A 72089-nucleotide genomic window follows, 5' to 3' on the forward strand; every position below is an offset into this window, starting at 1 on the left:
CCTGCAGCCGACCTGCTCAATGCTGACCTGCCCCACAGCCATATGAACTGTGGGCGAGCTGAACAAGGAGCGAGTGGGACTTCCACCCCTCACTGGGGAGGAAGCCATATCCATGGGAGCTGCCAGCCAATTGGATTGGCCTACAATTCCATCAGTCCTGGCAGTGCAAAGAGCGCGTTGATGGGTGCTTCCGGGGCTACGTGAGGCAAATGAAGAAGGCTTATGAATCCCAGAGCCAGGTACATCCAAGGTCCTGGGCAGGGAGGGTTTGGGCAGGTCAGAGAGGGGAGTGGGGGGTGTTGGTTTAAGGCTGCAGGTGGGCAGGAAGAAAGCAGGGAGGCTCTATCTTAGGGGGACCACCCACTCTAATCGGCAAAGGGCAGCCCTCGAAACTAGTATCCACCCCTTCCTTTCTGCACTTAGGAGAACTTATTTAAAAATCGGATTGCCCACTCCCACCCGACTGCCCACACCAAATGTTTTATGGTGTGGGCAGCATATTATCAGGGTCAAGTGGCTTGGTGACAAGCCTAATTGATCCTTGCCTATCTATTTAAATATGATCTGTGGGCTGCCGACTTTGGCACCTGCCCGCCCCCTGTATTATGGGGGTGAGCTCAGGGGTGGTGGAGTGGGCAAACATGCCTGGTGGGGGCATGTAAAATGCAGCCCCAAAGATGGCGACTGGGAGTGAATGTAGAGCCAGGAAGAAAGAGGTTAGGAAACAGATGGAAAGTTTGCCTGTAGAGATGTGTGTTGAGATTTTTAAAGGTGGAAAGAAAGGCAGATATGTCCATGAGTGGCATTTCGGACAACAACAGCAGTGCAACTGACTGGTCCACCAGCAATGGTGAAGTAAAGGCAGGGGATGAAGAGAAGTCCAGAACTGGAGGAGTGGAAATCTCAGTGGGTTTACAGGGATACTGGAAGCTGCAGAGATAGAGTGGACCAAGGCCATGTTAAGATTTATAGACAAGGTTAAAGATTTTAAGGAATTGTTGATATGGAGCCAGTTGGGGTGGTTGGGAGTGTGAAGGATTTGACAGCAAAGTAATTCGAACTTCTAACATCTTTCAATTAAAATTAACAGTACAGCTCAACTAGTGGCCTTTCCTTGTGTGTCAGCCAGAGTTCCTCAAAATCAGTGTGGAAATATCGCAAATAGTGGGGTAACAGGAGAAACCCACAACTTGACTGCAATGCAAATGTCCTGAGAATTTACAGTCAAGCAGTTTTCACAGTTCCAAGAAATTCCTGACACATTTCGAATAGATATGGAATAAAATGTGTTAAGCATAAGGAGCTAATGTTACCATTATAGAATAAACTATATATTCTAAGTGTCATTTCTGAAAAAGCCATTAACAATGGTAGTTGTATGAAATAATTTTACTGATGGTCACGCAGCCTTAATAATTTTTATGCTTTTATATTTTTGCCAGTTTAGGACTGCTTCTATCTAACCCAAAGTCAGTTCCCTGAAAGAGTTGATTCTGAAGTATTAAAGATGAACAATGGGTTGGATTTTGTGGCTGCTGGTCAGCCTATGTGAAGGTTTGCTGGGGGTGGTTCGTAAAATAAAGCAGGTGGCCTTCCCTCCATCTTCCTGTAGAGTAAAGGGTTAATGGTTATGCTAATGAGACAATTATGTTAATGATGCTGTAAGTGTGACATCAGGGTTAGATGATGACGAGACTCAAAAAGAGTAAGACACAGAATAGCCTGTATTCAGAAAACCACATACTTACCATGAGGTCTTTGTAAGTAGTTATTAATAAATAGCTTCAAGGAAAACTATATATCACCTATCTCTAAGTCACTCATTGAATAAGCAAAACCTCATCAAAGCATGGTGACAGATCTGCAGAATTGCCACATAGTGGCAGTGCAGGAGGCTACAGACTAAGAAACTAAGGCCACAGATTGGTAAGCCATGGGTTAAGACCTTGGAACAGCTTGACTTCACAATGAAGAAGAATAACACTGCAACATGAACCAAGCTGAACCATACACAATGTTGGCAGCCAATGAACAGTTACTATCTCTTCCCTAGCCTTTTCAACACATCGTGGGTCCACAGCGAGGACAACAATGGGAGTTCTGGAGGAGACTACTTGAAAGGTACTGCACAGCTTCAGGCTTATAAAAAAAGGCAGAAGAACACCAGATCAGCATGTTTCTGTGTGTGATTGGGGCCATAGCTGATGATGTGCTGGCATGACACGGAGTCAAGGACAGCTTGGCATCCTAAGGAGAGGTCATGAGGGTCTTCAAAAAGTACTTCAAACTAAGAGGAATCTAATCATTGAACAGGCCAGATTCAACCAGCAGAGCCAAAGGCCAGGCGAATCAATTGAATAATTTATTAGCGACTTGTATCTATTGGTCGCAGTTGTGGCCACAGAGCTTTAAAGCACAAGTTAATTCATGACTGCATTGTAGTAGGCATGCTCAATCACATGCTGTTGGATGTTTTGCAACCTAAAGAGGATTTAAAAGAGAAGCTGGACAGTTTGCAATGCAGGTGGAGCTGCAACAACAGAATTGAAGCCCCACCCACTGAAAAGCCTGCACAAAAGCCCATCAAACCATCAAAGGGGCAGGACCACCTATGTTAAAATGTTCCAGCTGTGACATCAAATACAAAACCACTGCAAAGACTGTCCATCAGGAGAGCCAAATGCATTCTCCGTGGCAAGCCCCAACATTTTAAACAATCCTGCAGATCTGAGACACAATTTAAGGGAAGGAAGCTGGAACAAGCTTCCAATCATTTTGAAGTCTATGAAAATGAAAACACAGCATTCCAATGTGATGATTTCCTAGGAGAAATCAAAGATCCCGATAAACAGTTCTGCTCTGTAGAGTTGTAAGTCTAAAAATACAGAACAGAATTTAAAATGGACACCAGGTCAAGGGTCACGGTCTTTTTGGACAAAGTGGACTGGCCTCAGGTCTGACTTAAGGAAGTAAAAATCCAACCATCTAACTTAAAGCTACAAGGACCAGAAAGCACAGACCTCAAAGTGAAGGGTCAGTTCACTACAACCTTTAGGCATGAAGATAAAGATATTAACAAAACTCTTTATATCTTACAGAACCAGCAAGTTTCTCTGCTTAGCAAGTCAGCATGTTTAGGATTTTGTCTTCTACAAAAGGTCGATGAGGTAACAATAATGGACAAAGGAACTGTATTCAGGGATGAATTTTCAAAGGTGTTCTGAGGCCAGGAAAAGCACAACACTGCAGCAGAAATGGAAGTCCACTCATTACGCTTTGATTATGTTCTTTACTGCAGAAATCCCATTCGCTGAACCACAGGAGGAGATTGCTGATCTCTCACTTCTTTGCAGACAGGCTGGAAGAGGCAGAAACGGGATGCACTAAACAAGAGGGTGACCATCTGCTAGAGGAGCTTCTAGACCTTGGTTGGCTCTTTCCAGACACAGTTCAGGAGAATTAAGCTGGTGCAGAAGTAGAGGATCTGCTGGAAGAAGAGGTCATAGATCTTACTATACCTTTTGGCTCCACTGCCGATGCCTTAGAAAACTTTGTTGTCTTTTTGAGCAGAATCATCCTTTCATTGAGGAAGATAATAAAGAGGTGAATTTGTCTACCTATTCCACTAAGCCCACTGATGACATGCATCAATAATTGCATGCAGCCAGCAGTAAGCTATCCAGGGAGAATGAGATGCCTAACTCCAAGTTGGATCAAGCCACTAGTAGAAGTTCAGAGCTTATTAATTTGTAAGAACCTAAGCTGCGGCTCACACTTGAACTTCACCAGCAAGGCATGAATACATTCAAATCTACTTTCAGTAAACAAGCAGTGGGCCGAACTATTGTGCTTCTATGGCTGAAGAGTACAACTCAGGAACTTCATATCAACCCAGGTGTGGAGGTTTAATTCATTGTTGAGGATGGGGCAATCCTACTTTCACACGCTAACAGTATGATCCCATTGTCTGCAGTGGAGCAGCATCATGCTAAAGCAAGGTGTGGAAATGATGCTGCTACTTACAGAAAGTGAGAATCCTACCCCAAGAGTAGTAGTAGTCTTCTTTTCCTCATATCTTGTTATGTTGTCAGGATGTTCTTCATTCTTTTTGTCTACCAGATACATGCATGTCTCAGGTATTGAATACTTCTCTAGTCAACACAGCAGCAGTTCTTCATAGAAGTTGAAAGCCAGCATTTTTGCCTTTCTCCAGTGTGCAACACAGAAGAAGACTACAGAGCAAATGTCATTTTATTGTCTTCCTTTTCAAGGGGTTGTGATCATCAAGTCCTGAAGATTTCTCCCCGGAGTCAGTTCTTTTCTTGATTGGTTTTCACAGACTTTGTATTCAGGTTGTCATAAGAGTCACAGCCTAGGAACCAGCAGTCCTGAGAAGCTGCAGAAATGTGTTTGCCTTCCAAGGAGAAAAATAATGGAACGCGTATGTCCAACACATCCTCCAAGAGAGCCAAGAACACGGTTGGGAATTGATGCGTTTGGGGGCAGTGACTTGGAGCTGGGTGGGCGGGGAGACAGGAGTTGGATGGAAACTGTAAGCAGTACAGCAGGTTAACAGATGGTTGGGGGAATGTTATATAAATAGTTTAACAGAATAATGTAACAGTTTGGAGATTATACTTGGGGGGTGATGTAAGGGGTTAATGGCTATGCCAATGAGACAATGATGTTAATGGTGATGTAAGCATGACATCAGGATCAGATGACTAAGAGGCTCCAAAAGAACAAGGCACAAATGGTCTGTGTCCAGAAAACTATGTACTTATCTTGAGGTCTTTGTAAAGAGTTCTTAATAAATAGTTTCCAGAAAAAAACGATACACTGTCTTTTTCCAAGGCTCTCATCAAATAAGCAAAACCTCATCAAGACTTGGTGACAGATCGAAACACTTACCGCCCACCCACGACCTGCCTCACATATTACAGCTGATGGGGAAGCCACTTTTCTAAATGTGCTGTTCCATGTTCCACATTCCAGAATTATTCAGCACAAATCCCATGGAGTTGGATTGTCCAGTGGGTATGTCCCAACATTCCAGATTGGCAGGGAATTGTTACAGTCTCACATCATCTCTATTTTCCCTTTTTGTATCTCAGCTTTTGTATATCTATTTTATCTCATTTTCAAGGACTTTTATGTATGAAATGAGGAATATTGAAGATGAACATGCAATGAAGTGTCATGTATGCCAACAATAAATCTAATTTACAATTAATAAAGACAGACATGAATTATGTATGTTCATGAAGTTGGAGTCCAGTCAAAGAGAAAGCATTTAGACTGGGCTCTGTATTGTTCTTAACATTTTCCTGTTCAAATTAAAGGCTGGGCATTGTTCCCACAAATCCTCCCCTGATGACTATTAATATGCTATAAAGGAAAAAATGGATGCAAGTCAGTTAAACCGTTCACAAAATAATATTTGGTCGGCACAAATACCTTTAATTGGACAAGCCAGTCCACATAAATTCTGGAAATACAGCAAGGCTATGGTTGATTTGTCACAAAGCATTGGAGACACTGTAAAGTTGTGCATTAAAGCAAAAAGATGGACAAGTCACCATGTAAAGGAATTAAACAAGTTTCAGTGTTAAGGATTTGAACAAGTTACAGTGTAACGGAACTGAATGAGCTGCATTATTTATTGACGTGCAAAAAGCCAGATGAACTGTTCCTAATCAGCCTTAGCTTACTACTGGCTGATTGATATTGTGCTAATTTGCTCACTCAATGACAAGAACATACTACTTATAAGAATATATGCCACTAGTAGTATTTTCTGCAGCAGCCACTGCATCAGAGTCTGACTTGTGCATTCCCATACAATCTGTCTTGGCAAATACTTTTGCTCATATTGTTCAGACATATTTTCTCAAAAAAATGGGCAGATTTTAAATAGTCCCTGATAAGTGTAGAGAATGTTCCAGGATTGAAAATGCTATATAAAGATTCTGTTTTTCCTACTGGATGGTGTTTCTTCACCAAGTAAAAATGTTGCAGATGTGCACTTTTCCCGAACAAGAAATCTTCACATTCATGAATTTCTAAGAGGTATCATTTGGCAAAAAAAAGAAATCTGAAAGGCATGATGATGTTGGACAAGGTCTTATTATACTGTTATTCCCAAATAGAAAAAAATGGAATTCACAAATGTTTAATGTCATCCTAACTGTAGTACAATGATTTCATTCAGAAAATATGATAAGTCATGGGGCTACAGCCCCTGAGAGGGTTATGATCTTATTTTGTAATTCCAATTGTACAGAATGATATTTGTATGCATGTGTGATATCTGTATCTTGAAGGGGAAAATAGAAAGGGAATGAGATGTTGTTGTATATGCACTTGAAATTAAGGTATGTTATTAAAGTCAATTTTATGATATAAATTGCTGCACCCAAGCAATGTCAATATAGGAGGTGGTTCCTCATTGTTTCCAAACTCCAAACAGTCCAACAGCTTGAATGATTGAAAATTGTCAGTTCAAAAGGCACCGGCGGATTGGTTTTGCAGGGGTAAATAGAATGATGTGAATGTTGAAATGTTGACACAAAAAAATTGACTGTGGGTGAAATTTTCCCAAATTTGCACCAAGTGCGGTAGTGGGCGGGTAAAACGTTTTACCCGCTGGCTGTGATGCCAGGTTTTCACGCCACATCTTCCTGAACCTGCCTCATTATTTATGCACTCTCAGGAAACACGTTGCTTTCATGGTGAACGTGCTCTCCATCACCCCACTGCTGCATCACGCTGGGCACCGTGTTTAAAGTCCAGCCGCAAGCTCACATCTCAGTGCTTCCAGCTCACTACAGCTGCATGGAAGACAGGGTCCTGAAACTGAAGAAGACATGCAGCCCCCAGGTTCAGGGACGCATCTCTCAAGTGATTTTTGGATGCTGTGGAGGACTGCCAGGATGTCCTCCATCCCCATTCTGGCTGTCGATAGGCGGCAACAGCACTAACCCGGCTTGGGAGACGGTGGCAGCTGTGGTCAGTGCCAATGCCCTGCAAAAGAGGACAGCCACCCAGTGCCACAAGAGGATGAATGATCTTCTCCGTTCTACAATGCTAAGTCTCTCATGTCATCACTCAACTCACATACTCACAAACCCATCACACATCCGCAGGGCACGCACTTACTGCTGGCTCATCACCATTCACTCTCTCACACTCACTGTCATTGTCCTCATCCTGTCCATGGGACCACTCAACACTCACACAGGCCAGACATACTTGTCATCTGGCCTGGCAGGCATCCTGCTTATACTTTCTCCATATCTATCCATGCAGGACAAGCTGGCACACAAGAGAGACAGGTCACAGACCAGTGGTGGAATGCCCGAACGGACTTCAAAAACAGAGCCATCTAGCTGGCCGGCGAGGATCTGGACCAATCTTGTGCTGACAGGTAAGTCGGCGCTGCTCTACCAAGTGAGGATTCAGCAGTGCTACATCTATCAGACAACCATGCTGTGAGTGATGTGTCCTGTTTCACAGACCACTGCCATGCACTAATTATCTCTCCTTGCTTTCGCAGGCACATCTGCCAAACACCTATCAGAGTCCATAACCCAGGGCCTCCAATCAAGCCCCAAAAAAACCACTGAAGGGGAATCTGGAGGCACCCTCCCTGAAGTCCCATCACAGCCCTCCCCCTCAAAAGTGGCCTCAGAGGCAGGGCTGCACCTGTCCCCTGACACCCCCCCCCCACCCACCCACTACCAGTCGGGCAGGGCAGCACTTAACTCCGACTCCTCAGTGCCCCTGAAGCCTGCAAAGCAACGGGTGACCCTAGCGAGCTCTGCAGAACGTAGCTGTGCACTCACCTCCAGTTCACCCAAAGTGCAGGCCGCCGAGTGCATGTCGCCTCTGTGATGTTGTGAAACACACGTTAGTGTGCTTCCCCACCAGTGTGGATGGACAATCCAGTGGGGGTCGAGGCAAGAGCCTGGTGGGATGGCCTGATAGTGATATGCTGATGTATTACAATGAGGTTCCTGACAATCAATGGCGGGAAACACGGCCCGCTGTTGATGGGCTGAGCAAACAATCGCGCCCCGCCTTCACTTCATCGTAAAACCGACCGCATCATGTCTTCCACTCACGCCATCTATCATGCCCGCCACCATCAGGCACAGAAAATTCCACCCTGTAACTCACACATGGCCTTGCAGGGTCAAGCATTCCTTTAATACAATGAGGTTTTGCAGCTTCCATTTCCATTGGTAAATAAATGTATGGAGGAATTATAAGAGTGACATTCACTATCTTTGATTGGCTAGGACAGAGTGGGGAGCACCTGAAGTGAAGTTGCTCCATTTCCCACTCTCTTGACATTGATCTGCAATTTTAACATCACTGGTTTTGTTAATCAATAGACTCTGGAGGGAGTCTCTTTAATAAATGCAATTGAAGCACTTGGTTCTCCATTGAAATCTTAACACATTTCTCCAGCTCTGCCTAGTGATTCTATTGGGATGTCAGCGAGGCGCACAAATCTAAGTTTAAAAAGAACTTTCCTTAGTGGGACACAGAGGAGCTGGTCTGCAAGGAAGTCCTGGACATCTGCTGCCCTGAGTTTCTTCCCTCCCTAGCCTCTCAACACCTTCCACCCAGATATAATCTTGCTGCCAGCAATCTTCTATGAACATAGGTGGGTGGCATCCAGGCCATAAGTTTTTCGTCCTTCCCCATTGGCCAGCTATCACTTTTCATCAGAATTAGCCAAGCATTTGACCATCAGCATTCAAATAAGGCCAGGCAATTAAAGTGTCCAGGGCCTCCCAATTCCATTCCCACATAGGATTGCCTTACATTGCCACTGGCTCACTGTCAGGAGTTAAAATCAACCCTCATGGAAATATTCAGAATCAGAGGTAATCCATTTCCTGTTTTTTATTCATTTAATGAACACACTAATATTTTATTTGGTGTAGAAATTCTATTAAAAATCTGATATAAACATTATCATTCGAAATGTGTGTTCCCAAACTTGACCCAAATGCTAGCAAAAATATATTTTTAGGTACACCTGAGAAGAAAGGGACATCTTTGATTTGCACTGATACAAATCTATGCAATCTTTAAAAATAAACACATATTTTCAACTTTCACCCTGTTTCTCATTTTTTTTGGTGAGCAAAGTGCTGATGGAGTACCTGCCCTTCTCCTGAGCTTCCGTCATTTATCTTCTATTAGTCCTGTGAGGGGCATGGAGAAGCCAAAATACCCTCCCACATTGTACATCAATTTGTTGTTGATACATCACAAATTACTGACACTAGCACCATTTCAAAATATAAAGTGCCATCATAGCACTCGTTGGACATTAGCTTTTTTTATAATTTAATTTTCTAAAGTGAGCACTAACCCCAAACAGGTTTTTTGAAACGCAGTATTGTATTACAGATGCTGCAGGGTCTTTCTCCGGCATTGCTATTAATTAGGTTATTTTCCTCTTCATCCTCATTATCCCATGGTACCCAAGCACCACCATTGAGGTTAGGATTGCTCCTAGGGTCCTTAGGTGGGTACTTGACAGGAACTGCAGTTTTGTTATATTGAGCAAGTCTTAAGAGTAACTTTTTGACAACTTCAGGATACTGTTGAGAAAGATCAACCCTTTCATATGGATCAGCTGTTATGTTAAACAGCCATACTGACTTTCCTTTAGCCCATAATACTCTTTCAAGATTCCACCACTTCCCACCAAAATTTGGGAATGTTTGAGGGGGGATCCAGTCACTGAAACCTGGATTCCCTGTCAGTAATTTCCAATCTCTAACTCGGATTGCTGCTTGGATTGCTGTGTCCCAGATTCCAAATCCATCACGAGGTGATCTGGTTTTAACACGTGTGTAAAGGGGATCAATGTTATGTAGTATATCAGTCCGTGGAGAAGGTTTACCTTCACTGATTGTCTCCCATATATCATATCCATCAAGATCCAAATTTTCCTCAAGTTCTCCCTCTGCCAGTGTCACTAGAGTAGGGTACCAGTCTGTGATGTGCATCAATCCTTGACTCACACTCCCTTTATTTTTTATTAGAGGACTGTGCACAAAGCCAATACCACGAATTCCTCCTTCCCAGTAAGTTCCTTTCCGCCCACGAAGTGGCCAGTTGCTGCCCCCAGCTAATGGTTGCCCTCCATTGTCTGAGGAGTAGATTATCACAGCATTGTCATAGTAACCATATTTTTTTAATGCCCTTGTAATGTTATTTACTGCTTCATCCAAACACGTTACCATAGCAGCATATCTCCGCCGGCCTATGTTCTCAATTGACATGTACCGGCCCAGGTACTTTTTAGGTACCTGCAGAGGTGTGTGAACAGCTTGGAAAGCAATGTACAGAAAGATTGGCTCCTTAGGATTGTGAGATGCTAAAATATCTACAGTTTTTTGAGTGTATAGGAAAGTAGAATAAGAGTGAGCTCTGTACTCCCAAGCTACATTTTCGTCCTTATGCAAGTCATAGCCACAAGTTTTGGGTCCATCGCAGATTTCATGGGTGTAATAATCGCCACTGCCTGTAAGTGACCCAAAGAATGTATCAAATCCTTTTCGTGTAGGCAGGCACTCCTTTTTATAAAATCCTAGATGCCATTTTCCAATCATATGTGTTGAATAGCCAGCTTCTTGAAGTTTTTGAGGTAGTGTTACATTAGCAAGGGGTATGCAATTAGGCTGCCCAGCCCTTATGATAGAGTGCTGAAGTCCTGTGTGTATCTGGTACCTACAAAATTAAACGAGAAAACACAACAGCAATCAGTTTCATTACGTAATATGACATTGCCAACATACTTACACAATAAACATGGGCCAAATTTTGCTGTGAGCAGTGAACAATTTGTGCTGTGGGATTTTACACAGCAAGTTGTGGTCAACCAAACATCCACACAGCTCAATGCCCTCTATAGGATGTCTGGGGCCCGTGTGAGTAGAACAACCAACTTTTTATATCCTCAACCAATCAAATTGAAGAATCAACAATATGCAGCTCAGAGTCTGAACCAGGAAATGCAAGTTAGAATAGTTAGTTCAAGAAAGACTTTATTAAGAGAGATGAAAAATAAAAAAGTAAAAGTAAGCATATTTGTTTTTAAGATCTTTAATAATTCAAAGCTGATGGAATGAGACTCCACATTTTGTAAAAGTTAATGTTCAATGCCAGAATGATTGTATGACTTATCACACAGTTAAAAGCAGCACTTAGACTGGAATGGACACATGCTATTTTTCTATAGTGAGTTTAGTTTGTATCTACAATGTCAGTATAGGAACATCATGATTTGTCTCAATGGGAAATCGACAAGATGCCATTTTCGCACAGCTTAAGGAGGCGCTCCTCATCTTAGACAAAAATTTCCATATTTTTGCATTTAGCTGCTGTCGGAGTATGTCAAGATGCATGTAATCAAGAATCTCAGCAGACGCTGCATACTATTGCTTATGCAAGACCGAGTGCTAGTCTAATTGAGTTCAGGAGAATTAGAGCTGTCTGAGAAGCTAAGGACAGTGTTGACACAATCATGGTGACTAAGCACATTCACCTATTACTGCTGATAAACTAGACATTTGGATAAAATAATTACAGGGTCAGAACATGTTGAGCAAATAAGTTGACACATCAGCGTGATTAAATTCCTGTGCAAGAAATGTTTAGAATGAGACAACCAATGGGTATAAAGGCAGGAATCTGGCCACTTAAAGTTAGAACAGTTCTCAGGGATTGCCACAAGTCCATACTCTAAGAAAGCCAAGCTTAATCACCTTGGGACTGTGAAGAAACAAGGTTGTTTAATTCTTAATATATATCTGTAATAGCTAGTATGCTACAGGTGTCCGTATAGGAAACATAGATTTAACAACGTGTTGGAACTTGAACTGTGAAGAATCATTTGCCTAAAATCACAGATTCCTCACAACAGTTGCTGAAAGTTGCTATCTGATTTGCACATAAATAGCAGTGAATGTTTTTAGCCTCACCATTATCTTTTCAGCACAATCACCCTTTGTGATCTGAGCTGCCTAATCCATTAAGAAACCTCCAATTGAATTTAATGTATGAAGGATTCACGGCTTCATTCCTATTTCTTAGGAGAGATATTTATAAACCATCTTGGCTCTTCAAACCAGTTAGGAGTAATACAATTTCAGAAAATATCCTCAAAGGACTGAGCGGAGCCAGAAATTCATACTCGCAAGCAGGTGGTGTTCTGTCGCTATAGCAACTCAGACCTAAACTTTCCACATTAATAACTTGCAAGTCCAGAGTACAGGTTGAAGCCTTAAGACAGCATTCACTGCATGCATTCTTGGAGTTCTATTTACTGTTTCATCCATGCTGTGTGTCATATCCAAAAGCACCAGATACAATTCAACTGTGCCCGTAGATTGAAGAAAAATGGGTGGCGCAACTCAGCCCACATTGCCCTCAAGTGGCTTCAGTGAACCAATAATAGAGGACTACTGTTACTTTCTATATTTGATTCACATAACATGGAAAGAAGCAAGATCATGCATTGGACATGGAGGAAATAGATTTGCAGGAAACTCACAAAGTGACTGCCCAATTTGGACTTTCATTAACTTTCTCAATTTATTTTCAAAAATAAATCTGTGGTGTCATGCAGTCATTCAAATTTTGATACTGTGAATATTGCATAGGTCTCCAACTTTAAGCTCCCGTGTTCGCTAAACTCAGGCAGAATGCAATAGATTTCTTGGGACCGTAAAAATTTTTTCCAAGTGATGATATGGAAGATTTGCTTCATTTTGCTGACAATATTTCCTGTCTTTTTACCACTGGGGTTGCTTGTATGTACCTAAAAGTGACAGTGAAGCCCTGCAGAGGTGAGCACTGGATGCCTTGGTATTTTGATAAATGATACTTATAGAGGTCTATTTCTGGGGATATTAAATCTCCTGCTGACAACAAATATTATATGCAGATGATGAGTTTAACAAAATCTGACAGGATTGACAGATAAATGAAGGAGCAGTGGATGGATTTCATCCATGCGGTGTGTCATATCCAAAAGCACCAGATACAATTCAACTGTGCCCGTAGATTGAAGAAAAATGGGTGGCGCAACTCAGCCCACATAGCCCACAAGTGGCTTCAGTGAACCAATAATAGAGGACTACTGGTTGGTTTTCTGTCCATCCTCTTCCTCAAGAAAATCAAACCTTGAAATTTTGGTGTGTTAATTTTAGCCTTTGAATGTTTAGTGCATACATACAGAATTCTTTTATAAATGAACAGAGTAACACATCCATTAAAATAGTAGGCAAAACAATTTGATACAAGGACAATTTAGGATTTCCATGCTAATAATCACAGAATTATTTCACTGACTAAAGCTATGATTTGACTACACCCAAAAGCCTCCCCCCTCCCCCATCAACCCCATACTTTACAGGAGTAGGGCCACTGGGTAAAATAGGTGCCGAGTGTTTCCAATTCCTGTCAGGCCCTGGCTAGCTTATAGTTTTATTTCCTGGTTTCAGGAGGTAGAGAAGAGCAGTACAGTAGTAGAGTCCAGTACATTAAGGGTTAACCTGGGATTGAGTACAGTACTGCCCACTGGTGATGTAAGAAGGCACCTGACCTAGAGTTTAGGTCAGGGCAGTCCAGAGCTAGGTAGCAACATGTAAAGACATGCCATGGAGTCCTCTTCATACCTGTATCCTTGACTGCAAATGTGTACATAGTTCAGCAATGTTAATAAAGACTTCTTGGTAACTTCTACAAGATTGCTTAATGGAGTCGAAGCAGCACACACCACGGGTAGTGACAACCAAATAAGGGACTGGTAAATATTCAAAAGTCAGGATCCAATTATGTAATTCAAACTCTGACTCCAATTTAATCCCAGGCCCTGCAACTCTCGATGGGTGCTGAATGCCTTTGAAAACTGATAGTGGATGGACTCAAATTTAGCAGAGGCCCAGAAAATTAGGATTTAATATTTCTGTGCTTATTTCCTTATGGGCCAGGAGCAAGAATGCGTCTCTGGGTTTCAAAAATTAATCTTGGCCCCTACCATGAACTTCCCCTCCTCTGCTGTCTGCGATTGTTTCCCAATCTTCCCAGCCCCATTACTTGCTTGATGGGCTAAATTGCTGATTCTTGCTCCTAATTGTTATGACTTTAGTGCCCCAAATCATTCTCTGCAGGCTCTCTTGGCAGCCTGAAATCCCACTCCTGCCCGCTGACCTCTCCATTCTTGTTTGGGCCAGAGCCAATTTTCCAAAATTTAGACAAGGCCTCAGAATAAAATGACCTGGACTTTACGTCTGCATGGCTGTGCAACCCTTTTTCTCATTTCAGCACCGACATCATGTGCTGACATCCCCTATTAAAAGTGGGACTTATATTTGTTGCTTGAGCATGTAGATGAATAAAACCCAAATAGAATCTAATTTAAAAAATATCATAACATACTTTAGTATCATCTGGATTGACAGCTTAAAAAATCTCTCTTGACCTCTCTGTCTCAATTTCTGGTGATAGACTGTCCACCAATATTCATTACAAGCCTAATGACTCCCGCAGCTACCTCGACTACAGCTCCTCACATTCCGCTTCCTGTAAGGACTCCATCCCATTTCTCAGTTGCTTCGCCTTCATCGCATTTGTTCTGATGATGCCACTTTTAAAAACAGTTCCTCTGACATGTCTTCCTTCTTCCTTAACCAAGATTTTCCACCCACGGTGGTTGACAGGGCCCTCAACCGTGTCCGGCCCATCTCCCGTGCATCTGTCCTCACACCTTCCTCTCCCTCCCAGAACAATGATAGGGTCCCCCTTGTCCTCACTTATCACCCCACCAGCCTCCGCATTCAAAGGATCATCCTCCACTATTTCTGCCAACTCCAGCATGATGCCACCACCAAACATACCTTCCCTTCAGCCCTTCAGCGGCATTCCACAGGGATTGTTCCCCCCAGGACACCCTGGTCCACTCCTTCATCACTCCCTACACCTCAACCCCCTCCCACGGCACCTTCCCATGCAACCGCAGAAGGTGCAACACCTGCCCCTTTACTTCCCTCTCCTCACTGTCCAAGGGCCCAAACACTCCTTTCAAGTGAAGCAGCATTTCACTTGCACTTCCCTCAATTTAGTCTACTGCATTCATTGCTCCCAATGCGGTTTCCTCTACATTGGAGAGACCAAATGCAGACTGGGTGACCGCTTTGCAGAGCACCTTCGGTCTGTCCACAAGCATGACCTCCCTGCCACTTGCCATTTCAACACTCCACCCTGCTCTCATGCCCACATGTCCATCCTTGGCCTGCTGCATTGTTCCAGTGAAGCTCAACGCAAACTGGAAGAACAGCACCTCATCTTCCGACTAGGCACATTTACAGCCTTCTGGACTGAATATTGAGTTCAACAATTTTAGATCATGAACTCTCTCCTCCATCCCCACCCCACTTCCAATACCCCCATTTTTTCCCCCATTAATTTATATATATTTTTCTTTTCCCGCTATTTCCGTTATTTTTAAATGTATTTCCATCCATTGTTTAATCTCTACTTTTTAGCCTATTTCGATCCCTTCCCCCACCCCACCCCTAATAGGGCTATCTGTACCTTGCTTGTCCTATCTACGCTTAATTAGCACATTCCTTAGATAGTATCACCACCTTCAACACCTCTTTGTCCTTTTGTCTATGACATCTTTTGGCTATCTCCGCCTATCACTGGCCCTCTATCCAGCTTTAACCCACCCCCCACCCCCTTAAACCAGCTTATATTTCACCTCTTTTCTATTTTTACTTAGTGCTGTTGAAGAGTCATACGGACTCATAACGTTAACTGTGTTCCTCTCCACAGATGCTGTCAGACCTGCTGAGTTTTTCCAGGTATTTTTTTTTTTTTGGATTTCCAGTATCCGCAGTTTTTTGCTTTTATTTTGGTGTTATTGTGTTCACTTTGTGACATTCCAGATGGTGGCAACCCCAGGTGGCCATACTTTTCTACTGCTGCCATTGGAATATTTCAGATGTGCTATCATCATGTAAGCTCTGCAGAAACACCATTCCTAATAACACTGCAGAAGGTCATTATTTGTACTTATGTTAGAAGCAGAAATAAGAAAACCACAAGCTGAAGGGTCATGAGGACTCGTAATGTCGGCTTTGTTCTTCTCCGCCGATGCTGCCAGACTTGCTGAGTTTTTCCGGGTATTTCTGTTTTTGTTTTACAAGCTGTTACCTTAATTGTTCTCCTCCTTGTTGCTAATGAGATAACAATTCCCCACTAAAGGATCCAGTTACGTGCCATATTTATTGCATGTAGTCAGAACACAAACTATGTGGAGTCGTTCCCATTCCTAAACTGGATCATTTAGTAGATTGAGAAGAATGTAGTTAAATGCAATCTATACGAAAAGAATTAGCTTAACTTTGTTCAATGTGTTTGATTCTTGTCTGACATTTCTGCACATTTGAAAGCTAAAACCTACACTTTCTGGTTTAACTAATGGTGCTGTAATGCATGTGGAATTTTACTGGCATTGGTTCAAAACGTGTTCCTTATTATGGGCCTCAAAGAAACAGGGTAGGCAGCAAAAACTTGCTCAAAAAACACCTAAATAATGACAGCTCAAAGAACACCTAATAATGACAACCTGCAACATATTAAGACCTGGTAAGGAAATTAATGTTCCAGAGGAAACTGGTCTAAATTTTTTTACTTCTTCAAATTTTATTTGGTAATTTCTGTATGTCACACAATGGCTAGATATAATCAGGCTTCAGTTGTATTCCTTATACCTTAGCTGGCAACACTTTCTCACTAATGAGTAAATGTATAAGATGAATGGATATTTTGTATTTGAAACAACTGGAACTTAGCTTATATTAAACAAAAGTTATCGTGTAGGGCAGGCTTTTTCCAAACGTTTCCTTTGTTCACAGCTATAATCAACCTTCCCATGAGCAGACCACATCCTTTATGGTCGAGACCTGCGATTTTACTGCTTGCCGTATATGTACTAGGTTTGCACATTCAGCTTGAAAGATACGCCCCATGTCACAAACTATCTACTGGAGAACAGTTAAAATGCTTATCATATTCTCCCATCGTTTCAGCAGCTGGAAAATAGCACACTACTAAATAATGTGTATAGGCTAAACAATTTGGTAATATTTATTTACAGCTGAAATATAAAGGCATTTCAAGATACCAAAACCGCAATATAATCAAACTTACAGCCTGTTTAAAACAGAAAAGGAAACTGAGTCACTGAAAACGCTGGAAATACTCAGCAGCTCAGGCAGCGTCTGTGGAGAGGGGAACAGAGTTAAAATCCTGGATTTTGCCAAGGACTTCAGAACTCTTACAGTGGAAGCAATTGAGAGTCCAAATCCACACTTTCTGGGAGCAAGACCGGCGCAGCAATCTCCCCAGAGACGGCTCCCTAATCGATCACCTTCACCCTGGCGTCCTACTAAAAACGGCGAGTGGGCTCTCGACAGAGAGTCCGCAGTATAAGCAGGCTCTCTGAGGGAGGTGGCTGCTACTGAAGTAGGGTCTAGTCCATCAGGTCCACTCAACAGGGAGTCACCCTTGTTGGGCTGCGCAGTAGTTAATAGCTAACTGGGCTCTAGACTTCAAGTGGGGTGGAGGGAAGGTAAACCACTCTGCTGGCTTGATTTTTGGCTGCTCCAACAGCCTTTTATAAACGCAGCACCCTCTTTCCGACATGGATCCTCCAGCTATGATGAAGACCCCTCCCACTCGCAGGGACACCGCCTCGATTGAGCTGATAGCCTCCCCACACGGCAGGGAGCTGCTATACTGGCAGCAAAGTGCTGCAGAGTTCGCAGATCATCCTTAATTGGGATCTTAACTATTAATAAAAACAGAGAATGCTGGAAAAACTCAGATTTCGGCAGCATCCGTGGAGAGAGAAATAGAGTTAATGTTTCCAGTCGCTATGACTCAGTTTCTCTCTTCACAGATGTTGCCTGACCTGCTGAGGTTTTTCTAGCATTTTCTGTTCTTATTTCAGGTTTCCAGCATCTGCAGTATTTTGCTTTTTCTAAACGATGTCGACTGGCTGCCTGTCTCAGCGGGGTGGGCAGTTGAACCACTTCCATGCCCACCCCGGATGGGAAAGTTCCTCGGTGTAGGAATATGTCCTGGAGATGTTGTGACCCGGCTCTCCTCCCGGCTCACACCTCTATCCCAGCCATCCTCCCACCAAGTGCCGCCAAATCTACTGCTAGGAGCTGGGAAAATTCAACCAGTGTTTCAGACCAATGACTACTCTACATATGAACATATTAATTAGGAGCAGTAGTACCTTCTGACCATTTCCAGCATTTTCTGTTCCTATTTCAGATTTTAAGCATCTGCAGTATTTTGGTTTTGAGTCCACAAATCTTTATCTTTCTCAGCACCTTATAGGGAACAGCTTTTGATGGTACTTCTTTTTAATGATTGTTCACAGTTTCTATTCCATTCTTCTTGGTAAAAACTAGGTGAAGTAGAAGACTTAACCCAGGACATTGCATCTGGTTTTATCACTATTTTCTGTCTTTGATCTTTGAAGATTTGTCCTTAACAATATGCAATGCAGCAAACATTACATTAATTAGAGACAAGGCTAACATTTTGGGGCAAACTGCTTCAGCTAAAAGTGCTGAGTGGATATTTTACTCACCCTGCATCCAAAGTTCTTAACTTAAATGCCAGCATCCAGTGAATCTGATTAACTTCACATAATATTGGCAAGTGGTTAGGTGCAATGGTTACAGTGAACTCTATAGGTCTTGACAACATTTATTTTCATTTTTTGTTATTAATTCTCGGGATGTGAGCAGAGGATGAAGAATGATTATGGCAAGGCCAACATTTATTGTCCAGCCCTAATTTCCTTGGGAAAGTGGCGTAAAGACAAACAAAATTAAAAATCAGGAGAGATGCTAAAATGTGCTGCAATTTGCTATCACCCATTTTACATTAAGATAAAAGCAAAATACTGTGGATGCTGGAAATCTGAAACTCTTCTCTGAGAAGAGTCATATGGGCTCGAAACGTTAACCCTGTCTTTCTCTCCACAGATGTTGTTAGACCTGCTGTGTTTTTCCAGCATTTTATGTTTTTGTTACCCATTTTACGTTAGTGTATGAGGTCAAAAATTTGTTTCCTTTGTTGCAACACTTAATCGTTTAAGGACCGCTGGGTAGGCTGCTCTACTTTCAGTCCCATTGGGTAGAGCAGGAGTGAGTGTGGCCACTTATTACAAGGGTCTCTCAAAATTCTATTCGGCTTGCAGACATCAAGAAGTTGGCAATAATTATTTTTTTGAAATGTTCACCTTGCTGCTGAAAAACAGGTTGATAGTAAAGTGAAAACTCAGCTCCATTGTTTCATTCAGATTTACAGGGGATCAAGTGGGGATGAATGAAGCACTTCCAAGACAGAGGAAACAATCAAATCCAGAGCCTCCACAACTCTTATGACCATTCATGGTAGATGCTTTTGTTAGCATCGTGGATCGAGCATCGAAGGCACTGTCACAATAGCCATTGATATGATGATGCATAACAAACAGGTTATCTGGTGATTACTGCATTGCTGTTTGTGGGAGCTTGTGCACAAATTGGCTGCTGTGACTCCTACATTTCAACACTGACTACAATTCAGAAATATTTCATTGGCTGTAAAGCACTTTGGAATGTTCTCAGTCATGAAAGGGGATATATAAATGCAAGTCTTTCTTTTTGCAGTCTGTCAATACCATGTGCTGAACCCCACAAAAGTTGGTAGTGCACTCTACCTATGTCGAGATGTTGCCAAAGGTCCCTGTCCAATGCACTGAATAATTGTTAGCACACAGGTTGCACCCCTGAAGTCTGCATCTCTGCACTCTTTTGCAGGGCTAGGATACAATCTTGCTTCCACCTCACCGTCCCCAATGAATTGTTTGAACTATCTTTTCCACCTGCACCTACTTACTTGTGCTCTGTGAACCATGCTGTGCAGACCCTTCTAACTGACTATTTATGCAAAGAGGTCGCCAATTTATGTGCTGGTATTTGAAAAGGTAAAAATCCATCATGGGGAGGATTCTCCCCTTCAGTCTAAGTCAGTCCAAGGCCCCACCTCTCTTACTGACAGAAAAAGAGAAGGGGAACAAAGGTTAGCACACTGTTGCAAGAGTAAGCAGTAGCAAATGAGCAGACAGAGAATGATGGTGTGGTCGGCCATGTCAATGACTACAGAGAGGTTGTGAAGGGTAAAGATGGAGAGTATACCACAGTCACAGTCATAGAGGATGCAAATTGTAACTTTGGTTAGCACCATTTCCGTTCTGCTTCTTATGAAAGGTCACAAACTGAAATGTTAACTGTGGTTTTTCTATCCACAGATACTGCCTGAACTTCTGAGCATTTCCACCATTTTCTGTATTTATTTCATATTTCCAGAATCCACAGTATTTTGGTTTTGTGTTTTTGTAAGACTATTTCAGTGTTGTGTTAGAGGCAGAAACCATATTGGTGAGATTCAAACATGGAGGTGCAACAATACATTCAAGGATTTGACAGGAAGATGATAGTTTGATGGAACAGAAGAATGAACCAGAATATTGTCCATCCACTTTAGTGGGTCTTTTCTTTGCAGTTTTTGAGTAGCTTGTTTCCTTAGCAGATATAGTCCACACTAGTGAAAAATTTTTATAGCTTCAAGATTTAAGAATAGATCATTGAATGACCACTATTATGGTTCAGTGTTTTTCCCCACACTGTCTTCTTTTCATAGCAGAAATGCCATTTCTATTCCTGTTGGCACATAATTGTTACATGATTTGATAAGCTGCAAGGCTTTTCAATGAAACAAGCTCTTGGTTATTTCCTGATTCATAGATGTATTTGGGTGGTGCATAATTCCCATCTGCTTCATGGAGCTCAGCTGTTAATTAGTTAGCAGCAAAAATGAGCAGCTTCATGCAAAAATAAGCCTTTCGTTTCACAGGTGTTAATGTTGAGACTTCTCTCTCAAGCATTTTCATAGTTTGCAGACCTACATATGTTAGCATTAAAAAAATGCCTAACTGCCAAATGTTGAGTTAATCAGTTTCTGAGTACAGATAGGGGCAGTGATACCAATGGATACTATGGTAGCAGCCCTGTGTGGAAATTTTGAAGATATATAAAGGGTTTACCATATTGGTTGTTTTCCTGACACACAGACAATGGAAGTATTATTCATTATAGGTAGCTCTAGTCAATTTGTCCAATATATTTGTCCTAGCTTTCTGATTTATGCACATTTTGTTAAAGGTCAAAAATCAGCTTTTGTCAATGCTATGTCTCACCTATTGGACAGTACGAGTTAGTGACCCCTGAAAATTCTGTAGGTTTTACTATCATTCTCTGTGTCCTGTCAATTCCTGTGTATAAAGTACAACTTGAAGGTAAGTTCCTCATTTTCACCGTGTTATATCTAATGCCTCAGTTAATTTAAGTCACCTGGTGGGAGCCGAAGTGTCAATGTCAGCCAAGGCTGGGAATCAGATCCAAGTTTCCTAGTCCAATTACTCACTGCTTTTTTTTCCATTTCTTAAATCTTATGCAACATACAATTCCCAGGTTGAGAAATTCTACTTCTAATCCTCTGCCGAAACTGCTCCATGATCAGCTTCTGACTTGGAAAGCACTGAGCAATCGCTTGGCAGCCTGTGTCACATCATGGACAAGAAATCAGTAACTTGCTGTTTGTGAGGAGTGCAGGTGTGATTCTGTGTCCTATTGATGCAATTAAAGTTGCAAGCAGCAACTTGCTGCATCACTATAATGCCATGAGAGATTTAAAAAAGTCTTACATTTTTGGGAGGTAAAATGAATGAGTATAGTTGAGGTGTACACTTTGACAATAACTTCAGCTTAAAAGAATGATATTGTCTCGGGACAATAACTTACTACATGAGGCAGAGTGTACAGAATTTTACATGAATGAACAGGCAAAAATCAGAAGTGGGAAAATACTGATTATTCAAAAGTAGAAATGAATTGAAAATATGCTCCCTTGATGCATTCATTATTTTCTCATACAGCAATAGCATACGCACAATATTGATATTTTATAATCTCACAACTTGGGCAGAATTTAATGTCCCCTGAGTTTGGAGGTGGGGGGGGGGTGTATTTAATTGGCTGGGAGGGTGAAAGTGGAGAACCTGCCACTTTCCACCTTCCCCCAATGAGTCCTGGGCGGGAAGGCTCATGGACAGCCTTCCTGATCAGATGCTAATTGAGGCCCTTAGCAGACAATTGATACCCGCATTAAGGGCCTCATTTAGTCATTGCTGACCAAAGAACCCGTCACCAGAATGCGGGGAGGGGTGGCTGCTGAGTGCTAACCCCTTGCCCTTTCTTCCGAATCCCCTCCCCTCCCCACAGCCAGCGACCACCTTCCCACGACCCCCATCACACCCTTGCTCACCTGGGGCCTGGATCCCTTAGTGATGCTATGCCTCTGGTGAGTGCGTTACCAAAAGCTGTATCATGCTTGATGGTGCTGACAGGCAATGGAGTGCTGATGGCCTGTGATTAGATGACAGCTCTCGGAGTGGGGAGGGTGGTGGCAGGTGGGGGGTTGGGTTTGGATTTCTACCCCTGGGGATGCTAAATCCTACAGAAGACCCACTTTTGGCCAATTAAGTGCCTGATGGATTCTTGTTGGCTCTCCAATTGATGGGCGAGACCCCTGTTTCCTGGATTAAATTCCCCCCTTATGTCAGATTAATACAGTCAGTAGGCACCAATTAGGTTAGATTCATTCAGTCTGTAGACAACAATTGGAACCGCAGTCAGAAGGCACTATTCTGCAGTAAAAAGAGGACCAGTCCATCAAAGATAAAACCATATGGTGTTGTGAGGCCACTGGCACATATCGATATTTATTGAGGTTGTTTGCGAAAGGGCTTCTTGCTTGCAAGGGACCACAATTCAATGAGTATGTACTATCAATGGAATAGATTCATTACTCCTCCTAGTCACTAAATAATTCCTAAATGTATTGCTTTCCATTTAATGATCTCAATGCTCAGGGTTGTAAGACTTGTATTTTTTTCTCCTTGTGTTTTCCAATTACACAGAAACTTAGTTACCAACAATGAAGCTTTGTTGGGATATTACTCAGTTACTTGAGGCTGATAAAATTTTGTCACATATTACATTTTACCAATCTCAGCAAGCCCCCACCTCTCTTTCCACATATATAATGTAAGAATACACCTTCCTGGTTGTGCATTCTAAATAGCACAGTGTAGTGCTCAGGATCTAGCATGTTAATCAGGAATGTGCAAAAATACACCAACTTGCATTAACATGGAATCTTTAATATCGAGAATTGCCCAAGGCGCTTCACAGAAGTGTAAATGTAATGTGATGCAGAACCAGTTTATACTCCTAAGGGACAAGAGCTCTATCTGTTAGAAGGAAACTGCTATGGACAAATAGAGAGGTAAGGGGCAATATAAAACTAAACGAGAAAAGCATACAAGAATGCAAAACAAAATCACAGATCCTGGTGAATCAGAGAGACACAAAGAACAGCAAAGAGTGACAAAACAGATAGTATGAGCTACAAAAAGGAAGTATAAAAGAAATTTAAATAAATAAAAGCAAAATACTGCAAATGATGGAAATCTGAAACAAAAACAGAAAATGCTGGAAAAGCTCAGAAGGTCCAGCAGTATCTGCAGAGAGAGAAACAGAGTTAACCTTTTGAGTCCATATGGCCCTTCTTCAGAGCAAAGAAATTTGTAAGGGATATCAAAATCAACATAAAACAACTATTACAATTATATTAGAAAAAGGAGGATGCCTGAGAGCAATGTAGGCCCCTTAAAAACTGACAATAGTGATAATATAAATGAAAAAGGAGAACATGTTAAATAAATACTTTTCATCGGTATTACAGTAGAGGAAGAGGATAGCATGCTCGACATCCCAAGGAAAAAATATTGAATCAGAGTTAGGGTCTCACCAAAATTTAACATATGCAAATTAACAGTAATGGAGAAAATAAAGCGTGACAAATCCCCAGGACAACATAGTTTTCATCTGAAGGTTTAAAACAAGTAGGTGAGAGCATTGCTGGTGTCCTAACTATGATCTTTCAGAGTTTTTCAATTCAGGAACCATTCATTTAGATTGGAAAATTGCATACATTACTCTGCTGTTTTAGAAAGGTAAGAGAAAGAAATCAAGGAATTATAGACCAGTTAGCCTAACATATATTGTCAGCAAATTACGAGACTCTGAAATGAAATTTGGAGTGACCAAACATTTTGAATATTTTTAGCTGATTAGAGAGAGCCAGCATAGATTTGTAATGGCCTGCTGCATTGTTCCAGTGAAGTTCAACGCAAACTGGAGGAACAGCACCTTATCTTCCGACTAGGCACTTTACAGCTTTCCGGACTGAATATTGAGTTCAACAATTTTAGATCATGAACTCTCTCCTCCATCCCCACCCCCTTTTCGATTTTCCCCCTCCTTTTTGTTATTTCCATATATATAATTTATAAAGATTTTTCTTTTCCCACCTACTTCCATTATTTTAAGTGTATTTCCATCCATTATTTTATCTCTGCCTTTTAGCCTATTTCAATCCCTTCCCCCCACCCCACCCCCACAAGGGCTATCTGTACCTTGCTCATCCTGCTTTCTACCCTTAATTAGCACATTCCTTTAGATAATATCACCACCTTCAACACCTCTTTGTCCTTTTGTCTGTGACATCTTTTGGTTATCTCCACCGATCACTGGCCCTCTATCCAGCTCTTCTTGTCACCACCCCCCCCCCACCTTAAATCAGTTTATATTTCTCCTCTCTTCTATTTTTACTTAGTTCTGTTGAAGGGTCATTTGGACTCGAAACGTTAACTGTGCTCCTCTCCGCAGATGCTGCCAGACCTGCTGAGTTTTTCCAGGTATTTTTGTTTTTGTTTTAGATTTGTAATGGGTAGATTATGCCTGACAAACTGATTCAATTTTGAAAAAATGACTAAAGTGATGAGCAAGCCAATGTCTATGGATGTTGTATATATGTATTTCCAGAAGACATTTGATGAAGCACCTCATAAGGAACTGTTAGCTAAATTTGCAGCTCATGGAATTGGGGGCAAGTTATTGATCTAACTGTAGCTAGAAGATTGGCTGGACAGCAGGAGGCAGAGAGTAGAGATAATGGACAGGTATTCTAATTGATAGGATGGGACTCGTGGTTTACAACAGGGGCCTCAACTACTCATTGTATTTAGAATGACTTAGATGATAGGATAGATAGCCACATACCCAAGTTATCCACAAAGATAGTTGACACAAAGCAATTTTGATGGGAGCATAACATGACAAAGTGATATTAATAGATTAAGTAAATGGTTAAAACTGTGGCAAATTGATTTCAATGTAAGCAAGTGTGAGATCAGCTACTTTGGACCTAAAAAGGATAGATCAGAGTACTTTTTAAATGGTGAGAAGATATAAACAGTGGAAGTCCAAAGAGACTTAGGGGTCCATATACATATATCATTAAAATGTCATGGAAAGATTTTTTTTAAATGAAAAGCTTAATGGAACACTAGCCTTTGCATTGAGCAGACAAGAGTATAAGTGATTAGAAGTCATGCTGCAGGTTACCCTACTTCCTGGTTAGACTGCATCTGGAGCAATGTGTTCAGTTCTGGGCATCACATCTTAGGAAGGAGATTTTGGCCTCTGAGGAAGCGCAATGTAGATTTACTAGAATACTGTAACTCCAGATGCTGAACAGGAACAGTTGTGCATGCCCAATTGGCAGCCATTCTGTCCGCTGGCACGTGTGCTTTTTCCCATAGCTGACATCATGGTTGTGTGCTTGTCATCCAACTCCCATTTGTTGCCCCTCTCACGAGCCCTCGTCCAATTGCCATTCCTGGCCCAAGCCCTTGCCTGCTTGCTGCTCCTCTCCTGACACCTCAATGCCTCTAGCTCACCACCCCTTCCTGAGCCCTCACCACCCTGCTCGCCACCTCACCTGAGGTGAACAGGGGACAGCAAGTGCTTGGGAAAAGGACGTCGAGCGGTAGACAGTGGAGGATTAGGAGAGGGGTGTCAATGGGGGGTGGTGGGGCTTAGGAGAAGGGTGGCGAGTGGGTGGCAGGCTTGGCAGAAGAGAGGCGAGTGAGTGAAGGCTCGAGAGAGGGGCGTTGAACAGGGAGCAGTAGTGCCTTGGGGGAAGGGCAGTGAAAGCAGCGTTCTTTTCTGGTTGAGTTTGGTCTGTGCTATCTTTAGTGCAGGATGCTGTCAGGGATGTCGCTGAAAGTAATGTCACAGGCACTGCAACTGCAGGTGTGGCATCAGCAAAAACAACCCATTGCCTAAAATTAGAGCCAGGCCTTTCGGGAGTGAAATCAGGAAACACTTCTATAGCCAAAGTTTGATATATTTTGGAACTCTCTTCCACAATTGATGCTGGCTGAATTGTTAATTTTAAATATGAAATTGGTAGATTTTTAATAGCCAAAGGTATTAAGGGATATGGGCAAAGGGAGATATATGGAATTAGGTCACAGATCAACCAGAATCTCCATGAATGGCGGAACAGGTTCGAGGGACTAAATGGTCTACTCCTGTTCTTATATTCTTATGAAATAAACAGACATCAAGTCAAAGAAGGAGATATTAGGAGAGGTGACCAATAGCTTGGTAAAAGAGTGGGCTATGAGAACGATCATAAAGGATGAGGGGAATAGTGAGGCACAGGGGTTCAGAGTAAAAATTCCAGTGGGTGTGATCTGGACAACTGAGTTTGGGTAGATTTCTAATGGCCAAAAGACAATGGGGACAAAACTGGATATGTGGTGTTAAGTGGCTGCAGGCACAGCAGGGGGCCTAAGTTCCCATGAGGCTAGCACCATTTAAAGCTAGCCTGCACAATTTCAAGCCAACTTATAGCTCGTAGTGTTCAATTGGTCTGTGTTTGATTATGTGAGTCTGGTAACTGATCTATGCTCACTGTACTTCATTGGATAAGCCTGGGTGTACACTGAGAGAAAAGTCAACAAACTATAGAAAAAGCTGGAAGCTAGAGCTGAAGCATTGAGTAGATATTTTGAAACAATAACTAAAACCTGTTACACAGAGATCTGAGATATAAAATATATAACAGACAACAGTGCAGCACTGAGGATCTGAATACTTTGCAGCAAGAAGTTCAGTAATCTCATACGGTTGGTTCCAGTGGGTGTGATCTGGACAACTGAGTTGTGTCGGTGCAGACTCGATGGGCCGAAGGGCCTCTTCTGCACTGTGATTCTGGTTGGTGAGTGAATGTATCTTCAAATACCATACCCTTACAATTAAACCACTGGTCTCACACACTGCTTAATTCACTAGCTCCCTTTACTCATTTACCAACAATCTCTTATCAATCACAACTCATACCTCACATTCATAATTTCACCTCATCCTCACACACTTTACACTGCAGCACACCTCACACCCACATCTCTCAGCTTGAACATTGCCAGCTACTCAGCTGGGGCTCAAACAGATTGCACCACGCTCACTATCACAATTCCCTCTCACTTGCAGGACATGATGGCACACAACTCAGGCAGCAGCACCTAAAAAGTGGGGTCCTTGCACCCATGGTGGAGATGGTACTCCTCATTATTGGAATGGCCATGACTAAGGCTGCGGCCAACGATGGAGTGGAATCCATCAAAGATGACGGTATGTTCATAGCTAATCTTCCTTCCCACGTCCCACCTCTCCTTCACCCCACAATCCCTTACGATTTACAAATTGAACCTGCCTTCCTTCCCTCACCACAACCCTACCCTTCTGCCTTTCTCCTTTAAGATCCTCAAGAACTGCAACTTGGCCAAACGGTGGTGCAGGAGCTAACAATTTCATCCTTTAAGCCCTGCTATCATTCCTTTGAATCTGAGCTGTATCTCCTCAAAGGACATTAAATCTTTCCTGTGGTTCAGTGCAGTAGTTTAGATGGGGTCTAACCAAAACTGTACAACTGAACCATCACTTCTGTACTTTGGTATTTCAACCCCATTAAGATAAAGGCCAACATTCCATTACTCCTTTCTCTGCCATAAGAAGAATAATTTCGCTGTGCCCTGTGTATAATAAATTCAAAACCATATTTGAACATATGTATGAATTTATGAATTGTGGGGGAGGCGATGGTGTAGTGGTATTGTTGCTGGACTAGTAATCCAGAGACCCAGAGTAATGTTCTGGGGACTGGGGTTTGAATCCTGCCATGGCAGATGGTGGAATTTGAATTCAATAAGAATCTGGGATTTAAAAAAATGCCTAATAATGACCATGAAACCATGGCTGATTGTTGTAAAAACCCATCTGGTTCATTAATGTCCTTTAGGGAAAGAAATCTGCCATCCTTATCTGGTCTACATGTGACTCCAGATTCCAGACCCACAGCAATGTGTAGAGTCTGATGGGTAATAAATGCTGGCCTGGCCAGTGATGCCCACATCCCATGAACAAAAACAAAATTAGGAGTAGGCCATTCAGCCCTTTGAACCTGCTCTGTCAGTTGATAAGATCATGGCTGATCTGAATGTGGCCTCAACTCCACTTTCCTGTCTACCCCCATCTATACTTTTGACTCCCTTGTCAGCCAAGAAACTATCTAACTCAGCCTTCAAAGTATTTAATGATCCTGCCTCCACTGCCCTTTGGGAAAGTGAATCCAGAGATTAACAACACTGAAAGAAAAAAATTCTCCTCATCTCCATCTTGAACAAGATCCCTTATTTTTAAATTGTGTCCCCTAGTACTAGTTTCTTCCACAAGGGGAAACATCTTATCATCTACTCTGCCAAGCCCCCTTGGAATCTTATATATTTCACTAGGATCATGTCTCATTCTTCTAAACTCCAATGGATACAGTAGTCCCCACCTACCTGTGCAACCTTTCCTTATAAGAAAACCTCTTTGTCCCAGGAATCAGTTGAGTGAATATTCTCTGAACTACATCTTAAGCCTTTCTTAATTAAGGAGATCAAAACCGAAGCCCGAATGTGGTGTATCCAATGCTCCGAACAATTGCAATAAATTTTTATATTCTCTTCTCCTTGTAATAAATGATCACATTTCATTTGCCTTCCTAATGACTTGCTGTACCTGTAGGCTAACCTGTTGTGATTCGTGTACTATGACACCCAGATCCCTCTATACTGTAGAGTTCTGCAACCTCAAAGCTTTCAACTTACAACAATATACTGCTTTTCTATTCTTCCTGCAGCGCTTGAAGGACATGTTTACATTTCTTCTGACACATGAGATATGGAGGATAATTTTCCCCAGTACTCGGGGAAGAATTACAGAAAAAAATTAAGTTAAGCAAGCAATATTTACCTCTTCTGTCAACACTTCATTAACAGGACATATTTTAAGAGCCATGCTTTTACATATTGCCACATACTGGTGAGTTTTAACTCTTAATCCAGACAAAAATCTATATAACCAATTTATTTCAGCACATTAACAGGATTCCGGCAGGGCTTTATAACTTCACCTGCTGCTTTTATTTGTATTACCTGCAGGTATCATCTTGCTAACACAATAAAAGCAACATCCAACTGCCGACTGCTACCGTTTTTTGGTTCCTTGTAACTCTTTGCACCAGGGTTAAATTAGCTGGCAAATTATGCGGACATCGCTTAAAGTAGTTCTGCGTCTCGACTCGATCCTACAAACAGACGGCTAACCATTATGACTCTTTATAATAACACAGATGTTATTTTTTGAGGGTGAGGAAAAACATGTCCAATACTTAACCGGCCTGTCATGAGTTGGCTCCTGGACGGGGTGCAGATGGGTTGGATATAGTAGTTCTCCAATTTAACCCCTTGAGCGGCGAGTCGGTCTAGGGTCGGGGTGTGGATCTCGGAGCCGTGATAACCCACATCGTGGAAGCCCTGGTCGTCAGCTAAGATGAAGATGATGTGAGGTTGAGATGGCTTCACGCTGTCTATCAGCGGATCCTGGAGCCCAGGGTTTTTCAGGTCAGGTTCGGGCCGGTCCCAGGACAAGTAACCGAACGTCAGTAAACTCGCCACTGAAAAACCAGCCAGGGCACCAAACATGACTGGATGGGAATCTTCCTTCTCCCGATTCTCCTCTCAGGCATTAAAAGCTCAGTTTCCTGGAGCACTTACAAGTGTTACAAACTCATCGGTTCAAAATGCCGTCGTTTAAATGTAATCAGGATTACCCCTTCCCTTTTTAAATATATATATAAAAAGTTACTTTCTGTTAAAGACAGGCACATTCAGATGGAGCCATGGAGATCTTCTCCGGGCTTGTTTTCACCATCCTGGGCTGGTGTACGAGGATTTCATTTGGTGAATGGAGATGCTGCTGCTCTGTGTGTGTGTGTGTGTGTCAGATGAGCTGCCCAAGTTGCTGCGGGAGCTGCTTTCCTCTCTCTTTCTGTCGAGCTGATCCTCGGTGTGCCCGCTCTCCGCCCACCTCGCCTCATTGTTCTTTCACGAGGTCGGCAGCCTCCAGTTCACGGTGACCGGCTGAAGCCCCGAGACCTTGCTAGCACACCCAGTGTGCACTGATCTGCAAGTGCAGCATCGCGCCTGTTCCGACGCTCAGAACCCAGGCACAGCTCCCTTATATACGGCGGAATGAAAGAGGAAGGGGCGGGGGGGGAGGTGGGGAGGGCGCGAACCTTCAAGCTGTTCAACACTGCTCCAGTGCTTTAGTACCAATCAGACAACATATAGATTTTGCGGTGGACTTGGAATGCGCCGTAGTCACAGCTAATGCCATAAAATGCATTATAGGGTTTAATAAGTTACAGAGTTGGGATTTTCATTTATTTTCAAGAATGCGGAAAGATATGTGTTGCAACAGAGGAATCGAGGGATGGACTCGGGTGAGCCGCAGCTTGCCCCAGGTCCTGTAAACTGTTATGGACAGCAGGTATAATACTATGACTAAGGGTTCTTAAATTATTTACAAATAGCGAGTAAATTCAATACCTTACGACTATGAAATCACATCACGTTTTAATTGGTACGAGTTTTTTTAAACTTTAATTCCCAGCTCAAGAATTTGCGATGAAAATTAAATATTTTAAATCGTACAAATGCATTTTTATCATTTTTTCCCCTTGGTGCTTTAAGTATTAACCTGTCAAAACAAGTAGCCTTCAAGCCTCTGTCAAAGTAACAGAAACTTGATATGCACCTAATAAGGTTTGGCATTAGAGAAGTGGACAGCTTAATTTTCGGATTAAGTCAAGGGATGAGCAAATTATGAGCGAATTCTCAATAAACGTCGGTACATCGGAGTTAAATGAAATGTAAGCATCTTTCATTAGTAGTCAATGGATGCATTCTTTTAAATTTGAACACTTGAGTATAACTAATCTAAGCAAGATGTGGTTTCAAGGAATGAAATTGTCAATTTGGTGTCAAACTGGTGATCCATGATTGCGAATGCTCTTCGGAATCAGATGGAGGAATATTTGGTGTATATCCAGATGCTATATGTTAGTCATTTGTGATGAAATCTCTTTGTCCATCCCACTTTAATGTAACAAGCAATGGGAGTTCTCTTTTGTATCTGCTTTGTGGCTAATCCCTGACACAACATCCACTGGCGATTTACACATTGAAATGATTGCTGCAATAATCTTTAATATGCTCCCAAGGGAAAAAAAAACTTCCTTTCTTTTGCTTTGAAATCAAAGGTTTAAAATGTTGTTCTTTATAAGTTAATATATGTACCTAACTCTAACAAAATATTCAAAGAACAGCAGAAAAGCAGTAATGTACAGTTTACATTAGGAAGATAGGAATAGCGATTGAAAAAATAACGAGGTCCTTATAGTTTGCCCTCTGTCACCCTGGGAATCACATTGCGCAAAGTTAATGAAGTTGCTTATTAATCATTGTAACCAACTGCTAGAATATAATGATATTACAGAAGATACTGTTACAGAGGAATTGATTAGCAAAGTGGTTTAGAACAAAATATATTCACTTCCCAGACTATAGTTTGAATTTAATCCAAACAGAAGGGGTAAGCACTGTTGTTTTCATTCTCTGTGCAGGCTACACCAATGAACCACAAAAAGAAAATAGTTTGCAGTAATGGAACACCATTGTGATACCGAATTGGCATCTTCATTACATGAGACCACAGTGACAGGTGAATGCAGCTGAGAATTCACACAAATAAAGCTGGGGTGCTTTTCTGAGGTATAATGTTGGAGCTGGGTTTAACTCATAGTTTTCATAACCTAGAATCACAAAATTTACATGACAGAAGGAGAGCATTCAATCAATTTTGCCCATGCTAATGCTAGCTTTCCAACTGGAACTGTCAACTGCATAGATTTTCACACTGGTTGCCACACCAGGGTAAACCCATGAGGATATGTGTGTTCTGTCACTCAAGTCCAGAAATTACTGGTGCATAATACCAGCATCATTGACTAATCACTCCACATTAGTGTCCCTAGCTTCCATGTTATGTACTGACCTAAATGTGACATTTGGTAGTCTATAGGTATTGTCCCTCTTTCCTTTAATTATAGTTCCTTCTGGCAAGGTGACTGCTACTCTATCCCCTTTGACTGCAGTGCCAAATCATTCTTTGGTTTTGCTGAAAAAAGACATTTTTTGTTGCAGCTTTTCGTCTTGCACTTATCAGGACAATCGCAAGAATACCAATGTCCAGGAATACCATTGGTATTCTTGCAATTGTCTGATGAGTTCAAGGCAAAAAGCTTTAATTAAATGTCTTTTTTTTCAGCAATACTCAAGTTCTGTACTACTAAACAACTAAATCATTCTTTGCAACAATTTTTAAATTTTCCTTTCCAAGGTGGGCATGAATGCTCCATCTACAGGGGCCTTGCTATCCTATCAAAATCCACCCAAGGCTACAATGTCCAATGATATGTTGAGTTATTTGTTTATACCATGGACGTTTAAGGACACCCTGACATTTGTCATCCTCCATGAGCTTCTAGAGTTTTCACACATACCTTCTATCTTTGATCAACCAAGCTTTTACTTTCATTTCCTTATCTTATCCTTGGCTGTTTTCCTCAAGTCTCTGGAAATATCCCGTCTCCCACTTGTAAACTAACATCCAGAGCTTCCTTGTTTATATTCACCTGTTACCAGCCACTTATGCTCAGAGCTGTTCATAATGGTGAACTAGTCCCAATGTTCTCTGATCTGATCAAACTATTGAAACCATGCTAAGGTCCTACACGCTAATCAACTTTACATCCCAGCAATCACAGCTGTGGTTAGTTGTGTTTAGTTCTCTTTCATGCCAGTGGGCCTCAAAAGTGTTTTTTTTTTCCTGTCAAAGTCCAGTGGTCCTTGTTGGTAAGTGAAAAAGCAGCCAGCAGCTTTTAGCAGGTTACTTTACTTTGAAAAATGCCTTTTTGCCTTGTAAAGCATGCTGGTACAATTAGTCAACTTTCTATACAAGTGACAGCAGTAAACAGCACTTTGCAGATCATCTAAACTGTCACTGCCCCCAGGTTGTATAGTTTCAGAAAGTTTCAATCACAATTTTCAAAGTTAGCTGAGAATATTACAGTTTCTTACAACTTGAATCTGCTGTTGTATTTGCACAGTAGCCTGCAGTGGTTCTAAAGTATTCAAAATAATTTTATGAACATGAACCGTTTTAATGTTACAACAGTTTATAAAGTAGAAAAATAACTAATTAGCACAACTGATAGAAAAATTCTTGCACCTAACACCTGAAGTTTACGTTGCTCAGCAGTAACTACCTCAAAAGTCTTGCACTGTCACAGCGCTCACCCACACCCTCCCCCAGCGCAGAGACACACACCTTGGTAGGATCTAGCTTTAGAGTAGCCTCGGGATCACAATCTGGTGAGCACATCGCACTTTCTGATCCACAGCAGGCAGTGGCAGAGATTTCCCAGAGCTCTGGCACTCGGAGGAATGCTGGAAGCCGGAAATCTGCTGGGTCCGAATCAGATGAAGAGCCTCTGCACCGGTCATATCACAATCGCTGGGGTTGCAAAGGCAAGCTCAGGAACCTCAGGAAGGGATGTCCACTGCTTTCTTCAGATTGCAAGGCACGATGGAGGAGTCCATCCACCTTCAAGCTGAAGTGATAGCGTCGGCATGCCAATGCACCGAGATCAACACTGGTAGGATGGCGGCCGCCTTGGGGACAGGATATCGCTTCTGCACTGCTGTGTGGGATATAACTCCATCACTGACAACATTGTTGGCCTCCAACAGTGTCAACTCATTTCACTTCAGCTACCCCATCTCCTCATGTAGTCAGTCAGGTGTCTTTGGGCACCCAAATGGAGGAGGATCAGCAGGTGGACAACCTGGGGCCATCCACTCAGGTGACTCTGGGAGTATCTGGCCAATTTGAATGCCCCCTTCCTGTGACCTCAGCAGCTCCACAGGCTGAGGAGGGTGCCATTGCCACACAGCAGGACCCCGAAAGCAGGCCAGGGCTCTCCAGGTCTCAGCTCTCCAGAGGATGCCCACCAAGGTCATCACAGACAGGGCGTAGCAGTCAGCAGACTGCCTCCACCTCTGCTGTGGAAGTCCGGGGAGCAGCAAAATGTAGCGGCAGAGTTAAGAAGTTGTAACTCTTTTGAGTATAAACACGTTTCCATCTGTTTCAGATGAAGTTACATTGTTTCATAGTTTACCATTGTGAGATTTGAACTCTTGATCTTGGGGTTACAAACCCAGTACCATAACCACTTGGCTATTTAGGCCAAGCATAAGAGAAGTTTGTCTGAGGCAGCCAATGTTTCTTTTAGTGAGAACATAAATAGCAGAGGATGGTTTCAACCCATCTACCTCTGGGTTATGGGCCCAGCACGCTTACGCTGCACCACTCTAGGTTAGGAAGTTGTAACTCTTTAGAGTACAAGCCCATTTCCATCTGTTTCAGATGAAGTTACATTATTTCATAGTCTGCCATTGTGAGATTTGAACTCTTGATCTTGGGATTACAAACCCAGTACCATAACCACTTAGCTATTGCACAGCCTGGATATGGGTGTTAATCACGTGTACATAATGTTCACTATTGTCAATAAACTCCCAACAATGTCTCCCTGCCTATGGCTCCTTTTTCTGATGAGCAGCGTTCGTGTCACTCAGATGTGAAACCTGGGTTCCTACACAAGATAAAGGCTGGTGTCTCAGTCCAGGGCCTCTTCCCTGTGCTCTGTGCAGCCTTCAGACCAAAGCGATGGTCTGACCTCATACGCACTTGACACATTACTGATGTTTGCACCTCGATGGTGCTTGTCATTGCTGCCAGAATGTCATGGGCAGGTACCACAGAGTTCCATCATTCTCTCTGTGTGCTCTCAGCACCTTTGAGGTGGGACTGGCCCCCATCTCATTAGCAAATGTGACCAGTGATGCTGTACTCCTGAAGGGCTCAGGTGCTGAAGGTGGACAAAGGATCAGGTGCATTTTAGTTTCATGGCTGAGTCTCTATGATATGACCATGATCACAGAGCACAGCGAGCTGCCCTCGGCCAGACAGGAGTCAGATTTTCTCAGCAGGTATGTGAAAATCTATGGTGTGTCCTCACTGCATGTCGTCATCATCCTCCTGCAATCGAGCGACTATTAGGGCTTCCGCTGTGTCTCCATGACAGAAGACTCATCACAGAGAGTATGTGTCCTGCCATAAGCCAGACTGGAGTCAAATGTTCACAGATGCAATGTGAGGATCTGTGGTATCACTTCATTGCACATCGTCATCATCCTGCAAAAATCTAGCAGTTATGAGGGCCTTCCGAGCACGGCTGCCTCATCTAGCCAGTGTGAGGGTCTCATAGCCTTCATTGTCAACTTCGAGGGCCTCCTCACCCTCATTACTGTCGATGTCCTCCTCATCAGAGGAAACCTCCAGCTCCTCCTCAGCCAGCTCCTCTGCCTGTTGCAGCAACAGGTTGTAAAGGGTGCAACAGACAACAACGATGTGTGACAAATTCTGTGGACTATATTACAGGGCTCCACCAGACCGGCCCAGGCACCGGAATCTCATCTTCAGCATCCCGATGGTTTGCTCCACCAAGGTGCGAGTTGCAGCATGAGCCACGTTATACCTTCGCTCTGCTGCAGTCTGAGGCCACTACACAGGTGTCAACAACCACGCCCTCTGTGGGTAGCCCTTGTCCATGAGGAGCCAACCCTGCAGCCTCTGTGGATTCTGGAAGACATCAGGGATCTGTAACTGACTGAGGATGTAGGAATTGTGGACATACCATGGAAACCGAGAGCAGACCTGCAGGATGCGTTTTTGGTGGTCGCACACCAGCTGCAGATTCAGCTAATGGAATCCTTTGCGGTTGACATAGTTGACCATGTGTTGCGATGGAGATCTGAGCACCATGTGGGTGCAGTTGATGGCACCCTGCACTTGTGGGAAACCTGAGATCTGGGCGGATTCAATCGCTCTTGCATCCTGGCTCTCCTGGTCCCAGGTGAAATGCACATTGTTGTGTGCCCTCATGAAGATGGCATTGTGACCTCATGGTTACATTTGTGTGTGGAGGCTTGTGATATCCCACAGAGGTCACTTGTGGAATACTGAAAGGAACCACTGGTGTAAAAATTGAGCACGTCTGTCACTTTTATGGCCATGGGCAGTGGTCGCCATGTCCCCACGGCGCCAAATCTTGCAGCAGCTTGCAAATGTGACCAACCAGTTCCCTAGTTATGCACAGTCTTTGGCGACACTGGTTCTTAGTCATCTACAGGAATGAAAGGCGGCGTCTATAGACTATGGTTCTAGCTAGGTGCCAACCAATGGCGGCTCCCTGTGGCTCTTCAGCAGCGAGTGCAGGAGCCCCAGCTGCCCCTTTTTCCAGAGTGAGCTGCTCCTCCCTCTGCACAGCCAGGCACCTCAGTCACTCTTTTTTCCGTCGGCTTCACTCTCTATAAGCCACGAGACATACATCTAGTTACCAGGCTCTTGATGTACTCCTCCTGCAGGATGAAAGAGAGAGATGTGTGGGTTAGCTTAAGTGTTCTAAGAACCTCTCTTGGTTAAGTCTGAAGACCCCTTAACACATCCCGGAGAGTGCTGGCCACCAATTGGATGACCAGAGCTTCATGTGGCTGCCCAAAGCCCCACCTTCCTCCACCCAACTCCACCTGACCGATTGGCAGCAGCTTTGCCCATTTGACTGCAGGCTGTGCTCTCAGCTCAGGCACAGGCATTCTCCAAACCCATACTGCAAGGCTGCACTATTAGCTTGAACCATGGGGGAGGCTGGTCCAAACCGGGATGATGACATTGCAAGGGGCTGTGAGCACCTCCACCAGTGGTGTGTTCCATGGCCAGATTTAGCAAGGAGATTGTACAACGTGCCCAGTCATCCAACTGTTTTGCAGTCCAATCAAACACTCGTTAGTTTGAAGTCTGTGCCCAAGGGATGAAAAGCTCTGGAGCTCTTGCAGGCACTTTCATGCCATTGCATTGCTTGAGTGGGTAGATAAGCTAGAGGCCCAACTCCACGCATGTCAACATAGCTGCATCTGAACTGTCTCAGCTGCGGAAGAATGGTCACTTTATACAAGGTTTCCTTGATGCATGGCCACTAACCTCCCTTCCACCCCACTTGTGCTTGTGCACCACCATCAACCGCAGGGCAGCCTTGCACCCATCAAGTCATCTCGACCGCAGTGCAGCCCTGCGCCCCGCATCCCCCGCCCAAGTCACTTCGACTGTAGTGTAGCCCTTGTCCCTCCAAGTTGCCTCCACCTTGGTTCAACTGGCAACCCTGATGAGCGCTGTGCAACGTTACTGTGCAGTCACCTCTGAGTTCATAGTGCAGCCCGCCAAGTGCACGCCTTATATATGCTGTTGTGAAACATGTCGGCATGCAATGATGCCAACGTGCTCAGATGATCCAGCGTGCGGAGATGATTCTGATGGGCTGGGCTTATGATATGATGCAGACGTGATGTAGTGGGAAACGGGGCCCAGCTTTGACGGGCACAGTAGACAATTGCAAACTGGTTTCATGGCGCTATGAAACCAATTTTTGGCCTTCACACCATATTGTCTGCTCACGCCACCAACAGGCCCAAGGCCAGAAGGCACGGAAAATTCCGCCAGGCATGTTAATTAATTTTTCAAGATGGAAGTTAACATGTATATCAATCAAAATCAGGTAAATGCAGATCAGCCATGATCTGATTGAATGGTGGAACAGGCTTATGAGGCTATGTGGCCCATCCATGTTCCTATGTTCTGTGTAAAACTGTTTCTTGCAGTAGAAATAATGCTGAGGCTATCAGTTTGCCCAAGTAAATTGGACAGCAATTTCCAGTGACTGAACATGCATATTAAGTCTGTAAATTAGAATTTTCAGTCCGTGATGCCCTGCTCCTCCTAAAGTTCATAAGAATCACTGCAAGATTCACTATTAAAATGCATGCAATGGTGCTATGATGCTGTATTTATCTGAGGTGTATGTAAAGTTGGGCTTCTCTATTCCAGTGTGAATGAATTCTTAACTGTTTGAAACATCTGAACTACTGCCAAATAACCTCTCTCGCTCAGAAATTAACTTTAAAAAGTCTAGAGTCTCATTCCTTCAGACTTCATTGTTGGAGATTTTAAAAAATAACAATTTAAAATTTTGATTTTTTACTTACTCTTTCTTGCTTTTATTATCTCCCTTTCTTAATTCAACCTTTTTCCCCCACCTTTATTTCACATTCTGCATCTGAATTTATAGTTCTAATTTACACTTTCCGATTCCTTGGCACAGGTCATATACAATTATTCAATCTGATTGCTTCAGCAGCTACGTGATTACTTGCTTGCGCTGTTTACATCATTCTCAGGTGATGTGTATTTTTTGATAGTTGATTGATAGGATCTTTCATAAAATGCCTATGGGCAAGTGCACTTATAATGAACGGTGGTGCCGTTTATTCACTGCCAACCTCAACATCCTGCCCAATATGTTACAGTAACCAAGGAAATAAAATCCTCTTGTTTCATGCAAAATTACTGTTTCTTAGGAACTGGGGTGTGTGTGGTGTGGTGTGGGGTGTTGCTGAATGCCTATCAATCTCTGAAAAGAGGGCTGTGGCAAAATTAGCTTGAGAACCTCTGTCACTTCCCAGTCATCTCTCCGTACCCTTACTTTATACTATTTCAAATATTTCTTTAATTTCCTTTAAAATGACATTTTATTGCCTGCCTCAATAACTACTTGTGATAAAATATTCAATGGAATAATAATGATACGTATGCAAAGGTTTCTTCCAACAATGTATTATAATCCCATGTCTATACTCTTCCAATAAAAAATTACCAACCAGCAGAAGGAAGCTCTCAAAATTTAGCCTTTCAAAACCTTTCATAATCTTGAAAACCCCTTTTAGACCCCTTTCACTAGTTTGATCCAATGAAAAAGATACACTTTTTATGCCTTTCTTTGCAACTTGGAGCCTTCATTTCTGGTATTATTCTAGTGTACTTTTACTGTTCCCTTTCCATGATTATAATATCCTTCCTATAATGGGATACCCAAAATTTCACACAATATCTAACAGTGGCCTAACCAATGTCTTGTGCAAATGCAGCATGTGCTTCTTGCTTCTCTATGAAATGATTTGCCCGTCCCAGAAACTATCTCAATTCCCAAGAAATCAAAACCGTTTTCTCTACACCAGCTGTCAACTGAAGTGGTGATGTATTCACTCTGCCTCTCTGGAACTGATCTCAAAAGTGGCATCAAGAGTAATCCTGAGATTAATACTCTGGAATTCCTGCATTTTAGTTTCAAATTCCCCTCAAAAACTAGCTGTGCTATGAAACTGACTTCTGACATCCAACAGCTGGTAATGGAGAAGAGAGGTATAAGAGAGACATGGTACAATTTAACCAATTTAAGTGGAGGGTGGAGCATAAGAAAGCAATTAGGAGAGCAAAGAGGGGATATGAGAAAGCTCCGGCTGGTAAAAGTAGGGAAAATCTCAAGATATTCTATAAGTGTATCAATGGGAAGAGGATAACCAGGGAAAGCGTAGGATCCATTAGGGACCAAGGGGACAATCTATGGGTGGAAACAGAGGACATCGGTAGAGTGTTGAACGAATACTTCTCATCCGTCTTCACCCAAGAGAATGAGGATGAAGGTATCGAACTCGGGGAGAGAGACTGCGAGGTTCTTAAGCAAATTGATATAGGGAGTGACAAGGTATTGGAGGTGTTGGCAGGTTTAAAAGTGGACAAATCTTCAGGTACGGATGATTTGTGTCTCAGGCTGCTGAGGGAGGCAAGGGAGGAGATCACAGGGGCTCTGACCCAAATTTTTAATTCCTCTACGGGGGGAGGTGTCAGAGGACTGGAGAACAGCTAATGTGGTTCCGCTATTTAAGAAGGGTTGTAGACATAAGCCAGGGAACTACAGGCCAGTGAGTCTCACGTCAGTGGTAGGGAAAATATTGGAGAAATTTCTGAAGGAGAGAATCTATCTCCACTTGGAGAGGCAAGGTTTGATCAGGGATAGTCAGCATGGCTTTGTCAGAGGGAGGTCATGCCTAACAAATTTGATTGAATTTTTTGAGGAGGTGACCAGATGTGTAGATGAGCGTAGTGCAGTTGATGTAGTTTATATGGATTTCAGCAAAGCCTTTGACAAGGTCCCACACGGGAGAACTATAAAGAAGACAAATGCACATGGGATACAGGGTAATTTGAGAAGGTGGATTCAAAATTGGCTTAGTTGTATGAGATAGAGGGTGATGACAGAAGGCTGCTTTAGTGACTGAAAGCCAGTGTCCAGTGGCGTACCACAGGGATCTGTGCTGGATCCCCTATTATTTGTCATTTATATAAATGGCATAGATGACTATGTGGGGGCGTAGGATTAGTAAGTTTGTGGATGACACAAAGGTTGGCCGGGTGGTTAACAGTGAAGTTGAGTGTCTTGGGCTACAAGAAGATATAGATGGGATGGTTAAATGGGCAGATAAGTGGCAGATGGAACTTAACTGTGAAAAGTGTGAGGTGATATACTTTGGAAGGAGTAATTTGTCAAGGAAGTATTCAATGAACAGCTTAACACTAGGAAGTTCTGAGGAACAAAGGGACCTTGGCGTGTGTGTCCATCGATCTCTGAAGGTGGAGGGGCATGTTAGTGGGGTGATGAAAAAGGCATATGGGACATTCTGTGATATAATATGCAAAGGTATCAGGCATGCTGCAACAGCATTGTGACAATACATTCAATTTATGCTAAAAGCAATTCCATTTTCTCCACCAGGGCCGAAGTACAGGCCCAAGTCTCGGTAGTCTTGTAAATGTGAATTATATTTTTGGTATCAGTGTCCTTGGATCGGAAATGCATCTTGAATGTTCTGACCTATTCAACTGCGCATTGTGCAATTTTCTGGCCTCTACTATGGGGCACAGGAAGTTTACGCATTTCCAGCCAGGATGTGCTGTCTGATTTTTGAGAAAGGAAAATAAATAGGGGTCCTTTACCCACGGTGTAAGCAGGCATGTGGCCATGTGCATATACAATTAATGGGCATAACACTGTTGGAGCCCTCCCACTTTGAGACCGTTTTGCCTTGAGGCAACCTATGCCATTGCCAGCACCAACTGCACACAGGGAAACCAGACCTTGGAAACAACTATGACATACAAGGCAAGATTTTTATATTTAGTTACCTGCGTGGAGCCAGGAGAAACAGGAATACTCCTCTAAACTCCACATTGAACCCCCATTCACATCGTTGTAACTCCCGATCCTGCCCGATCACTGCTGTCATTTCTCACCCCACTTCTTCCCATATTCTCTACCCCCAACCTGACACCCTGTCCTGAGCACTGATCCAATGCCCAGATCCCCTTCCCCAACCCTGATCCTGGAACTGAGCCCCAAACCTGACTCCTGGCCTCAAGGCAACATCCACCCCCAGGCCTGACCCTGACCCCTGGACTCACTGACCTGAAGGCTTCTATGATGCTAGCAACAGCCTGATTTTGCACTGGTGGATTCTGATGCCCCATCGGCTCCATTTGAATAAACCTAAGGATTAATGTCCGGACAAGGTGCATGTGCTCTGTTCCTGATGTGTGTCTAAAATTGTGCCACCTGAATTTCTTGGCTGCTTTTCCTAATGTTTATCTTTACCAGTATGAAGATTGCAGTTTTACCATCATTGAGTTATATGAATATAGTCATAACTAAATGAATATAGTATAATACTTTGTAAAATAATACATTTAGGATGAGAATTTGGCTCTGTAATGCTGCTGAAGCCAGAATGGCAAAAATGGCTAGCGCAATGCTTCTGGTCACTTCTGGCAGAGACCACGTGACACCTGAAGCTTGAAAGGGCACCAGCACATGCATGCCCTGCATGTGCCAGAGACACCCTAACTGGCCAGACCATGATATCAAACAGCCAGTTTGAAACTTGTTCTGTGCAGGTCTATTGCACACATGCACAATCCATTCACAAAGGAAAATACACTCAATTTCTAGAGGAGCCTCCACAAGTGTCATTTAAAGAGCCAGATGTCTGACTTTCAGCTAAGGTGTCTTAGACTCACTTCTGCTATTCCAAAGTCTCTGGAACTACTGTGGAATATTTTTGGAGATGTTGTGGAGAGTTGCTGTATTTGGCAGGGCGATAGTTGTTGAATCCTCAAAGGGAGGGCAGAGGAGTAGGTGACCTCTCTACACAATGGCTGCTATAGGCATGGGAGTTGTATTTGCAGTTCCTCTGCATCTACAACATGACTGAGAGATGGAGCAGAGACTGTGAAGAGGGAAAGCTCTGTGAGGAGGGAGGCAGAGGAAGACATCAAGGCAAAGAGGAGGCACCGGACTGCCCTCACTCCAGAACGGGTGCCTGTAAACATCTACTCAGACCCCAATTCCTCAAGGATAGCATCCCTTCGCCAACATTATTCCACTATATCCCACCTACCCATTCATGTGTGACATCCCTTCACCTGTCCTCTTGGGCAAAATCCTACAATAAAAACCACCAACAAAAATCGGGTCAGTAATGCCTTTATCAAACAACGTGTCCATTTGTACAGCTAAAATGAACTATTCACCCTTGTGCATTCCCTTAATGCCTGTCTCGTGAGTGCTTCTGCCTGGCTTAGTGCTTTTAAGTAGTGATACCCCAGTGGCTGCAGCATGGATGGTGGAATGCTGTTGACTTTCACTGGAAGAGACTGCCAATGGTCTTATAGGACAATTCTGCAGAGCTCTTGCCCTGAAGGGCAGGCATTGAACTGTAATACCTCAGCAAGGGTGGCAGTAGTCTGGACTGGCTGGCTGAGATGCCCCAGCAATGGCACTGGCAGAGTAGCGGTGAAGGAGGCATCCTAAGAGGGCATCTGATTCATGTTCCATAGACTCACTGTCAGCCCCCCTGGGGGGCTGGACTGCTGCAAGTGCCTGCAAGCCCATCTGTGTACTGAGATCTGAAGTTGTGATGACAGCAGTCTGAGCCTGCACAACAGCAAGTATGGAGCTTCATGGGTCTGAGTTTCCATGGTACTCTAAGACATTGTGATGCAACGAAAGCTGAGACAGTGGCCATCACATGTGGCATCATGTTTGGGTCTGTGAGTGCTTTCATGGGGTTGGCCACCACTTCCACATTGGAAAGGATAGTCTCCAAGCTTTTGACAAAAAGCCTGTGCCACGGTAACTCCTCCATGCTCCTTGAGAATAACAACAGGCCCTCTGGTAGGTCTGCCAATGCACTAAGCATCCCAGTGTGCATATTCATCAGCATTTCCTGTAAGTCACTCTCCTGAAGACCTCATCCGAGTCCCCTGCAGCAGAAGTCCCCAGCAAGCCTCGCTCTCCCATGAGCTAAGACAAAAACTCTCTTTTCCCCGACCCTGGATGGAGCCCACTCGTGACTCACCACATGCAGATCCTAAAACCAAGCTGGCTTTTAAAGTTTGTGCAGTGCCAGTACCAGAGCTGGTGGCAGCATGTGTCAGATCAAGTGATGGAGCTTCTTCGTCACTGGTACGGTGTTCCTCTCTCTCTTCCTCATGCATTGCTGTGGCTGGGCAGCTGGCAGTCCCTGGCAGTCTGAAAACAGAAAATCAGAAGAAGGCAATTGGGATTGGGAGGTATAAAGCAAGAGGTCCATGGTCACATCATCATGCCAGATAATTGGATGAGAGTGAGGTGGCAGTTGAGAAGGGGCATAAAGACAGGGACATACCATCTTTCTGAATGCTTTCAGTGATGCCAAATGCTACAGGCTCAGTCACAGCCAGACCCATGATGTGCAGCACCATTTCCTCATTGGGCTTAGGGGATGAAAGCATCCCTGTTCCCTGCCAATTCTGTTTTGCTCCCTTCTATTGTATACCAACTTGTCCTGCAAGAGAGAAGGCAGAATATCAGTGATTGTGTTGCCCTATGTTTGGGTGATGTGCCTGGCATAGCTGAACAGCTGGGGGTATGTGGAAGCAGATGGAGCTGGGTATGAGGGTGGTATCATAGGAATGTGTGTGAGGGTGAGGCAGAGTATCTGACCTGAATCCTGAATGCTAGAGATGGCTGCTGCTGGGTGAGTGATGGGGGCTTGTCGCATTAAGCAACATGAGAAATGGGTGGTGCGGTGGGTAGGAGACACCATGTGAAGATTGACCTTGACCACCCACATGAGGCCATTGAACTTCTCCCAGCAAGCTGCCAGGTCCCTGGGGTTAGACTCTGAACATTGACCTCCATGGCCATGTTCCCATTCCCTTCAGAGGGGGATCCTCAAGAGCCTCCTAGCCCTCCACAGAACCATGACCTCTCTTGTCGACCACCACCTCTAATGCCTTTACTGCTGTATTCATGAAACTAGGAGCCCTCTCTCCTTTTGTGCAGCTCCTGCTTACAGCCAGCATCAGTACATGTAGGCAGCAGCAGCTTCCTTCCAATGAGTGCAGCTTCCCTTAAAGAGAAGTGAGGTGGCTGCACCACATGCTATCAGCACATGCTGCTGGGCCTCCAGCTGAGCCCCCAGCCAGCCAACAGTGTGCACCCCCCCACCCTACCACACCCGCCCCCCCCCCCATGCCCAATGCTACCATCATTAAACTGAGGAGGCAGCATGAAGTTTACGTGCTCTCTGCCTCAATACGAGTGGGTGCAGGCAGATGGCAAATCGTTACAACCGCTCTCGAAAATGGCCCTTAACAAAGTTTTTACCCTTACAACTGAAGTAGAAATAACAGTTACAGGATATCTTCCTTCTATTTTTTATGATGTTGTTAACACACAGTACCCATGAGCTATCTTTCCCCAAATATACGTTAAATAGTGGGTGAGGACTGGTAAGAGCACAACAGATACTTGACAGTGAAAATATTAACACAGTTAGCATATTAAAAGTGCAGCGCAAGGATTTCTGGAAATTTGCACAGTGAATTCAGTATGGATACAAGGTTTCAGCTGTACAATGACGTCGCTGAGGGAGACATTTGCTCCTGTAGCGCCGCTAGACTTTATGTTGATTCCGCGGAGAAGCAAGCTAATTTCCCCCCCACCGTTTTCAACTCCTTTTTTTTCTCTTTACAAATCTCCCAAATTGAAATCACAATGGATTATGATGTTTATCTTGGAATCTGCGTTTCAAGCATTTCTCAGCTTTTCAATCACAGAGATGTCTGAATACACTGATCTCATCACAATCTTCTGTGTGTATGAAGCATTGACAATTATAGCAACAAGTGATACTGGAAGCAGTAAATGAGAATAAGCTTTGGTTTCTTTTTTTAGAAAAAATGACCTCACTTGCTCTGAATTTTTTCAGAAGGCTGCTATAAAATATAAATATTACTCTTCTGTTTAAAATATTTACTTATGCCTTACATATTGATGCTGAAACTTACTCACCTACTGGTGTCCTCCTTTGACCTTGCCAACTTCACTTTGGATGCATACTTTTTAACACCTCTTTGTGAAAAGACATAGGGTGGAATCGTCCCAGAATTGCACTAAGTGCAGGAGCGGGTGCGAAAAATGACGTTTTACCCGCTGGCCGTAATGGTGGGTTTTCGCGCTGTATCGTCTGCCTCCTGCCTCATTAATTATGTAGCACAGGAAACACGCCATCTAGCTGGCGGGCGGCGTCTGAATCACCCACCATGCCATTTCCTTATTCCAGGTGCCATGTCTGAACTGCAGCCGCGCACACAGTTCTCAATGCCCACAGCCCAGAGCTGCTCCAGTGAAGACATGGCCCTGAAAGCCAAGATGAGTTCAGTAAGCCATCACTGGGAAGCCTTTTGGAGGCCCACCCTGATGTCCCTACATCCCCGCTCTGGCCGCAAGAGTTCCAGCCACCTCACCACTCCGGCTTGGGTGGTGATGGCAGTGGTGATCAGTGCCAACGCTGCACAGAAGAGGTCAGCCATCCAGTGCAGAAAAAGGATGAATGATCTGTGCTGCCAGGGTAAGGCAACTATCTCACCACTCTAAACTCACACACTCAAGCCCATCACACATTCACTGGCATCACACTCTTTCTCTCTCACATGTTCTCACATCTCCACCTGGCCTCATCTCCTCTGGAGACTGCCTCCTCAGCCCTGACCATCTCAAGGCCACTTGCACAACATGTGCCCCACCTCCCCACCACACACCCTGGGATATTCTCCTTCCCCAGTACAGCCCTCGCCCTGCAGCCTCTTCCCTTTCCTGAGGCCACTTCTCCCCCTTCACCAAGCAAGCCCTAGCCTGCAGCCGTTGAAAAGCCGCCCCTGCCTTACAGCTGGTCTGGTAGGTAGAGACCTTCCTGTGAGTCCCCCTAAAAGTGATGTGGTGCTGTCTGTGAAACCTGGCGCTGATGACCACGGGTGCTGCCTGAAGCAAGGAAGGCAAACAAACCTCGAAGTCCCGAGCGAAGAGCAGCTTGCCAGGTGCAGGTCGCCCACGTACAGTTGTGAAACACATCGGCATGCCCAGATGCTCCAGCGTGGGGGGATAATTCCGGTGAGCTGGGCTTATAATGACGTGCTAAAGAATTGAAATGAGGTTCCAGATGTGCTGTGGCGGGAAACGTGGCCTGCCATTGACGGCTGGAGCGGATGATTACAAACCAGTTTTACGACGACGTGAAACCGACTTTTGTGATCTCCCGGTATTTTTCACTCCCACCTGCTATGGCTCCTGCCTCAAATGGGAGCGGACAATCCCACTCACAGGCACCTGGTATGCCTGACAACATGGATAAGCATGTCATCATAAAATATGCACAATGACTTTCTGCACATATTAGGCAAGTCTAGCTTTCAAATGGTGCGGTATATCTGCAACCTCAGTGCAGTTCATTGAAAAATGTACAATAATTTAGGTAAGATCTTTATGAATGTCAATGAAACTGGAAAGAAACCAAAGCAAACAAGTTGAAGCGTTGTTGGGGAGAGTGATGTGGTCAGATCCAAGGGTATTCAGTCTTCCATTGCACAGTTATGTGGACCACAAGCAGCCCACAAGAGAGTTTTCTGTGACCTGCCAAAGTGTTTTGTTGCTGCTATGGGAGCGGAAGACTGCCAACCAGGCCCTTGAATACGTATAAATATTAAGCTCACTAGCCAAATATATAAAATGGACTCGCTGTTGAACAGATCTATCAGTTAAAGAAACACAACTAATTCCTTGTTTAATTTACATTCTGTATTTATAACTGTAAATTCCTTCTTTTCTTTCTTGATTGCTAAGGCAATGGCATACACAGCTGATTGAAAATGCAGACATCCTGGTTCCAGGCCATTGCCAGGGCCACTCCCAAACTGCCATAGGAGTTGGCATTCCATTGAACAGCCAGTCATTTATATGTGTTTGTACCACAAATTGAACAGAAAACACTGATTCTTAATTATCTGATTTGGAACATTTAGCTTCAAGCCAAAGTTGTCTTAAATTACAGTCATAGTGCCCCAGTAGTACGCCCAATCTATTTGGCAATTAGCAGAAGTTGGCTGGAATTTTATTGGGCTACAGAATGTGTGCTTGGCAGTAGCAGGGGGATTGGGGGTGTGGTGAGGGGTGGGGGGGGCTTCATAAAATGCATTGGGATGCGTTCAGCTGGAAGTCCAATGTCGTGATGTTGCTTCCAGATTTTACCTCTGGTGGGAACCATAGAGCGTGGACTTCCAACATCGATGGGGCAGGCCATCAATTAAGGGACCCATGGGGCCGGAGGACACCCAATTCCAGTGACCTGTAGATCACCAAGGCTCTCAACTTCTACATCTTTGGATCTTTCTAGGGATCCATTGATGACAGTGGGGTCTTGCAGGCTGCAGCCCATTGGAGAATCAAGGAGTTGAGCAATACCATGCTCAAGAGGGCCAGAGGCTATGTTCACTACCCAACTGACCCTGACAGTCAGGTGGAGAGGTCCATTGCTGGATTCCCCAAGGTGACTGCACACATGTGGCCACCAAGACACCCTTAACCAGATAGTGGCCTTCATCAACAGGAAGGGCTTTGCTCAGTGGTCAATTGTTCTGCGACCACTGAAAGCAGATCCTTCAGGTGTGTGCATGTTGACAGGAAAGAACCACAACACCTACATATTTCAGCAGTGCTGGGTACCAGCTCTGTTCTGGCCCCTCACATGCCTTCAGGGATGGATTCTCGAGGGAAAGGGCTACCCATTGAAGACATGGGGCAGAATTTTGCAATTGGCAAGTGGGGGCGAGCCCGACACGTAAAATGACCCGCGATAACGCCGGGCATGCGTCTCGATGTCACTGCATGCCATCGCGATATTTCGGAGGCAGGGTGCGCTATGAGATCTGAGGTGTGCCCGCCATTAATTAACTGGCCAGTTAAGGCCCTTGAGGCAGTAATTGACAGCGATTTCTAGCAGCCCTTATGATTTTTACTGCATCACATGGGCACAACAGACAGGCGAGTAGGCCACATTTTTAAAAACATCACCCATGGGCGGGATAGGAGGGGTGAGTGGGCTCGCGAATGCGAGTTGTTAGTGATTTATTTTTTAAATTTATGATTTGTTTTTTAAGTTAACTGCTACTTGCTTGTGTGAACAGGACAATGTCAATTCTCTTCAGAGCTGCTTTGACAGAAAAAACAGGCTTCAGTTCAGGACTCTGGAGGAATCATAATGCTTGGGGCCTTGCAGGTATCAGGCAGCATTCCCTTATCCTGGGAATGGGGATTGTGGTCTCAGCTGGGGGCACCTCCTTTGAAGACAAAAAGAGGGCCAGAAGGGGGAGAAGCCCAGTTGTCCATATTCAGCCTTCAGGGGAGCCAGCTGTGGGAGGTCAGGCACAGGCACAAGGGGTGCAGGGCCAACAAGAAGTGCAAGGCGGAATGGGACACAGAAGACGCCATTATCCTGATGCCAGTGTTTATTGGTGGTGAAGCAGCTACTTCAATATGTCTGAGGTGCAGTGCCAAAGGAAGCTCCATCTCTCATGGGAGACAGTGACCTCCACTTGTCAGACGATCGGCTCTTAGATCAGCTCCAACTGTGTAGGTGGACACCCCATGCCAGTGACTCTAAGGTCACAGCTGCCCTCAACTTCTATGCATCAGGCTCTTTCCAGGGGTCGGTGGGTGATCTTTGTGGAGTCTCCCAGTCAGCTGTCCACACTTGTGTCAAGCTGGTGACAGATGCTCTGTTCAGGTGTGCATTGACTTTCATTCACTACCGCTGGGACGAGGCCAGCCAGATAGAGCGATCCAGAGGCTTTGCAGCGATTGCTGGGATCCCCCACATCCAGGGTGTAATCGACTGCACACATGTGGCCATCAAGGCACCAGCGGGTGAGCTGGGTGCCTTCTTCAACAGGTAGGGCTTCCACTCCATGAACGTGCAGATAGTGTGTGACCATAGGATGCTGATTCTACAAGTCTGTGCAAGGCACCCAGGCAGCTCCAATGATGCCTACATCCTGAGACACTCCCAGGTGCTGAGGCTCTTCAGTGCTCCAGCCCAGTTTGATGGATGGATGCTGGATGACAAGCGGAATCCCCTCAAAAGGTGGCTCATGACGCCTCTCCGCCATCCAAGAACAGAAGCTGAGCAGTGGTACAATAGGAGCCACACCTCCACAAGGGCTGTGGTAGAGAGAACCATCAGTCTTCTCAAGATGTGCTTCCAATGCCTGGACCGTTCAAGGGACGCACTGCAATACCCTCCCAGGTCGTGATCACTGATAATGGTTGCATGCTACACTCTGCACAATCTGGTGCTGGAAAGGGGAGATGCAGTGGAGGAAGAAGATGTTGACGCAGCTGCTCCAGCAGCAGATGATGAGTTCAGTAGTGAGTTTGAGGGCGAGCACGCTCAGGAGAACACTGAGGGATAGACACTGACCTGGGCAACCTCCAGGGAGGCAGGGATACCTGGGAGGCTTTGATCCACCATTCCTTCAGCTAGCTTACTAAAGATGAACCTCCAACACATGCCAGGGTTGCAGGCTCTTTACTCGATACCTGACAGGAACATTTGCCTGGTTAGGAACATGAACTATGTGTCTTGTCAATAAAGCTCAATGACAAACATGTCATTCATAACATTATGGGTTCCCCTTCACCTGCAGAAATAATGTGACACCCAGAGGCTTGTTGAGAACCAAAACATTTAATGGTGGCCAACTTGCAGACAGAAATGAAAGTCCATTAAAAGGTGTTGAGCTGCACACTTACTTAAAAATAACTGAAATGTGGGGCAAAAGAAAACACTAGTGATAAGCCCCTGGTGTGCCTCAGGTGATTTACGCTTATGCTTGTGGGTGCTACGTCTAGGTGCTCCCCACTTGCTGGCACTGGTATTGGAGACAGCCTGCTCACTCTGCTGTCCTGTTGGTCTTGATGACCTTGGCAGACGTCCTCTGGCCCGTGGAGCCTGTGTTGGCCCCAACTGGGAGGGAGCAGCCAGTGGCACATCTGGCATCTCCCCAGTCGCTGCAGCCTCATCAGATTGCCACAGTCACTGGCAGAGGGGCAGAGGAACTGCTGCCCTTATCTGGGGTGCCTTCAGAGGAGCCTGCAGAGATGACAGGCAGCTCGTGCGCCAACATGAGGTCGCTTTGGACCTCCCTGCTCACCATTGATGAACGGGCACCTAGCTGGGATACTGGGTGCCCAATTCATCTCGCACACTGGCACTGACCACCTGAAATCATTGCTGCTATGAGAATTTGCAGGTCCGATCGCATCCCCAGGAAGCCCTGATTGTTCTCATGGAGGAGCCTCTCCACTAGAGTCGCCACTCTCTCCATGGAGGAGGCATTGGGCTCAGCCATGAGGGTCATTGCATTGCTCATGCTCTGTATGGACCCCTTCATCATGGAGATCATAGCACGCATTCCCTCATGTATCTCCGCCAGATCCTCCCACACACCCCGCTGGACTTCCAGCATCTGCTGCCTCAGGGACGACTCCAGTGGCCCATTATCAGTCACCAACCGAACATGTTCCTGGTCCCCAGCAGTCCTCCGACTGCCGGCACCCTGGGCACTCTCTGCCTCTGACTGTACCTCAAGCGAGTGTGAAGTGCCCTCACAGCTGTGCACTGAGATACTAGCCGACGACCTTATCCCCACCGAGGTGCTGGTATTTGTGCTGGTGCCTGCCTGGCTGAGAGGCTGTGACGCTGGTGCATTTATATCTTCTGTGCCCTCAGTGGTCAGTGGCGGCCCCTCTGCCTCCTGAGTCTGGGCATGCTCCGCTGTGGCTAAAAGGAATAACAAGGACATTTGATTAGTTGAAGTCATGACACTGTTAATGTGCATGCCTGGCACCCAGATCAGGATGTGCTCCTCCTTTTGTTATCAATGGGAAACCCATGTTGGAGGCTGAAATCAATTTACAGTCAACAGCAGAATGTTTGCACTGACAGACATTGTGACCTCAGTACACAGCACTCTTACCTCCCCGTGGCACCGTGGCCGGTTGACCTGGGCGCCTCCTGCTCATATCTGGTCATGATGAGATGGTCGGGCTGCCCTCCACCAGTCTGCATCCATTCTGTATTATTGTGTGCTCTTCTCTTGAAAGGAGAGAGGAACATTGATTAGTCCACCCTGTACCTGCATTGCCATTGCAGCCTGACCAACCCCACCTGAGTGAAACTTTGCAGGGCTCAGCCATTTCGTGACTCTGGAGCCGCAAGCAGCCAGGGCTGACCCCCTTGCCCAGATGCTGCCTCCATCACATTTGCCACACACACTGGATGACCTTCCAAAGCCAGGAAGCACTACCACCTAGAAGGACAAGGGCAGCAGGTGGATGGCTGCACCTCCACCTGGAAGTTCCCCTCCAAGTCACTCAGCATCCTGACTTTGAAATGTTTCAGCGCTCCACCCTGCGCCTTGGTCCAGATCCTGGAGTTCGTCCCCAAGCAGCACTGTGGGTGTACCTGCACCACATGCAGCAGGTACAGAAGGCAGCTCACCACCACCCTCTCAGGGGCAACTAGGGATGGGCAATAAATTCTGGCCCAGCGAAGGCTAGGTGCTGTGAATGAATGAATGCAGAAACAAAATTTGGGGTGGAGAGGGAGCCGGGGGGGAGGGGTAGGGGGTGGGGTGCACCCTAACTGCTGTGCTACGTGACCAATGCCAACACGGTACTCACCCTTCCCGATTGCAAGAGGTCATTAAACTGCTTATGGCACTGCACCCAGGTGCGTCTCACCACATTATGGGAGCTGACTATTTCTGCCACCTCCTCTCAGGCATGTTTTGTCATGTGGGGCGGGGCCTCCTCCTCCCATCCCTTGGCACAAGGATGAGGTGGCGTGCTGCCACCTACTTGAGGAGGTCAGCAAGGCACTCATCTGAAAATCTCAGGGCACACTCAGGATCTGCTATCGCCTCCATCATTTTACACTCCATTGTCTAGTGCCTAGGCACAGTGCACACTAACAAAGCTGATGAGCTGACCAGACAGGGCCTAGTCCTACACCAGCAGCCCATTGAAGGGGCAAGGCTGGAGATGACATTTGACAAGGTAGCAGGAATTGAAAACATGACCAACAGCAGTGAGTCGAACATTTATTGAGCAGCACAATGGACACAAACTTTCACATGATCAAAATATAAACAACCATGAAACTCAAGTGCAGCTAGGTGCTCTTAACATTCTTACAGGTGCACCTAAGTGGTGCGCCCCCTGCATTTGTACCTGACATGGAGGCAGGCTGCTGGCCTTCCTGCCTCGTGGCTTAGGATGGCATCTGGCTCCCTGAGGCCTGGATAGCCCAGGCGTGCTGAGGGACTCCTGCACAGGTGGAGGACCCTCCTCTGTCGATGTGTCTACTTGAGGTGCTGGTAACACTGGGTCTGAGGAGTTGCTGTCCACACTCGGAGCATCCTGAGAGGAAAGCTAGATGCAGAAAGCAGCCACGCCTCCCTTGCATGGTACCATGACTGCTGACTTGAGAGGCATGAGGAGCTGGAACTCCAGGTGCCTCATGCCTCTCCTGCCTTTCCACACCTGGATAGGGCTCATGGCCAAAGCAATGGTATGCAGATCTGCACATATCTCTGGCATCCACTGAATGGCCTGCTGGATCAGGCTCTCCATGAGGATCGTCAATCTTCCCATGGAAAAGACCAAGCACGCACATTGCTGGGGCATGGCAGCAGTTATGGCCTCGATGGACTACTCCATCATCCACGAATGGCTGCCCGTAGCCTCTTGCAGCTCCGACAGATGTTCCTTTATCTCTCATTGCATGTGGAGCATTTCAGGGAGTGCTGCTGGGTGAGTGATGAGGTTGTGTAAGATGCTATTGGTGCACTGCGTAGGCGATGTCATGTGAAGATGCATTCACTGGCCTCAGTGAGGTCATTAGATTCCTTGTGGCACTGCTGCCAGATCCTTTGGTCCAGACATCAGGAATTGACCTCCCTGGCCAAATGCTCTCACTCTCTTCTGAGGGTGGTCATGACCCCTGGTGAAACCATGGCACCTCTGCTCCTACCCACCTCCACCACTAATGCCCATCAGTTCTATATCTATCACTCTGAGATTCTCTCTCTGCCCTGGTGTTCCATTTTCCTTTTTTTCCAAAATTGCAGTAATTTATTCAGTGTGGTTTCCATCTAAGAGAGCCAGATGGCGTTAAGAAGAGCAGGCTGGCTGCCCAGGTATTTTTTGCGTAACATTGATGGGCCCCCTGCTGACCTCAGAGAGGCAGCCAGGAGCAAGGCAGACATTTTACCCTGTTCTGTAATCATGGTAATGAGGTGGGAGCACCCAATTTACCTGCTACTCAGCTTCAGTGGAATCGGCATGGGCAGGTCACAAATTGCAACCCGCCATCTGAAAACCAGGGTCAGTCAATTGTTAGTTCTTAATCTTTGCAAGCGGCTCCTCTGATGCCAATGTTTGGATTTTGTTGCATTTATGAAGCCTTGTTTAAACTGGCAGTGAGTTCAAGTCTTTACAATTTTAAAGAGAAGTTTTAATCTGCAGACCACTTAATACTGCTTTGTCATTTTGCTTAGCATTTCCATTGACTTTCCTTTCCATACATAAATCTATTTTTTTTGTCCTCAAGTTGTGGGCTGATTGCCTTGTGAAGGTGATGGTCTTGGCCTGCATCAAACCCCAACTCTTTATACAGCTGAATAGCTTGTTAGGCCTTCTGAGGAATGTGGGGCTGGCGTCACCTGTGGACAGATTGATTACAACATTGGTGATTTAGCTGTGCTTTCTTAACAAAATAGCACTTTGCATGGTCATTTTTCAGCCCAAAAATGCCCAGGTTTATTTTGTTCATGACTGTGACTCACCACGCTGGTTATGTACAACTCAGAACTTCTTGGTTGCACATCCAGTATTGTAACCGCCACACCACATTCAAACTCGGAACATCGATGCTTTAAAAACAAGTGAAAATTAAGTAATATTTGTTTCAGGGAGGAAAAAAGCAACAAACAATTGTTTATTTCACAGCATTTGTAATAATTGCTGGTGGGGGGGGTTCCTGTCGCAGTGATAAGACCCAAAATCTACATACACTGCAATTAGTGTCAGGTTGCTTAACTCAGGGGTTTGGCCAAGCCAGTTGGGCAGTTCAATTAATGTCAGATTGTGATTTAGGCTGTTGGGAGTGAGGGTTCCAGATTAGAGAATCCTTAAGAGCAGCACTGACAGTATAGGATAAAAATAGAAAATGGTGGAAATATTCAGCCAGTTGGGCAGCATCAGTAGAGCAAGAAACAAGAGTTAATGACCAGGATATTGAGGTCGGTGAGGGGGGGATGGGGCTTGCTTGCCGACGCATAAAATGACGTGGGATGATGCCGGGCGGAACTCCCGACGTCACCCCGCATCATTTCAATTTTCAGGTCAGCGGGGGCTCAGCAGGATCAGCTGTGTGCCCGCCAACCTGTCAATGGCCAATTGAGGCCATTTAAAAACTAATTGAACTAGTTAATGGACCTGCCCGTACAACCTTAAGGTTGGCAGGCAGGCTGGGAGCCCTGGTGGGCTTCAGTAAAAGCATAAAACCTCATCCACGGGTGGGATGAGATTTTATGTCAGTTTTTAAAAGTTTAATTAAAGGTGATGGATATGTCCCAACTCATGTGACAGTGTCACATGAGGGGACATATCAGGGAAATTTTATTTCTCTACATTTACTGTTCTTAAATTTGAAGCCAATCTCCCTGAGGCAGCGCTTAGCCTCAGGGAGATGAGTGCACTCTTCTTTGCACATGCACAAAAGAGCGCAGTCCTGGCTTAGGGAATCCCACCCCCCCACACAGGGAGCGCATAGCGCCTCCTGGTGGATGTCATGCTGAGTGGGCCTTAATTGGCCTGCCACGTAAAATGGCGGCATGCCCCCGATTGAGGTCGCTGATTGGAGGAGAGCCTGCATGCGCCCGCTCCTGATCTTCCTCCCCAAAGGGGGGAAAATCCTTCCCAATGTTTCAGGATGATGACCTTTCATCACAACTTGGAAAAGTTAGAGATGTGTGTTATGACATTGCAGTTGGTACAGCTGAGTTATTTAAAATCCCAGAGGGAAACTTTAAACAACTGTCATAACCTATAATTTTAAGTGTTATGTTTGAGATGCAACTCTAAATTCAGGAATCAGACCACTAGTTCTCGAGAGGTTTTATATGAAACTAAATAAAACATTTTATTAAGTTACAACACATTAAACACATATACATGGCTATAAATTACTACTATCATAACTTTTAACAAATTCCCAATCTAATCTCCATTAAGTCAACAGCAACTCATAGACTTAACCAAACACCAGGCAAAGCATTTTCACCTTACAAATTCAAAATGAGGTTCTTTTCACATTGGTTCCTGTGGAGACAGTTGGAGGCTTACAGCTGCTGTTGATCTCATATTGCCTCTCTTCTACACACACAAAACTGCTGAAGTTATACCTAGCACAGCTCACTGAATGTAAATTCTCATTGTATCACCTGCCTCTTCTAACAATAAAACCCTTTCATAGTACCAATTTTATTAGCAATATTAACATATTGCTTGGTATCTGCTCGTTACGTGTCAGAATTCACTCCACTTCTTGAATGCTGTATTCAAAAAAATGCAAATGCACTCTATCTCTCTTAGATATCAAAACTAGTATACATCAAAGCACCCAAATTAGCTGGCTTTAATCCAATTAAGACACCCCCATGGACTAAACCTCTATTTTAAAAGAAAAATATTTTCCAATAATATTATATATATTAATAGCTTCATGACAATGTGACAGTTCTAAAACAGGCACAGGGAAAGTGGAGAGGGAAGGGAAAAAGGGGAAGGTCTGTGATAGGGTGGAAGACAGAGGAGATTAAATGACAAAACGGATGCAAGGCAAAAGGTGGCTGACTGTATAAAGTAAGGGCAACGTAGTGGCAATGTTACCAGACTAATAATCTGGAGGCTAGACTAATGGTCCAGGGACATAACTTTAAATTTGTTAATGAATCTGGAATAAAAAGCTATTCTGAATGATGACCATGAAACTACCAGATGGATGTAAAAACCCATCTGGTTCACTAATGTCCTTTAAGGAAGATCATCTGCCGTCCTTACCTGGTCTGGCCTACATGTGACTCCAGACCCACAGCAATGTGGTTGACTTTTAACTGCCCTCTGAAGTGACCTAGCGAGCTTGTTTCACACTACTGTAGAAAATTAAAATAATAAAACCAGACAAATCATCGACTTAGGACCAGAAATGACAAAGGAACACCCTGTCCGCTTGACCTTGTAAAATCATTCTCATTAACATATGGTGCCTGCCCTCAGTCAGCTGGTTAATCAGTGCTCTACCACATTGAATACCACTTGGAAGAAGCACTGAGAGTAGCAATGGCACAGAATGTACTCTGGTGGGGGACTTCAATGTCCATCACCAAGGGTGGTTTGGTAGCATTACTGACAAAGCTGACCAAGTCCTGAAGTTCCAAGACTGTGTTGTGGCAAGTGGTATGGGAACTAAAGGAGTGAAAATCTATTTAACCTCGGCCTCACCATTCTACCTGCTTCTCTGTGCATGAGAGTATTGGTAGGAGTGACCAATGTATAGTCCTTTTGGAGATGAAGTCCTGTTTTCACACGGAAGATACTCTACATCATGTTGTGTGGCACTACCTTCGTGTCACATGAACTAGGTTCAGAACAGATCTAGCAACTCAAAATTGGGCATCCATGGGGTGCTGTGGACCATCAACGACAGAATTCTATTCAACAACAGTTTGTAATCTCATGGCCTGGCATATCCCCCATTCAACCATTATTGTCAAGCTAGGGGATCCATCTAGGCTCAATCAGGAGTGCAGGAGAGCATGCCCAGAACATCACCAGGTATACCTAAAAATGAACTGCCACCCTGGTGAAGCTACAACATATGTGGAATGGAAGCAGCATGTAGTGGACAAAGCAAAATGATCCCTCAACCAATGGATCAGATCAAAGCTCTGCAGTCCTGTCACATTCAGTCATGAATGGTAATGGACAATTAAACAACTAACCTGAGGAGGAGACTTCATTAGTATCCCTATCTTCAATGATAGGGAAGCCCAGCACATCAGTGCAAAATACAAGGCTGCAACATTTTGAACCATTTCCAGCCAGGACGACATACCTCCTCCTGAAGTCCCCACCATAATAGATGCCGATCTTCGGCCAATTCGATTCTCTCTATGTGATATCAAGAAACAGTTGAGGGCACTGGCTACAGCAAATGCTGCACACCCTGACAATATCCAGGCTATAGTACTGAAGTCTTGTGCTCCTGAACTAACTGCACCCCTAGCCAAACTGTTTGAGTACAGCTGCAATACTGCAATACTGGCATCTATCTGACAACGTGAAGAAATGCCCATAAATGTCCACAAAACGCAGGGCAAATCCAATCCTGCTGACTACCCATCAATTCCCATCAATCTACTCTCAGTCATCAGCAAAGTGATGGGATGTGTCATTGACAGTGTTATCAAGCAGCAATAACCTGATCATTACTGCTTTGCTTGGACTCTGTCTGGAGCACTCCAGACCTCATTGCAACCTTGGTGCAAACAGGGATAAAAGAATTGAATTCCAGTGGTAGGGTGTGAGTGGCCATTCTTGGCATGAAGGCAGCTTTTGACGGAATGTGGTATCAAAGAGTCCTCACGTAACTGAAGCCAATGGGAATCAGGGTGAAAACTCTTCACTGATTGGAGTCATAACTAACACAGAGAAAAACAATTATGGTTGTTGGAGGTCATTCATCTCAGTCTCAGGTCATCGCTGCAGGTGTTCCTCAGGGCAGTTTCCTAGGCCCAACCATCTTCAGCTGCTTCACTAATGACCTTTCCTACATCATAAAGTCAGAGTGGGGATGTTTGCTGGTGGTTGCTGGCGTTCAGTTTCATTCATGACTTCTCAGATACTGAAGCTGTCTGTGTCCATGTGCAACAAAATCTGGACAACATCTAGGCTAGGCTGATAAATGGCAAGTAACAAACACACCATGCAAGTGCCAGGCAATGATTATCTCCAACAAGAGGAACAATAATCATCTCCCCTTGACGTTCAATGGCATTATCATGGCTGAATTCCCTACCATCAACATCCTGGTGGATATTGTTGACCAGAAACTTAACTGGATCAGCCAGGTAAATAGTGTGGCTCCAAAAGCAGGTCAGAGACTGTGAATTTACATTGAGTAACATATCTCCTGTCTCCCCAAAGCCTGTGCATCATCTACAAGTCACAAGTCAGGAATGCAATGGAACACTCTCTGCTGCTCCAACAAAACTCAAGAAGCTCAACTCCATCCAGGACAAAACAGCTCACTAGAATCTTCTAAACCTGTGAGCTCCACCACCTAGAAAGGCAAGGGCAGTAGAAGGCCCCACCTCCAAGTTCCTCTCTGAGTTCACAATCCTGACTTGGAACTATGCCATTGTTCAAAATCCTTGAACTCCCTCCCTAACTGCGCTGTGGGTATACTTAGACCACAAAGACTGCAGATGTTCAAGAAGGTGGCTCACTACTACCTTCTTAAGGGCAATTAAAGATGGGCTTTGCCAGTGATGCTCATACCCCATGAAAGAATAAAAAATCATTCTCCTTGTCGTTAGAGTGCTGTTCCCCATATCTGTGGTCTCAGTGGTGTTAGGTTGAAACCATGATGATGATGAAAGAATTCTCAGATTTTTTTTTAAGTGATATGATTTGCTCCCCTTCTCTCATTATTTGATTTTATCAATTGCTCCTGTTTAATTCCCTGTTTTCCTACATTCAGAGTATTTCCTTGGTAACAGTTAACATTTCCTCTCTTCAGTTCTGAAGCAGTCATATTGGACTCAACGTGTTTTCTGTCTCCACAGATGCTGCAAGACTGACTCAGTATTTCCTGCACTTTCTATTTTTATTTCAAATTTCCTACCCATTCAGATATGTTTTGTTCAATTTAATGAACAGAACATTTCTAAGAAACTTGAAAATACAATGACTTGACAGTGAAGTGTGATACCTAATGTATGAAGCTGCAAGTGGGATGTGATGGAGAAAATATACCATTATATATATTGACAGGCTTCCTGCAAGAATAGTGTGACCTAGGCTGGGATTTTCGATTGCCCACGGAAGCAGGAATGTGAGTGGGCTCATTTTAAAAATAGATTTTGTGGCAGGCATGTCAGTGGCCCGATGCATTTCGGACAATCTGAAATTTTCAATGCGATAGCGGCGGGTGGTGGGGGGGCGGGGGGGGTGGGGGTGGGGGGGGGGGGTTGGTGGGTGGGAGGGGAGTCAGAAACCTGCTCAGCTCTGATCAATGGCCTGTTGGGGAGCTTTTTCATGGGCTCAGGGGAGGTTGGGGCAGAAGGCAATTTTCAATTTGCAAATCATTGAACCAGAATAAAAACAAAAAAACTGCGGATGCTGGAAATCCAAAACAAAAACAGAATTACCTGGAAAAACTCAGCAGGTCTGGCAGCATCGGCGGAGAAGAAAAGAGTTGACGTTTCGAGTGCTCATGACCCTTCGACAGAACTTGCGTTCGAGTCCAAGAAAGAGTTGAAATATAAGCTGGTTTAAGGTGTGTGTGTGGGGGGCGGAGAGATAGAGAGACAAAGAGGTGGAGGGGGGGTGGGGGGGTGTGGTTGTAGGGACAAACAAGCAGTGATAGAAGCAGATCATCAAAAGATGTCAACAACAATAGTACAATAGAACACATAGGTGTTAAAATTAAAGTTGGTGATATTATCTAAACGAATGTGCTAATTAAGAATGGATGGTAGGGCACTCAAGGTATAGCTCTAGTGGGGTTTTTTTTATATATAATGGAAATAGGTAGGAAAAGGAAAATCTTTATAATTTATTGGAAAAAAAAGGGAAGGGGGAAACAGAAAGGGGGTGGGGATGGGGGAGGGAGCTTACGACCTAAAGTTGTTGAATTCAATATTCAGTCCAGAAGGCTGTAAAGTCCCTAGTCGGAAGATGAGGTGTTGTTCCTCCAGTTTGCGTTGGGCTTCACTGGAACAATGCAGCAAGCCAAGGACAGACATGTGGGCAAGAGAGCAGGGTGGAGTGTTGAAATGGCAAGCGACAGGGAGGTTTGGGTCATTCTTGCGGACAGACCGCAGGTGTTCTGCAAAGCGGTCGCCCAGTTTACGTTTGGTCTCTCCAATGTAGAGGAGACCACATTGGGAGCAACGGATGCAGTAGGCTAAGTTGGGGGAAATGCAAGTGAAATGCTGCTTCACTTGAAAGGAGTGTTTGGGTCCTTGGACGGTGAGGAGAGAGGAAGTGAAGGGGCAGGTATTGCATTTTTTGCGTGGGCATGGGGTGGTGCCATAGGAGGGGGTTGAGGAGTAGGGGGTGATGGAGGAGTGGACCAGGGTGTCCCGGAGGGAGCGATCCCTACGGAATGCCGATAAGGGGGGTGAAGGGAAGATGTGCTTGGTGGTGGCATCATGCTGGAGTTGGCGGAAATGGCGGAGGATGATCCTTTGAATGCGGAGGCTGGTGGGGTGATAAGTGAGGACAAGGGGGACCCTATCATGTTTCTGGGAGGGAGGAGAAGGCGTGAGGGCGGATGCGCGGGAGATGGGCCGGACACGGTTGAGGGCCCTGTCAACGACCGTGGGTGGAAAACCTCGGTTAAGGAAGAAGGAGGACATGTCAGAGGAACTGTTTTTGAATGTAGCATCATCGGAACAGATGCGACGGAGGCGAAGGAACTGAGAGAATGGGATGGAGTCCTTACAGGAAGCAGGGTCTGAGGAGCTGTAGTCGAGATAGCTGTGGGAGTCGTTGGGTTTGTAATGGATATTGGTGGACAGTCTATCACCAGAGATTGAGACAGAGAGGTCAAGGAAGGGAAGGGAAGTGTCAGAGATGGACCACGTGAAAATGATGGAGGGGTGGAGATTGGAAGCAAAATTAATAAATTTTTCCAAGTCCTGACGAGAGCATGAAGCGGCACCGAAGTAATCATCGATGTACCGGAGAAGAGTTGTGGAAGGGGGCCGGAGTAGGACTGCAACAAGGAATGTTCCACATACCCCATAAAGAGACAGGCATAGCTGGGGCCCATGCGGGTACCCATAGCCACACCTTTTATTTGGAGGAAGTGAGAGGAGTTGAAGGAGAAATTGTTCAGTGTGAGAACAAGTTCAGCCAGACGGAGGAGAGTAGTGGTGGATGGGGATTGTTCGGGCCTCTGTTCGAGGAAGAAGCTAAGGGCCCCTCAGACCATCCTGGTGGGGGATGGAGGTGTAGAGGGATTGGACGTCCATGGTGAAGAGTAAGCGGTTGGGGCCAGGGAACTGGAAATTGTTGATGTGACGTAAGGTGTCAGAGGAATCACGGATGTAGGTGGGAAGGGACTGGACAAGGGGAGAGAGAAGGGAGTCAAGATAACGAGAAATGAGTTCTGTGGGGCAGGAGCAAGCAGAGACGATCGGTCTACCGGGGCAGTTCTGTTTGTGGATTTTGGGCAGGAGATAGAAGCGGGCCGTCCGAGGTTGGGCGACTATCAGGTTGGAAGCTGTGGAAGGGAGATCCCCAGAGGAGATGAGGTCAGTGACAGTCCTGGAAACAATGGCTTGATGTTCAGTGGTGGGGTCATGGTCCAGGGAGAGGTAGGAGGAAGTGTCTGCGAGTTGACGCTCAGCCTCCGCGAGGTAGACGTCAGTGCGCCAGACAACAACAGCACCACCCTTGTCAGCGGGTTTGATGACAATGTCAGGGTTGGACCTGAGAGAATGGAGTGCAGTAAGTTCAGAGAGACACAGGTTAGAATGGGTGAGAGGAGCAGAGAAATTGAGACGACTAATGTCGCGCCGACAGTTCTCAATGAAAAGATCAAGAGAAGATAAGAATCCAGAGGGAGGGGTCCAGGTGGAGGGAGAATATTGAAGATGGGTAAAAGGATCCGTTGAACTGGGAGAGGACTCCTGCCCAAAGACGTGAGCCCGGAGACGAAGACGGCGGAAGAAGAGTTCAGTATCATGCCGAGCCCGAAATTCATTGAGGTGAGGGCGTAGGGGTATGAAACTAAGTCCTTTGCTGAGCTCTCCCAGTTCAACGGATCCTTTTACCCACCTCCAATATTCTCCCTCCACCTGGACCCCTCCCTCTGGATTCTTACCTTCTCTCGATCTTTTCATTGAGAACTGTCGGCGCGACATTAGTCGTCTCAATTTCTCTGCTCCTTTCACCCATTCTAACCTGTGTCTCTCTGAACTTACTGCACTCCATTCTCTCAGGTCCAACCCTGACATTGTCATCAAACCCGCTGACAAGGGTGGTGCTGTTGTTGTCTGGCGCACTGACGTCTACCTCGCGGAGGCTGAGCGTCAACTCGCAGACACTTCCTCCTACCTCTCCCTGGACCATGACCCCACCACTGAACATCAAGCCATTGTTTCCAGGACTGTCACTGACCTCATCTCCTCTGGGGATCTCCCTTCCACAGCTTCCAACCTGATAGTCGCCCAACCTCGGACGGCCCGCTTCTATCTCCTGCCCAAAATCCACAAACAGAACTGCCCCGGTAGACCGATCGTCTCTGCTTGCTCCTGCCCCACAGAACTCATTTCTCGTTATCTTGACTCCCTTCTCTCTCCCCTTGTCCAGTCCCTTCCCACCTACATCCGTGATTCCTCTGACACCTTACGTCACATCAACAATTTCCAGTTCCCTGGCCCCAACCGCTTACTCTTCACCATGGACGTCCAATCCCTCTACACCTCCATCCCCCACCAGGATGGTCTGAGGGGCCTTAGCTTCTTCCTCGAACAGAGGCCCGAACAATCCCCATCCACCACTACTCTCCTCCGTCTGGCTGAACTTGTTCTCACACTGAACAATTTCTCCTTCAACTCCTCTCACTTCCTCCAAATAAAAGGTGTGGCTATGGGTACCCGCATGGGCCCCAGCTATGCCTGTCTCTTTATGGGGTATGTGGAACATTCCTTGTTGCAGTCCTACTCCGGCCCCCTTCCACAACTCTTTCTCCGGTACATCGATGATTACTTCGGTGCCGCTTCATGCTCTCGTCAGGACTTGGAAAAATTTATTAATTTTGCTTCCAATCTCCACCCCTCCATCATTTTCACGTGGTCCATCTCTGACACTTCCCTTCCCTTCCTTGACCTCTCTGTCTCAATCTCTGGTGATAGACTGTCCACCAATATCCATTACAAACCCACCGACTCCCACAGCTATCTCGACTACAGCTCCTCAGACCCTGCTTCCTGTAAGGACTCCATCCCATTCTCTCAGTTCCTTCGCCTCCGTCGCATCTGTTCCGATGATGCTACATTCAAAAACAGTTCCTCTGACATGTTCTCCTTCTTCCTTAACCGAGGTTTTCCACCCACGGTCGTTGACAGGGCCCTCAACCGTGTCCGGCCCATCTCCCGCGCATCCGCCCTCACGCCTTCTCCTCCCTCCCAGAAACATGATAGGGTCCCCCTTGTCCTCACTTATCACCCCACCAGCCTCCGCATTCAAAGGATCATCCTCCGCCATTTCCGCCAACTCCAGCATGATGCCACCACCAAGCACATCTTCCCTTCACCCCCCTTATCGGCATTCCGTAGGGATCGCTCCCTCCGGGACACCCTGGCCCACTCCTCCATCACCCCCTACTCCTCAACCCCCTCCTATGGCACCACCCCATGCCCACGCAAAAAATGCAATACCTGCCCCTTCACTTCCTCTCTCCTCACCGTCCAAGGACCCAAACACTCCTTTCAAGTGAAGCAGCATTTCACTTGCATTTCCCCCAACTTAGCCTACTGCATCCGTTGCTCCCAATGTGGTCTCCTCTACATTGGAGAGACCAAACGTAAACTGGGCGACCGCTTTGCAGAACACCTGCGGTCTGTCCGCAAGAATGACCCAAACCTCCCTGTCGCTTGCCATTTCAACACTCCACCCTGCTCTCTTGCCCACATGTCTGTCCTTGGCTTGCTGCATTGTTCCAGTGAAGCCCAACGCAAACTGGAGGAACAACACCTCATCTTCCGACTAGGGACTTTACAGCTTTCTGGACTGAATATTGAATTCAACAACTTTAGGTCGTAAGCTCCCTCCCCCATCCCCACCCCCTTTCTGTTTCCCCCTTCCCTTTTTTTTCCAATAAATTATAAAGATTTTCCTTTTCCTACCTATTTCCATTATATATAAAAAAAACCCCACTAGAGCTATACCTTGAGTGCCCTACCATCCATTCTTAATTAGCACATTCGTTTAGATAATATCACCAACTTTAATTTTAACACCTATGTGTTCTATTGTACTATTGTTGTTGACATCTTTTGATGATCTGCTTCTATCACTGCTTGTTTGTCCCTACAACCACACCCCCCCACCCCCCCCTCCACCTCTTTGTCTCTCTATCTCTCCGCCCCCCCCACACACACACCTTAAACCAGCTTATATTTCAACTCTTTCTTGGACTCGAACGCAAGTTCTGTCGAAGGGTCATGAGCACTCGAAACGTCAACTCTTTTCTTCTCCGCCGATGCTGCCAGACCTGCTGAGTTTTTCCAGGTAATTCTGTTATTGAACCAGAATAGTTTGATGTATGTTAGTGCACAACTGTTGAGTTCAAAGCGAGGAACAATTAAGTGATTTTTGGTTTGATAATGAGAAACTTTTGGTGCAATGGGATTTTGTACTGGATTTTTTTTATTCGTTCATGGGATGTGAGTGTTGCTGGCCAGCATTTCTTGCCCATCCTTAATTGCCCTTGAGAAGGTGGTGGTGAGCTGCCTTCTCAATCGGGTTCTGGAGAAGTACCTTCCAATAGGCCTTTTGGGCACTTTTGTGCATATTGGGACCCAGAAATATCCTGGTACCAGGCTCCTGACCCTGGATTGAAAAACAAATGCAGAAGGGACAGGAGGTTAGAAACATATAAATATCCAAGAATATCAAACACTTCATATAATTATTCTTTTTGAAGTATCTAACTCTAGAATTAAAAACACACAAACCCAAAGAAAGTAACAAATGAGAAAAGTTAACCAAGTTCAAGGGCAGAATTGTCCCAGATTTGCACTAAGTGCAGTAGCAGGTGGGAAAAATGTTTTACTTGCCAGCCATAATGGCGGCTTCTCAAGCCATATTGTCCCAATCCTGCGACATTAATTATGCATTCCCGGGAAACACGCCGTTTTGATGGTGGTCGGGCTCCGATTCACACACCACGCCGTCACCTCGCTATTTCATCATGCCGGGCGCCACCTTTAAAGTACAGCCAGGCACACACCTCTCAGTGCTTCCAGCCCAGGACTGCTGCAAATAAGACATGGTCCCGAAAAGCAAGAAGACTGCAGCCCCCAGGTTTAATGAAGCATCTTGAGCATCGTTTGGATGCTTTAGAGACCCCTCTGGCCTCAGGAGAGGCAGTAACATTACCACTCTGGCTTGGTAGGCAATGGCAGTGCTGATCAGTGCCAATGCTGCACAGAAGAGGTTGGCCATCCAATGCGGATAGAGGATGAATGATCTCATCCGTGCAGCCAGGGTAAGGCAACCATCTCATCGCTCTATACTCATGCACTCAAGCCCATCACACACTCACTGGCATCTCACACACTGTCAGCTCAAGGGACATCACCACCCATTCTCACACACACCCCCAATGTCCATCTGGCCTCATCTCCTATGGAGACTGCCTCCTCAGGCATCACCATCTTGAGGTGAGTGTTGCCCGAAGCAAGTAGGCAAACAAATCTTGATGTCTCGAGCAAAGTACAGCCCGCCAAGTGTATGCCTTATTTATGCTGTTGTGAAACACGTCGATGTGCAATCGCGCCAATGTGCTCGGATGATCCAGCGTGTGGGGATGATTCTGGTGGGCTGGGCTTATAATGATATCTCAATGTGTTACAATGAGGTTCCCGGTGGCCCGCCATTGATGGGCCGAATGGACGATTACAAACTGGTTTCATGATGTCATGAAACCTTATTTTGGGCTTCTCGCCATTTGTCCGCTCATGACGTTGAGCACGGCTGAGGCCAGCGGGCATGGAAAATTCCGCCCCATTTCTTTCATTATTGGGTCAAAAATTTAAATTAAGATAGACTCACCCAATGTATTTTATGTCTTGACAGATGGCTAAAAAGATCTAACAAAAAAAATCTAAATAATTTTTGCCCGACTCCCAAGAAAAGTGAAATTTCACTCTATATTGGTCTACTTTTTTATGGCTTGACTTGGTGAATTCCTCAGATGATATTGCCATAGTTTCAATAATAATGAAACCATTGTCATTGCTGGAGTATTTGAACATGTGAGTGTTTAATTATCTTTCAGTCTCATTTTTAATCACATATTTGTCCAGTTCCTTTTTGAAGGTGAAATCAAAATTGCAGTAACCTCCTTTGCTAGGATTCTCACCCATGTGTTTACTACTTTATATTTTTTGTAATCCCTAGCCTACCTTGAGGCCCTGTCTATTTTCTATTCCGGCATTCCAAATAACATCATGGCCTGAATTTTAGGATTGTCAGGCGAATGTGATCAGAGGGACAGGAAACAAATGTGAAATCCGATCCCGCCCGCGATCAGCTCCTGACAGCGATTACGCGCTGGCTGGCCAATTAGCTGCCGGCCAGTGTGAAATGTGCACTAAAAGAGGTTTGGTACTGCTGGGGGTGGGGCGGGGTGTGGTGAAGGAATCGGGCAGGAGCTGGAATGAATCTAGCTGCAGGCAGGGGTTTAAAAGGAGCTCCCTGAGGGCTGATATGTATTGAGGACCTGCTTCAGAGAGGTGTTGCAAGTTTTAATGGGGCAGACTGCTCTGTTGATATACTGCGTGATAAGGTGTGGCTGCTGCCGTGAAATGCCAAGAGGAGGCCGCCACACTTAACAGAGAAGGCATAGATGGAGAGGCGAACTCTGGTCAACAGACATGATGTAGTCTGGAGGATCTTGATGCAGTGCAGAAAGAGGTTCAATGGCTGCTGTGTTTTGCCAGGGTGGGTACTGATTCCAGATGTAACCGTGGAATGATGTGTTTGTGTGCGACAGCAGTTGTTGGGGCTCACGGGTGTGAAATTCCGAGCTAAAATTAGCACATCTTTCTGTGCCGATAAAGACTGCATGTGAGTGGACAGGATGGCTGGCATTAGGTAAGGGTGAGGTGCTGCAATGTGATGGGCAGCTGAACCTGCGTCTATGGAATGTTCTGGCATGTAGAGGGGGGACTAATGAAAGCACTTTTGTCCCTATAGGAGAAAAGGAGTCACAGTGCACAGGAGCGAGGACGAACAGGTGGCGGTGTCCCTTATCTCCTGATATTAAGTCAGGCAGAGGAGCAGGTCCTGAGGTGGCTGGTGAACGTGAAGGCAGGTCCACTGGTTGAGGAGAGGCATGGGTCTTGGAGGAGGGTAAGAGACCAGTGGACAAGGAAAAGATTGGGGGAGGGTATGAGAGATGTAGGGCAGCGGTTGTAAGACTGACAGGTGAAGTCCACTAATCTCCGTTGCTCGTCCATTCAGAAGTCTTTGCTCAGCCAGATGTCCAATCTGAGAAGCTGCAGAATGCATGCACTCTGAGGTCTTAATGCTGCTTGAGACTTACATATGTTTCCCCTCCTTCAGATGGAACATGCTCTAGACCATAGGAAGACCCCGAGGACCCTCCGTTGACATCAGAGGATGACCTGCAGCCTGATGCACCCGCATCACATCCTCCCTCAGCATCATGCACCAGTGCAGATACAGGCACATCTCGGGCATAAACATTTTGGAGCAGTTGGCAGTGCACACTGAGGAAGGCACGTCACACTCGCTTGGGGAGTTGGTGGAGGCAGAGGGTCCCCAGGGTGCTGACAATCGGAGGATTACTGGAGACCAGGACAATGCTGAGCCCGAGGCAGATGATGAGCCTCTGAAGTCGTTTATTAGGCAGAAAATGCTGGATGCCCAGTGGGATGTACCTAAAGGTCTGGTAGAGATCCCTGAGGGTCCGTGTTCCTTGGTTTCTGTCTTGGAGGCGTCCATGTGGGGCGCCAGCACTGCTTTAGCCCAGAGCTCTGAATGCACAGCATCCTCCACAGAGTGAGTGACAACTCTCATACAGTGGCAGCTCCAGGAACTCAATCAGGTGTTCAGACCTGCAAGCTCACACACTGGTAGTGACCTCAGCAGGTCACTGCTAATGTAAGAGATGGATGAGGCACCTGGTGACTCTGCTGGCATCCCGTCCATTTATGGTGAGCAGGAAGGTTCAAACAAACCTCAGGTTGGCAGATGACCTGCAGCTCCATGCATCTGGAGGATCCTCTCAGAGTGCTCCTGATAATGGCAGCAACTCCTCTGCCCGTTTGCCAGTGACCATCGCATCTGATGAGACTGAGGAGTGCCCAGCCATGCGCTGCATCCTCCTGCCCAGTCAGGGCTCACACAGGCCTCGGTGACCAGAGGACAGCCACCCAAGTCATCAATGTTGACAGAGCATCACAGTCAGCAGCCTGCCTCCAATCCAGCTGCTGGCAAGGAGGAAGCACCTCGATTTAGTGTTCAAAAGTGGAAATTTAAATAACTATGATCACAGAAGGGGTTTCATAGGTGAATCATTTCTCATTGACACTTGTGTAATGATTAGTTATATGTCACAATTCACTATTAAAATGTGAGATCATGTCCAATGACCTTATTGTGCTTTTGTAATTGTTAGGGAGTAGGCTTGCAAAGTGTATTTCAGAGGGAGGGATGGGAGGGGATGGTGCCGAGAGGGCCCCATCAGCCCTGAGCAATAAGGTTGAAGTCTGTTTGCGATCATTGGGATTCCTGGCTTTGGAGTCCTACTGGAAAGTCCTCTGAATCAGGGCCTCCTTGGTCTCCCTGCCTTCCATAAGCCTCCTCAATGCTGGATCATGCTACTCGCCCTGGGGCTGATCAGGCTCCTCCTCAGAATCAGCACTGGATTCATTGTCTACAGCTTCTGGAACAGCATCGGCGTCTTCATCGTCCATATGCTACCCCCTTGAGAGAGCCAGATTGTGTAGAGCACAGCAGACTACTTCAATAAAGGAGATACAATATCTGGATGATATTGTAGTGATCCCCCTGAGTGGTTCAGGCAGCAAAACTTCATTTTGAGTAGGCCTCTTGTCTTCGCAATGATTGCCCTCATGCCATGAGGCATGACTGCGGTTGTAGCTCTCCCCAGCAAGTGTCCTTGGGTGTCTGAGCGGTGTCATCAGCCACCATTTGAGTGGATATCCTTTGCTCCCCAGTAGCCAGCCATCCAACCGTGCTGGGACTATGAAGAGCCTTGGCATTTCAGAGTGGTGCAGGATGTAGGCATCATGGCAGCTTTCAGGATACCTGGCACAAAGCTGCAAGATCTCGTGCTTGTGGTCACACGCAATCTGCATGTTCAGAGAGTGGAATCCCTTTCTATACACAAAGGCACCTGGCTCCTCCTCCAGGGCCTTGATGAACACATGCGTGCAGCCAATAGTTACCTGAATTCTCAGAAAACCTGCTATTACAGCAATACCTTTGGCTTGCTCTGTCTGATTGGTCTCACCTGCCCTGAAGTGAATGAAGGTGCTGACCCTTTGTAACAGTGCATCTGTCACCAACTTGAAGCAGCTATGTGCAGCAGATTGCGAGACTCCGCAAAGATCTCCCACTTACCCCTGGAATGATCCAGAGGCATAAAATTTCAGGACCACTGTCACCTTCAGAGCCACTAGCATTGGGTGGCCACCTACACAGTTTGAGGGCTGATCATGTCGCATGTTGAGGTGACTGTTTCTCTGGAGTGGTGGAGCCTTCTTCGGCACTGTACCTCTGTCATGTCCAGGTAGCTGGATCACAGCCTGTATACTCTACCAGCTGGGTATTGGCATCTCTTCCTGACCTTTCTCCTTTGCAATGCCTACTGGCCCTCGACCCCTTCCGGCTGTGCCTCTCAGTCCTAAGGGCAGACTCTCTAATAGGGTGCCTGCGCCAACTGGCTTCCTCTCCCTCCTTGCCCTCTCCTCTTCTGAGGAGGTACCTCCAGCAAAGCACACAATACCCATGTCGGACCTTATGCTTGCACATGTTTGAACAATGAAGGGACCTGTCTGCAGAAAGCCTCTGCAAAGATTTAACCATCCTAGAATTATCCAAATGAACAAAATCATTCCAAAAATGAACTGCCTTGGACTCAGCGTTGTCCTGGCCTCCAGCAATCCTCCAATTGTCAGTGCCCTGAGGACCCTCTCCTCCATCAGCTCCTCAAGCGAGTGTGACTTCCCCAGTGTGCACTACCCGATTGGCCCATGCACCAAGAGTAATAGTGCATGGGCCTCTCAAAATCAGGGTATTTTGAACCCTTAATGGCTTTAATTGCCCTTAATTTGCTGGCAGGTGCGCTTCTGATATTTGCTCACACCTGCCAACTGAAATATCGCAAGGCAGCATGATTATGTTGGGAAGCCCTTCGACATCCTCATGTGCCATTTCACGGTGCATCATGATGGCAATCATAAAATTCAGGCCCTTTTTTTCTGTGAAAGTACTGGTGAAGCTCACAGTGTTCACTATTATTTATGTGTCAACTGAATACCAACTTCTGTGAGAACAGATGTGCATTCAAACATGAAAATCTGGAAATTACTGTCTGAGATGCACCACCACTCCTCCATACCATGTGTGAAGATGGTATCTAACTGTCTGCTTCCCCAATCACATACTCAACAGCACGAGGCTCATGTAATGACAGCATTATGCTGATGGTGTTGCTGTATTGCAACATTGTAGTCATCGTGGGTCGCTGTATTGTCGCTGGGCTAGTAATCCAGAGACCCAGGGTAATCCTCTAGGGCCCAGGGTTTGAGTCCCGCCACAGCAGATGGTGGAATTTGAATTCAAAATCTGGAATTAGAAGTCTAATGATGACCATGAAACCATTGTCGATTGTTGTAAAAACCCATCTGGTTCACTGATGTCCTTTAGGGAAGGACAGACCCAGCAGAGGTTGTGGGACAGTGGTATACAGTCGAGAGGGAGTT

At 45.2% G+C, this 72089-nt stretch overlaps 1 protein-coding gene across 1 annotated transcript; it reads right to left on the bottom strand.

Moving 5' to 3' along the window:
- Positions 1-8898: 8898 nt before the first annotated feature.
- Positions 8899-30639, bottom strand: arsj (arylsulfatase family, member J). Its single transcript, XM_041197424.1, has 2 exons — positions 29859-30639; positions 8899-10755 (listed from the first exon to the last, which is right to left on the bottom strand). Exons 1-2 carry the CDS (start codon positions 30164-30166, stop codon positions 9384-9386), a joined length of 1680 nt encoding a protein of 559 aa, XP_041053358.1. The 5' UTR covers positions 30167-30639; the 3' UTR covers positions 8899-9383.
- Positions 30640-72089: the final 41450 nt, after the last annotated feature.

The sequence above is a fragment of the Carcharodon carcharias genome, chromosome 1, assembly GCF_017639515.1.
Source record: "Carcharodon carcharias isolate sCarCar2 chromosome 1, sCarCar2.pri, whole genome shotgun sequence".
NCBI classification, from domain to species: domain Eukaryota; kingdom Metazoa; phylum Chordata; class Chondrichthyes; order Lamniformes; family Lamnidae; genus Carcharodon; species Carcharodon carcharias.

What these genes read in the sequence shown, in the direction of transcription:
- arsj (XM_041197424.1), bottom strand. Translation starts at nt 30,166, where the DNA reads ATGTTTGGTGCCCTGGCTGGTTTTTCAGTGGCGAGTTTACTGACGTTC. An exon ending in AGCCAACTCATGACAGGCCG is followed by an intron (nt 10,756 to 29,858) that starts GTTAAGTATTGG and finishes TTAATTTTGTAG; the next exon opens with GTACCAGATACACACAGGAC.